Source organism: Lethenteron reissneri, unplaced genomic scaffold (assembly GCF_015708825.2).
Source record: "Lethenteron reissneri isolate LAM-NWPU_2019-01 unplaced genomic scaffold, ASM1570882v1 scaffold_1638, whole genome shotgun sequence".
Classification (NCBI taxonomy): Eukaryota; Metazoa; Chordata; class Hyperoartia; order Petromyzontiformes; family Petromyzontidae; genus Lethenteron; species Lethenteron reissneri.
Window position 1 is genome coordinate 2,219,352 of NW_026891375.1, and position 51,231 is coordinate 2,270,582.

The 51,231-nt window shown below is 53.7% G+C and overlaps 2 protein-coding genes across 3 annotated transcripts; both read left to right on the top strand.

Annotated features, from left to right (window-relative positions):
- The first annotated feature begins 1,885 nt into the window (after positions 1-1,885).
- On the top strand, positions 1,886-23,306 carry ARGLU1 (arginine and glutamate rich 1). 2 transcript variants are annotated; one of them, XM_061581863.1, is made up of 5 exons: positions 1,886-3,663; positions 3,798-5,222; positions 13,642-13,867; positions 20,809-20,892; positions 22,532-23,306. In XM_061581863.1, the coding sequence occupies exons 2-5, from the start codon at positions 4,687-4,689 to the stop codon at positions 22,691-22,693; spliced, it is 1,008 nt and encodes a 335-aa protein (XP_061437847.1). In that variant the 5' UTR covers positions 1,886-3,663; positions 3,798-4,686; the 3' UTR covers positions 22,694-23,306. The 2 variants fall into 2 exon arrangements, with proteins under 2 accessions (XP_061437847.1, XP_061437846.1); XM_061581862.1 differs by having other exon boundaries at positions 1,886-5,222.
- Positions 23,307-26,609: 3,303 nt separating this feature from the next.
- LOC133362959 (zinc finger CCCH domain-containing protein 13-like) lies at positions 26,610-28,399 on the top strand. Its single transcript, XM_061581936.1, has 2 exons — positions 26,610-26,644; positions 26,691-28,399. Exons 1-2 carry the CDS (start codon positions 26,610-26,612, stop codon positions 28,369-28,371), a joined length of 1,716 nt encoding a protein of 571 aa, XP_061437920.1. The 3' UTR covers positions 28,372-28,399.
- The last annotated feature ends 22,832 nt before the right edge of the window (positions 28,400-51,231 follow it).

Below are 51,231 nucleotides of genomic sequence, written 5' to 3' on the forward strand. Positions count from 1 at the left end.
CTATGGGCAATGTTAGTCTGTGGGCAATGTTAGTCTATGGTGCAGTGTTAGTCTATGGGCAATGTTAGTCTATGGGCAGTGTTAGTCTATGGGCAATGTTAGTCTATGGGCAATGTTAGTCTGTGGGCAATGTAGTCTATGGTGCAGTGTTAGTCTATGGGCAATGTTAGTCTGTGGGCAATGTTAGTCTGTGGGCAATGTTAGTCTGTGGGCAATGTTAGTCTATGGGCAATGTTAGTCTATGGGCAGTGTTAGTTTGTGGGCAGTGTTAGTCTATGGGCAGTGTTAGTCTAGGGGCAATGTTAGTCTATGGGCAATGTTAGTCTATGGGCAGTGTTAGTCTAGGGGCAATGTTAGTCTATGGGCAATGTTAGTCTATGGGCAATGTTAGTCTATGGGCAATGTTAGTCTATGGGCAGTGTTATCTATGGGCAGTGTCTAGGGCAATGTTAGTCTATGGCAATGTTAGTCTATGGGCAGTGTTAGTCTATGGGTAATGTTAGTCTATGGGCAATGTTAGTCTATGGGCAATGTTAGTCTATGGGCTAGTGTTAGTCTATGGGCCAGTGTTAGTCTATGGGCAAGTGTTAGTCTATGGGCAATGTTAGTCTATGTTAGTCTATGGGCAATGTTAGTCTATGGGTAATGTTAGTCTATGGGCAATGTTAGTATATGGGCAATGTTAGTCTATGGGCAATGTTCGTATATGGGCAGTGTTAGTCTATGGGCAATGTTAGTCTATGGGCAATGTTAGTCTATGGGCAGTGTTAGTCTATGGGCAGTGTTAGTCTATGGGTAATGTTAGTCTATGGGTAATGTTAGTCTATGGGCAATGCTAGTCTATGGGCAATGTTAGTCTATGGGCAATGTTAGTCTGTGGGTAATGTTGTCAATGGGTAATGTTAGTCTATGGGTAATGTTAGTCTATGGGTAGTGTTAGTCTATGGGTAATGTTAGTCTATGGGCAGTGTTAGCCTATGGGCAATGTTAGTCTATGGGTAATGTTAGTCTATGGGCAATGTTAGTCTATGGGTAATGTTAGTCTATGGGCAGTGTTAGCCTATGGGCAATGTTAGTCTATGGGCAATGTTAGTCTATGGGCAATGTTAGTCTATGGGCAGTGTTAGTCTATGGGCAATGATAGTAGTACAGTGCCACCCTGTGTAGTGCATTGTAGTGCAGTGTAGTGCAGCTCTGTGTAGTGTAGCTCTGTGTAGTGCAGTGTCACTGTGTAGTGCAGTGTAGTGTAGTGCAGTGCCACCCTGTGTAGTGCAGTGTAGTGTAGCTCTGTGTAGTGCAGTGTCACTGTGTAGTGCAGTGTAGTGCAGTGTAGTGCAGTGTCACTCTGTGTAGTGCAGTGTAGTGCAGTACCACCCTGTGTAGTGCAGTGTAGTGCAGTGTCACCCTGTGTAGTGCAGTGCCACCCTGTGTAGTGCAGTGTAGTGCAGTGTCACCCTGTGTAGTGCAGTGCCACCCTGTGTAGTGCAGTGTAGTGCAGTGTAGTGCAGTGTCACCCTGTGTAGTGCAGTAGCACCCTGTGTAGTGCAGTGTAGTGCAGTGTCACCCTGTGTAGTGCAGTACCACCCTGTGTAGTGCAGTGTAGTGCAGTGTAGTGCAGTACCACCCTGTGTAGTGCAGCTCTGTGTAGTGCAGCTCTGTGTAGTGCAGTGTCACTGTGTAGTGCAGTGTAGTGCAGTGCAGTGCCACCCTGTGTAGTGCAGTGTCACTGTGCAGTGTAGTGCAGTGTAGTGCAGTACCAGGAGGGTGGGAGCGGGTTGGTAGTGGTGGTAGTGCTGGGGGGGGGGTGAGGGGCAAATCACCGCCCTCCATCTTAACGCGGAGGGGTTTCTGTGTTTCCCCTCCCCCCATCGTCACCGCCGCATCACCGCCTCAAACTCCCCCGCCACCCACCCCACTACTCCGCGACGTCTCCGCGTCTCGGTTCGCGTCCGGGTGTTGGTGGTGGTGGTTGCAACGTGAGGTGGTGGTGGTTGTTGTTGGTTGTGGTGGTTGTGGTTGTTGTGGTGGTGGTTGTGGAGAGAGGAGGAGGAATAGAGGCGAGAGATGAGGGATCAGCAGCCATTATAACGCGACGACTGCCTTAGCATCTCAGCGCTCACCGCACTATTTTAATTATCGAGACTTGGGCTTTAAAAAAAAAAATTTTGCGTTTAACATCATCGTCTTATTCGCGGTGACCCTCGTCCACCCACCCACACACCAATTTTACTTTAACAAATAACAAACAAATAAACGAAGACCATCATTTAAAGATAGCCGATTTGTATACGTTACGATAGGGGGGGTAGAGGTAGCTTCAGAACCACGTGGGTTTGGTGGTGGTGGTGGTTGTTGTGGTTGTTGTTGCTAGCTGCTAACACGTTGGGGATACAAAGACGGACGGGCAGAGCCTCTGTGGCTTACAGAGAGACACAGAGAGATGAGTGGCTGTTAAAGATCATTTTGCTGTTCGTGAAGGAACAGAGGCATCATTAGGCCACTCGATTCTATCTCGTTTTTGTTGTGATCATCACTTTGGCGGGAGCCTCGCAATTGTAGCAAGTCAAGGTGGTGGTGGGTGGGGGGGGGGTTGATGGATCAGTAGAAGACGGGAGGGAGAGAGGTTTGTGTGTGTGGTCTGTGAGGGCTGCGCGCTGCGAAACTTCTTTTGCACCGCACGTTGCCCTGCAGCTTGACAGGGAGCGGTGGGTGGTGAGGTGGAGGTGAGGTGGAGGTGAGGTGGTGAGGTGAGGTGGAGGAATCATTGGGGGTGAGTGAAGCGAGTGAGTTTGTGGTGGTGGTGGGTGAGTCTGTAGTGAGTGAGTGAGTTAAGTGGTAGTGGTGAGTGAGTTTGAGGTGGTGAGTGGTGAGTTTGTAGTGGTGAGTTAAGTGGTAGTGGTGAGTGAGTTTGAGGTGGTGAGTGAGTCTGTAGTGGTGAGTGAGTTTGAGGTGGTGAGTGGTGAGTTTGTAGTGGTGAGTTAAGTGGTAGTGGTGAGTGAGTTTGAGGTGGTGAGTGAGTCTGTAGTGGTGAGTGAGTTTGAGGTGGTGAGTGGTGAGTTTGTAGTGGTGAGTTAAGTGGTAGTGGTGAGTGAGTTTGAGGTGGTGAGTGAGTCTGTAGTGGTGAGTGAGTTTGAGGTGGTGAGTGGTGAGTTTGTAGTGGTGAGTTAAGTGGTAGTGGTGAGTGAGTTTGAGGTGGTGAGTGAGTCTGTAGTGGTGAGTGAGTTTGAGGTGGTGAGTGGTGAGTTTGTAGTGGTGAGTTAAGTGGTAGTGGTGAGTGAGTTTGAGGTGGTGAGTGAGTCTGTAGTGGTGAGTGAGTTTGAGGTGGTGAGTGAGTGAGTCTGTAGTGGTGAGTTAAGTGGTAGTGGTGAGTGAGTTTGAGGTGGTGAGTGAGTGAGTCTGTAGTGGTGAGTGAGTTTGAGGTGGTGAGTGAGTGAGTTTGTAGTGGTGAGTTAAGTGGTAGTGGTGAGTGAGTTTGAGGTGGTGAGTGAGTCTGTAGTGGTGAGTGAGTTTGAGGTGGTGAGTGGTGAGTTTGTAGTGGTGAGTTAAGTGGTAGTGGTGAGTGAGTTTGAGGTGGTGAGTGAGTCTGTAGTGGTGAGTGAGTTTGAGGTGGTGAGTGGTGAGTTTGTAGTGGTGAGTTAAGTGGTAGTGGTGAGTGAGTTTGAGGTGGTGAGTGAGTCTGTAGTGGTGAGTGAGTTTGAGGTGGTGAGTGAGTGAGTCTGTAGTGGTGAGTTAAGTGGTAGTGGTGAGTGAGTTTGAGGTGGTGAGTGAGTGAGTCTGTAGTGGTGAGTGAGTTTGAGGTGGTGAGTGAGTGAGTCTGTAGTGGTGAGTGAGAGTGAGGCTGTAGTGGTGAGTGAGTTAACTGGTAGTGGTGAGTTTGAGGTGGTGAGTGAGTGAGGTTGTAGTGGTGAGGGAAGTTCTTTTGGTGAGGGAAGTTGTAGTGGTGAGTGAGGCTGTAGTGGTGGTGGAGGTTGTAGTGGTGAGTGAGTGAGTAGTGGTGAGTGAGTGAGGTTGTAGTGGTGGAGGCTGTAGTGGTGGTGAGTAGTGAGTGTGAGGCTGTAGTGGTGGTGAGTGAGTGAGGCTGTAGTAGTGGTGGTGGGTGAGTGGCTGAGTGAGGCTGTAGCTGTAGTAGTGGTGAGTGGCTGAGTGAGGCTGTAGCTGTAGTAGTGGTGAGTGGCTGAGTGAGGCTGTAGCTGTAGTAGTGGTGGGTGAGTGAGTGAGGCTGTAGTAGTGGTGAGTGGGTGAGTGAGTGAGGCTGTAGTAGTAGTGGTGAGTGAGGCTGTAGTAGTAGTAGTGGTGGGTGGGTGAGTGAGTGAGGCTGTAGTAGTGGTGAGTGGGTGAGTGAGTGAGGCTGTAGTAGTAGTGGTGAGTGAGGCTGTAGTAGTAGTAGTGGTGGGTGAGTGAGTGAGTGAGGCTGTAGTAGTGGTGGTGAGTGTGTGAGTGAGGCTGTAGTAGTAGTAGTGGTGGTGGGTGAGTGAGGCTGTAGTGGTGAGTGAGGCTGTAGTAGTAGTGGTGGTAGTGGAGGTTGTAGTAGTGGTGGTGGTGGGTGGGTGAGTGAGGCTGTAGTAGTGGTGGTAGTGAGTGAGTGAGGCTGTAGTAGTGGTGGTGGTGAGTGTGAGGCTGTAGTAGTAGCTGTAGTGAGGCTGTAGTGGTGGTGGTGTTGGTGTTGGAGGCTGTCACAGCCGCGGGATGGGCCGCTCACGAAGCCGCAGCTCCTCACGCACTCGCAGCCGCCACGGCCGAGGGAAGCGTTCATCACGACGTAGATCTCGCTCGAAAGACCGAGGAGGTGGAGGAGGAGGTGGTGGTGGAGGTGGTGGTAGTAGTGGTAGCAAACGAGGTGGAGCAGAAGGTGGAGGAGGAGGTGGTGGTGGTAGCAGCAGTAGCGGTGTACGAACTAGTGGTGGTGGTGATGGAAGAAGTGGTGGTGGTGGTGGTAGTAGCAGTAGCAGACGAACTAAAACAAAAAGTCGCAGCAGGGATAGAGATCGAGAGAGGGACAGGGAGAGAGACAGGGACAAGGAGAGAGACAGAGATGGTGGTGGAGGTGGTGGTGGAGGCGGTGGTGGAGGCGGTGGTGGAGGTGGCAAGGCCCCAACAGAGAGACGGAGCGCTGAGAGAGTTGACCAATTCGGACGCAATGTAACGAAACGAAGCTTTCAAGACGACCGCGCCAAGCGAGAGGAGGAGGAGAGGCAAGCTGAACTCGAGAAACAGCGGAGGATGTGAGTTTGTTTGTGGTTATTGTTGTTTTTTTTTATTACTACCCCCCCCCCCCTACACCGTGACCGCCTCGGCTTGCCTGAGCGCGTCCGGCGGGGCCGCGCGCGCGGTTTTCCCGCGGCGGATTCAGGCGAGGGGCGGGCGGCCCGTGAGGTAGGCCGCGGCCTAGTGCGGCCGTGAACAGCGTTGTTGTGCGTGTTGTGTCTGTTGTTGTGTGTAAGTTGTAGTGTGTTGTGTGTCTGTTGTTGTGTGTATGTTGTAGTGTATCTGTGTGCGTGTTGTGTATTGTGTCTGTTGTTGTGTGTAAGTTGTAGTGTGTGTATGTTGTTGTGTGTGTGTGTAAGTAGTGTGTGTGTGTTGTTGTGTGTCTGTGTGTCTGTGTTGTGTGTAAGTAGTGTGTGTATGTTGTTGTGTGTATGTTGTAGTGTGTGTATGTTGTTGTGTGTGTGTGTAAGTAGTGTGTGTGTGTTGTTGTGTGTCTGTGTGTCTGTGTTGTGTGTAAGTAGTGTGTGTATGTTGTTGTGTGTATGTTGTAGTGTGTGTATGTTGTTGTGTGTGTGTGTGTAAGTAGTGTGTGTCTGTGTTGTGTGTAAGTTGTAGTGTGTCTGTGTTGTGCGTGTTGTGTATTGTGTCTGTGTTGTGCGTGTTGTGTCTGTGTTGTGTGTAAGTTGTAGTGTGTCTGTTGTGTAAGTTGTAGTGTGTGTGTGTAAGTAGTGTGTGTGTGTGTCTGTGTTGTGTGTAAGTAGTGTGTGTGTCTGTGTTGTGTGTAAGTTGTAGTGTGTCTGTGTTGTGTGTAAGTTGTAGTGTGTCTGTGTTGTGTGTAAGTTGTAGTGTGTCTGTGTTGTGTGTAAGTTGTAGTGTGTGTTGTGTGTAAGTTGTGTGTGTCTGTGTTGTGTGTAAGTCGTAGTGTGTGTGTCTGTGTTGTGTGTAAGTTGTAGTGTGTCTGTGTTGTGTGTAAGTTGTAGTGTGTCTGTGTTGTGTGTAAGTTGTAGTGTGTGTTGTGTGTAAGTTGTGTGTGTCTGTGTTGTGTGTAAGTTGTAGTGTGTGTGTCTGTGTTGTGTGTAAGTTGTAGTGTGTGTTGTGTGTAAGTTGTGTGTGTCTGTGTTGTGTCTGTTGTTGTGTGTATGTCGTAGTGTGTGTGTCTGTGTTGTGTCTGTGTTGTGTGTAAGTCGTAGTGTGTGTGTCTGTGTTGTGTGTAAGTCGTAGTGTGTGTGTCTGTGTTGTGTGTAAGTCGTAGTGTGTGTGTCTGTGTTGTGTGTATGTCGTAGTGTGTGTGTCTGTGTTGTGTCTGTGTTGTGTGTATGTCGTAGTGTGTGTGTCTGTGTTGTGTGTAAGTTGTAGTGTGTGTTGTGTGTAAGTTGTGTGTGTCTGTGTTGTGTCTGTTGTTGTGTGTATGTCGTAGTGTGTCTGTGTTGTGTGTAAGTAGTTTGTGTCTAAGTAGTGTGTGTGTATGTAAGTAGTGTGTTGTGTGTAAGTAGTGTGTGTGTTGTGTGCAAGTTGTAGTGTGTGTCTGTGTTGTGTGTGTGTGTGTAAGTTGTAGTGTCTGTGTTGTGTGTACGTTGTAGTGTCTGTGTTGTGTGTAAGTAGTGTGTGTCTAAGTAGTGTGTGTGTGTGTTGTGTGTGTGTGTAAGTAGTGTGTTGTGTGTAAGTAGTGTGTGTGTGTTGTGTGTAAGTTGCAGTGTGTGTCTGTGTTGTGTGTAAGTCGTAGTGTGTCTGTGTTGTGTGTAAGTTGTGTATTGTGTCTGTGTTGTGTGTAAGTTGTAGTGTGTGTGTTGTGTAAGTTGTGTATTGTGTCTGTGTTGTGTGTAAGTTGTAGTGTGTCTGTGTTGTGCGTGTTGTGTATTGTGTCTGTTGTTGTGTGTAAGTTGTAGTGTGTGTGTCTGTGTTGTGCGTGCTGTGTATTGTGTGTCTGTGTTGTGTGCAAGTTGTAGTGTGTGTGTGTCTGTTGTGTGTAAGTTACGGTGTGTGTGTCTGTTGTGTGTAAGTCGTAGTGTGTGTCTGTGTTGTGTGTAAGTAGTGTGTGTGTGTATCTGTGTTGTGTGTAAGTAGTGTGTGTCTAAGTAGTGTGTGTGTTGTGTGTAAGGAGTGTGTCTGTGTTGTGTGTAAGTAGTGTGTGTGTGTCTGTGTTGTGTGCAAGTCCCAGTGTGTGTGTCTGTGTTGTGTGTAAGTCGCAGTGTGTGTCTGTTGTTGTGTGTAAGTCGTGGTGTGTCTGTGTTGTGTGCAAGTCCCAGTGTGTGTCTGTCTTGTGTCTAAGTAGTGTGTGTCTGTCTTGTGTCTAAGTAGTGTGTGTCTGTGTTGTGTGTAAGTCGTAGTGTGTGTGTGTGTTGTGTGTAAGTAGTGTGTGTGTCTGTGTTGTGTGTAAGTCGTAGTGTGTCTGTGTTGTGTGTAAGTCGTAGTGTGTCTGTGTTGTGTGTAAGTAGTGTGTGTAAGTAGTGTGTGTGTCTGTGTTGTGTGTAAGTAGTGTGTCTGTGTTGTGTGTAAGTAGTGTGTGTGTCTGTTGTGTGTATATGTCGCAGTGTGTCTGTGTTGTGTGTATGTAGTGTGTGTCTGTTGTTGTGTATAAGTCGTAGTGTGTCTGTGTTGTATCTGTTGTTGTGTGTAAGTCGTAGTGTTGTCTGTGTAAGTCGTAGTGTCTGTGTTGTGTGTAAGTAGTGTGTGTCTGTGTTGTGTGTGTCTAAGTAGTGTGTGTCTGTGTTGTGTGTGTCTAAGTAGTGTGTGTCTGTGTTGTGTGTAAGTCGTAGTGTTGTCTGTTGTTGTGTGTAAGTCGCGGTGTGTGTCTGTGTTGTATCTGTGTTGTGTGTAAGTCGTAGTGTGTCTGTGTTGTGTGTAAGTAGTGTGTCTGTTTTGTGTAAGTAGTGTGTGTCTAAGTAGTGTGTGTCTGTGTTGTGTGTAAGTCGTAGTGTGTGTGTGTCTGTGTTGTGTGCAAGTCCCAGTGTGTGTCTGTCTTGTGTCTAAGTAGGGTGTGTCTGTGTTGTGTGTAAGTCGTAGTGTGTGTGTCTGTGTTGTGTGTAAGTAGTGTGTGTCTGTGTTGTGTGTAAGTAGTGTGTGTCTGTGTTGTGTGTATGTAGTGTGTGTCTGTGTTGTGTGTAAGTCGCAGTGTGTCTGTGTTGTGTTTAAGTAGTGTGTGTGTCTGTGTTGTGTGTATGTCGTAGTGTGTGTGTGTGTTGTGTGTAAGTAGTGTGTGTCTAAGTAGTGTGTGTCTGTGTTGTGTGTAAGTTGTAGTGTGTGTGTCTGTGTTGTGTGTAAGTCGTAGTGTCTGTGTTGTGTGTAAGTAGTGTGTGTGTCTGTGTTGTGTGTAAGTCGTAGTGGTGTGTCTGTGTTGTGTGTAAGGAGTGTGTGTCTAAGTAGTGTGTAAGTTGTAGTGTGTGTCTGTGTTGTGTGTAAGTAGTGTGTGTCTGTGTTGTGTGTAAGTAGTGTGTGTCTGTTGTGTGTAAGTCGTAGTGTGTGTATGTGTTGTGTGTAAGTAGTGTTTCTGTTGTGTGTAAGTCGTAGTGTGTGTGTCTGTGTTGTGTGTATGTAGTGTGTGTCTGTGTTGTGTGTAAGTCGCAGTGTGTCTGTGTTGTGTGTAACTAGTGTGTGTGTTGTGTCTGTGTTGTGTGTAAGTAGTGTGTGTGTGTCTGTGTTGTGTGCAAGTCCCAGTGTGTGTCTGTCTTGTGTCTAAGTAGGGTGTGTCTGTGTTGTGTGTAAGTCGTAGTGTGTGTGTCTGTGTTGTGTGTAAGTAGTGTGTGTCTGTGTTGTGTGTAAGTAGTGTGTGTCTGTGTTGTGTGTATGTAGTGTGTGTCTGTGTTGTGTGTAAGTCGCAGTGTGTCTGTGTTGTGTTTAAGTAGTGTGTGTGTCTGTGTTGTGTGTATGTCGTAGTGTGTGTGTGTGTTGTGTGTAAGTAGTGTGTGTCTAAGTAGTGTGTGTCTGTGTTGTGTGTAAGTTGTAGTGTGTGTGTCTGTGTTGTGTGTAAGTCGTAGTGTCTGTGTTGTGTGTAAGTAGTGTGTGTGTCTGTGTTGTGTGTAAGTCGTAGTGGTGTGTCTGTGTTGTGTGTAAGGAGTGTGTGTCTAAGTAGTGTGTAAGTTGTAGTGTGTGTCTGTGTTGTGTGTAAGTAGTGTGTGTCTGTGTTGTGTGTAAGTAGTGTGTGTCTGTGTTGTGTGTAAGTCGTAGTGTGTGTATGTGTTGTGTGTAAGTAGTGTGTGTCTGTGTTGTGTGTAAGTCGTAGTGTGTGTCTGTGTTGTGTGTAAGGAGTGTGTGTCTAAGTAGTGTGTGTGTGTGTTGTGTGTAAGTAGTGTTTCTGTTGTGTGTAAGTCGTAGTGTGTGTGTCTGTGTTGTGTGTATGTAGTGTGTGTCTGTGTTGTGTGTAAGTCGCAGTGTGTCTGTGTTGTGTGTAACTAGTGTGTGTGTTGTGTCTGTGTTGTGTGTAAGTAGTGTGTGTCTGTGTTGTGTGTAAGTCGCAGTGTGTTGTGTGTAAGTAGTAGTGTGTTGTATCTGTGTTGTGTGTAAGTCGTAGTGTGTCTGTGTTGTGTGTAAGTAGTGTGTGTGTCTGTGTTGTGTGTAAGTCGCAGTGTTGTGTCTTTGTTGTGTGTAAGTAGTGTGTCTGTGTTGTGTGTAAGTCGCAGTGTGTCTGTGTTGTGTGTAAGTAGTGTGTCTGTGTTGTGTGTAAGTCGCAGTGTGTCTTTGTTCTGTGTAAGTAGTGTGTGTGTCTGTGTTGTGTGTAAGTCGCAGTGTGTCTGTGTTGTGTGTAAGTAGTGTGTCTGTGTTGTGTGTAAGTCGCAGTGTGTCTGTGTTGTGTGTAAGTCGTGTGTCTGTGTTGTGTAAGTCGTGTGTGTGTGTTGTGTGTAAGTCGTAGTGTGTGTCTGTGTTGTGTGTAAGTCGAAGTGTGTGTGTGTGTTGTGTGTAAGTCGTAGTGTGTGCCTGTGTTGTGTCTATGGTGTGGATGTGTGTCTGTTGTATTATCTGTTGTGTCTATGGTGTGGTTGTGTGTCTGTGTTGTAGTGTCTGTGGTGAATATTGTGTCTATGTTGTAGTGCATGTTGTGTGCTGTATACTTTGATGTTGACTAACTCGCCTGGTGAACAGGAGGTCGTGGGTTCGATCCCAACCCCGTGACGCCTGCTGCTGTAGATTTGGAGTCTGCGTGTCTCTCTCATCATCATCACGGTGGCTAGGAGATGTCAACTACCTCGGCTGGTGTACAGGAGGCCGTGGGTTCGATCCCGACCCTGACGACGCCTGCTGCTGCTGTATATTTGTAGTTTGTTAAAAACGTGGGAACACCAGGGCATCCTTCCAATCCCACTGAATCTGTCCTGGAGCCCAAACAGTTGTCACGGTGTCAGGATTAAGGACCTCCCTGTGGGGCTGATTTTTTCTGACATTGCGATTGCGAAGTGAAGCTTCAGTTCAATATTCACGGTGTTATAGATTTTAAACATGTGATGGAGCATTTCCACATGATACCATCACAATATGAACTGCTTCTCTCTATTCTAATGCAAGGATGAGAACCAGAGGTCGCAAACGGGTTTTGATTCCTTACCCGTACCCAGCCGCACCAGGGTCGCAAACGGGTACCCTACCCGTACCCGGCCGTACTCGTACCCTACCCGTACCCGGCCGGGTACGGGTAGGGTACGGGTACCCGATTGCGACCTCTGGGATGAAGCCATGTTGCAGGCGCGGGTGGGTTGATTCTAGGAACTTGAATTGTGGGAAGAGACAAGACGTTGGGAAATGAGTGACAAACGGTGACTCACCAGTGACTCACGGCCTACCCGTACCCGTACCCGGCCGCACCAGGGTCGCAAACGGGTACCCGTACCCGGCTGGGTACGGGTAGCTGGGTATCGGGTAGGGTACGGGTATCGGGTACCAGGTTGCGACCTCTGATGAGAACTTAAAATAAATGAATTGCTTCCAACGTATTCATTAAAATGTTTTAATTGAACTCGAACAATCAAACATAGAACAATTGTGAAGCTAAATAGAGTTGTGATAAATTTCGATTTAAATTTCGACTTAAAGCTTTCGTGACTGCAGGGATTCATTTTCTTGGTTCTTTCGGTAAAGTCACGTAGAAGGGAAATAATAAAATAATAAAAATAAAACATAATAAAATAACAATATTAACATAATAAAATAATACAAATAAAACATAATAAAATAAAAATATTAAAATAAAAGAATAAAAATAAAACAATAAAATAAAATAAATTCTCACGACGTTTCGGCCACAACACAAGCAGCCGTCCTAATAATAAAAAATAATAATAAAATAATAATAAAAGAAAATTAACAATTCCAATAAGAAAGCAATAGGACTTTTCAAATCGCAAAGAATCGCAGCCTTTTGCTATTTGCAAATCGCACTGTTTCAAATTGCGATTAATCGATTTTGAAATCGATCAATCGTTCAGCCCTCCCGCTCTGCACACAGATGCCACCCCTCCCTCGGCTGTTCGCTTGCGAGATCATCGCCTCTCTCCTGCCCTCGGAGATCCCCGCATCGCCCTTCCACAACTTCCCCGAACAGATGGCTGCTTCAGCCGGCGCGTGTGTGTGTGTCTTATGTGTGAGTGTCTGTCTGTGTGTCTGTGTGCGTGTCTGTGTGAGTGTCTGTGTGAGTGTCTGTGTTTCTGTCTGCGTGCGTGTCTGTGCGTGTCTGGGTGAGTGTCTGTGTGCGTGTCTGCGTGCGTGTTTGCGTATCTGCGTGCGTGTCTGCGTATCTATGTGCGTGTCTGTGTGTATGTGTGCGTGTCTGTGTCTCTGTCTGCGTACTTGTCTGTGTGTGTCTGTGTCTCTGCGTGCGTGTCTGTGTGTGTCTGTGTCTCTGCATGCGTGTCTGTGTATCTGCGTGCGTGTCTGCGTATCTATGTGCGTGTCTGTGTCCCTGTCTGTGTGCGTGTCTGCGTGCGTATCTGCGTGTCTGCGTGCATGTCTGCTTGCATGTCTGTGTGCTTGTCTCCATGTCTGTTTCTGTGTGCGTGCTTGTGCGTGTCTCTGAATGTCTCTGCGTGTCTGCGTCTGTGCGTTTGTGTGCGTGTTTGCATCTTTGCGTGCGTGTCTGTTTGTGTCTGCTAGTGTGTGTCTGCTAGTGCGTGTCTGTGGAGCCGAGGGGATTTTGCCCCCCCCCTTCCCCCCAAGACCTCAGAAATGCTGAGCAAACCTGTAACGTGAGGTCACCGTTGTTTATCTTCAGGATGCTAACAGGTGAGACGCTGCAGGCTACTCGCTTATAGGGGGGACCGCCGCGGTGGCTAGGAGATGTTGACTACCTCGCCTGGTACGCAGGAGGTCGTGAATTCAATCCCGACCCTGACGACGCCTGCTGCTGCTGTATATTTGGAGTCTGCGTGTCTCTCTCTCTCATCATCATAATCACGGTGGCTAGGAGATGTTAACTACCTCGCCTGGTACGCAGGAGGTCGTGAATTCAATCCCGACCCTGACGACGCCTGCTGCTGTATATTTGGAGTCTGCGTGTCTCTCTCTCTCATCATCATAATCACGGTGGCTATCGTCGTCATCATCGCGTGGAAGTTTCTATCAGTTGGTCAAATACTCCGAGGGCGTCACGTCGATTCTCAAGGCGTAGGGGAGAAAACCTGAGGACTCTGGAGAAAAATCCTCGCGACCACGGGGAGAGAGAGACGCAGCCTCCATATATACAGCAGCAGGCATCGTCAGGGTCAGGATCGAACCCACAACCTCCTGCATACCAGGCGAGGTAGCCAACATCTCCTAGCCACCGTGATGATGATGATGATGAGAGAGAGAGACACGCAAACTTCAAATATACAGCAGCAGGCGTCGTCAGGGTCGGGATTGAACCCACGACCTCCTGCGTACCAGGCGAGGTAGTCAACATCTCCTAGTCACCGTGATGATGATGAGAGAGACACAGACCTCCTGTAGACCAGGCGAGGTAGTCAACATCTCCTAGCCACCATGATGATGATGATGATGAGAGAGACACAGACCTCCTGTAGACCAGGCGAGGTAGTCAACATCTCCTAGCCACCATGATGATGATGATGATGAGAGAGACACAGACCTCCTGTAGACCAGGCGAGGTAGTCAACATCTCCTAGCCACCGTGACGACGATGATGATGACAGAGAGCAAGACGCGCAGACTCCACGCAGCAGCAGCAGCAGGCGTCGTCAGGGTCGGGATCGAACCCACGACCTCCTGCACTCCAGTCGAGGTAGTCAACATCTCCTAGCCACCGTGATGATGATGAGAGAGACACAGACCTCCTGTAGACCAGGCGAGGCAGTCAACATCTCCTAGCCACCGTGACGACGACGATGACGTTGAGAGACACCGCAGACTCCACGAACGCAGCAGCAGCAGCAGCAGCAGCCGGCGTCGTCGTCGGGATCGTCGCCCCGCTCGCTAAACCTCCGTCCCACCCCTCCCCCTCGCCGCCCTCGCCAGCCGCCAGCAGGAGATGGAGGAGCGTCTGGTGGCGGAGGAGACGGCGCGTCGCGTCGAGGAGCTGGTGGCACGTCGCGTGGAGGAGGAGTTGGAGCGGCGGCGGGAGGAGATTGAGCAGGAGGTGCTGCGCCGGGTGCACGACGCCAAGCGCGTCATGGAGCGCCAGATGCTGGACGAGCTGGAGAGGCAGCGGCAGCAAGAGGTGGCGGCGCAGAGAGCCAGAGAGGTGAGAGACGCAGAGAGACATGCAGAGACACACAGACACACACAGAGACACAGACACACACAGACACACACAGACACACACAGACACACACAGAGACACAGACTTGGTACACAGATGCTGGACGAGCTGGAGAGGCAGCGGCAGCAAGAGGTGGCGGCGCAGAGAGCCAGAGAGGTGAGAGACGCAGACACAGACAGAGACACAGAGAGACACAGAGAGACATGGAGAGACACACAGAGACACGCAGAGACACACAGAGACACGCAGAGACACACAGAGAGACACAGAGACATGCAGAGACACACACAGAGACACACAGAGAGGTGAGAGATGCAGACACACAGACAGAGAGACACAGACACACAGAGAGCCAGAGAGGTGAGAGGCGCGGAGAGACACAGACAGAGAGACACACAGACACACAGAGAACCAGAGAGGTGAGAGGCGCGGAGAGACGCACGGAGATGCAGAGAGACGCAGAGAGACACACAGAGACACGGAGACACAGAGAGACAGACACACAGAGAGCCAGAGAGGTGAGCGGCACGGAGAGACGTAGAGAGACGCAGAGACACTCGGAGACACACAGAGAGCCAGAGACACACATAGAGACACAGACGCACACAGAGACACACAGAGACACAGAGACACAGACTTGGTACACACAGACTTGGTACACAGATGCTGGACGAGTTGGAGAGGCAGCGGCAGCAAGAGGTGGCGGCGCAGAGAGCCAGAGAGGTGAGAGGCGCAGACACACAGAGAGACATGGAGACACAGAGACACGCAGAGTCACACAGAGAGACACAGAGACACACAGAGAGCCAGAGAGGTGAGAGACGCAGACACACAGACAGAGACACAGACACACAGAGAGCCAGAGAGGTGAGAGACACATACACACAGACAGAGACATGCAGAGAGACGCAGAGACACACGGAGACACACTGAGACACAGAGAGACAGACACACAGAGAGCCAGAGATGTGAGAGACGCAGACAGAGAGACACGCAGAGAGACACGCAGAGAGACACGCAGAGAGATACGCAGAGAGACACGCAGAGACACGAGAGAGCCACAGAGAGCCAGAGAGGTGAGAGGCGCGGAGAGACGCACGGAGACACAGACAGAGAGCCAGAGAGGTGAGAGAAGCAGAGAGACACACAGACACACAGAGAGACACGCAGAGACACACAGAGAGACGCGGAGAGACACACAGAGAGACAGACACACAGAGAGCCAGAGAGGTGAGAGGTGCAGACACACAGACAGAGACACAGAGACATGCAGAGACGCGGAGAGACGCAGACACACAGAGACAGCCACACAGAGACATGCGGAGAGACACGCAGAGACATGCAGAGACACACAGAGAGCCAGAGAGGTGAGAAACGCAGAGAGACACGCAGAGACACACAGAGACACACAGAGAGACAGACACACAGAGAGCCAGAGAGGTGAGAGACGCGGAGAGACGCAGAGAGAGACACGCAGACACACACAGAGACACACACAGAGCCAGAGAGGTGAGAGACGCAGACACACAGAGACATGCAGAGACATGCGGAGACACACAGAGACACACAGAGACACACAGAGACACACAGAGACACAGACACACACAGACACACACAGACACACACAGACACGCAGAGACACACAGAGACACACAGAGACACACAGAGACACAGACACACACAGACACACACAGACACACACAGAGACACAGACACACACAGAAACACAGACACACAGAGAGCCAGAGAGGTGAGAGACGCAGAGACGCACAGAGACCCAGATACATGCAGAGACACACAGAGACACACAGACTCTCTACACAGACCCACAGACTCTGTACACAGAGACCCACAGACTCTGTGCACAGAGACCCACAGACTCTGTACACAGAGACCCACAGACTCTGTACACAGAGACCCACAGACTCTGTACACAGAGACCCACAGACTCTGTACACAGAGACCCACAGACTCTGTACACAGAGACCCACAGACTCTGTGCACAGAGGCCCACAGACTCTGTACACAGAGACCCACAGACTCTGTACACAGAGACACACAGACTCTGTACACAGAGACACACGGACTCTGTGCACAGAGACCTACAGACTCTGTACACAGAGACCCACAGACTCTGTACACAGAGACACACAGACTCTGTACACAGAGACCCACAAACTCTGTACACAGAGACACACAGACTCTGTACACAGAGACACACAGACTCTGTACACAGAGACCCACAGACTCTGTACACAGAGACACACAGACTCTGTACACAGAGACATACAGACTCTGTACACAGAGACACACAGACTCTGTACACAGAGACATACAGACTCTGTACACAGAGACATACAGACTCTGTACACAGACACACACAGACTCTGTACACAGAGACACACAGACTCTGTACACAGATACCCATAGACTCACACAGAGACACACAGACTCTGTACACAGAGACACACAGACTCTGTACACAGAGACCCACAAACTCTGTACACAGAGACCCACAGACTCTGTACACAGAGACCCACAGACTCTGTACACAGAGACCCACAGACTCTGTGCACAGAGGCCCACAGACTCTGTGCACAGAGGCCCACAGATTCTGTACACAGAGACCCACAGACTCTGTACACAGAGACCCACAGACTCACACAGAGACCCACAGACTCTGTACACAGAGACCCACAGACTCTGTACACAGAGACACACAGACTCTGTACACAGAGACACACAGACTCACACACAGAGACACACATACTCTGTACACAGAGACCTACAGACTCTGTGCACAGAGACCCGTAGACTGTACACAGAGACCCACAGACTCTGTGCACAGAGACCCACAGACTCTGTACACAGAGACCCACAGACTCTGTACACAGAGACACACGGACTCTGTACACAGAGACCTACAGACTCTGTACACAGAGACCCACAGACTCTGTGCACAGAGACCCACAGACTCTGTACACAGAGACCCACAGACTCTGTACACAGAGACCCACAGACTCTGTACACAGAGACCCACAGACTCTGTACACAGAGACCCACAAACTCTGTACACAGAGACACACAGACTCTGTACACAGAGACACACAGACTCTGTACACAGAGACACACGGACTCTGTACACAGAGACACACGGACTCTGTACACAGAGACACACAGACTCTGTACACAGAGACACACAAACTCTGTACACAGAGACACACAGACTCTGTACACAGAGACACACGGACTCTGTACACAGAGACACACAGACTCTGTACACAGAGACACACAAACTCTGTACACAGAGACATACAGACTCTGTACACAGAGACACACAGACTCTGTACACAGATTAACACGTAGGCTTTCGCGACCAATGTTATTCATAATCAACGTTTTTGGGTTTAGATCACGTTATTTATAAATGTGTCGTAACCCTCCACCACCCGACACGGCCAATCATTAAAAATGTGTCACGTTGACAAAGACAAATAGTTCACTGCTTTAGCCCACCGGTGTGTTGAAGCCACAACATTTACAATTTGAGTACGACGTTTCGCTGGTAATTGCAACCAGCATCATCGGGCAATTCGCCAGAATGGTGAGGCTCTGCTGTGTCTCCCGTTCTTATATAGAGCAGCAGCAGGGTGACGTCATCTGTACACAGAGACATACAGACTCTGTACACAGAGACACACAGACTCTGTACACAGATACCCATAGACTCACACAGAGACACACAGACTCTGTACACAGAGGCCCACAGACTCTGTGCACAGAGACCCACAGACTCTGTGCACAGAGACCCATAGACTCACACAGAGACACACAGACTCACACACAGTGACCCGTAGACTATGTACACAGAGACACACAGACTCTGTACACAGAGACACACAGACTCTGTACACACAGACTCTGTACACAGAGACACACAGACTCTGTACACAGAGACACACAGACTCTGGACACAGAGACCCACAGACTCTGTACACAGAGACACACAGACTCTGTACACAGAGACACACAGACTATGTACACAGAGACACACAGACTCTTTACACAGAGACCCACATACTCTGTACACAGAGACCCATAGACTCTGTACACAGAGACACACAGACTCTGGACACAGAGACCCACAGACTCTGTACACAGAGACCCACAGACTCACACACAGAGACACACAGACTCTGTACCCAGAGACACACAGACTCTGTACACAGAGACACACAGACTCTGTACACAGAGACACACAGACTCTGTACACAGAGACACACAGACTCTGACACAGATACACACAGACCCTGTACATAGACACACAGACTCACACAGAGACACACAGACTCTGTACATAGACACACAGACTGTACACAGAGACACACAAACTATACACAGAGACACACAGACTCTGACACAGACACACAGACTCTGTACATAGACACACAGACTCACACACAGAGACACACAGACTCTGTACACAGAGACACACAGACTCTGTACACAGACACACAGACTCTGACACAGATACACACAGACCCTGTACATAGACACACAGACTCACACAGAGACACACAGACTCTGTACATAGACACACAGACTGTACACAGAGACACACAAACTATACACAGAGACACACAGACTCTGACACAGACACACAGACTCTGTACATAGACACACAGACTCACACACAGAGACACACAGACTCTGTACACAGAGACACACAGACTCTGTACACACAGACTCTGTACACAGAGACACACAGACTCTGTACACAGAGACACACAGACTCTGTACACAGAGACACACAGACTCACACAGAGACCCACAGACTCTGTACACAGAGACACACAGACTCACACACAGAGACACACAGACTCTGTACCCAGAGACACACAGACTCTGTACACAGAGACACAGACTCTGACACAGATACACACAGACCCTGTACATAGACACACAGACTCACACAGAGACACACAGACTCTGTACATAGACACACAGACTGTACACAGAGACACACAAACTATACACAGAGACACACAGACTCTGACACAGACACACAGACTCTGTACATAGACACACAGACTCACACACAGAGACACACAGACTCTGTACACAGAGACACACAGACTCTGACACAGACACACAGACTCTGTACATAGACACACAGACTCACACACAGAGACACACAGACTCTGTACACAGAGACACACAGACTCTGACACAGACACACAGACTCTGTACATAGACACACAGACTCACACACAGAGACACACAGACTCTGACACAGACACACAGACTCTGTACATAGACACACAGACTCACACACAGAGACACACAGACTCTGTACACAGAGACACACAGACTCTGACACAGACACACAGACTCTGTACATAGACACACAGACTCACACACAGACTCTGTACACAGAGACACACAGACTCTGACACAGACACACAGACTCTGTACATAGACACACAGACTCACACACAGAGACACACAGACTCTGACACAGACACACAGACTCTGTACATAGACACACAGACTCACACACAGAGACACACAGACTCTGACACAGACACACAGACTCTGTACATAGACACACAGACTCACACACAGAGACACACAGACTCTGTACACAGAGACACACAGACTCTGACACAGACACACAGACTCTGTACATAGACACACAGACTCACACACAGAGACACACAGACTCTGTACACAGAGACACACAGACTCTGACACAGACACACAGACTCTGTACATAGACACACAGACTCACACACAGAGACACACAGACTCTGACACAGACACACAGACTCTGTACATAGACACACAGACTCACACACAGAGACACACAGACTCTGTACACAGAGACACACAGACTCTGACACAGACACACAGACTCTGTACATAGACACACAGACTCACACACAGAGACACACAGACTCTGTACACAGAGACACACAGACTCTGACACAGACACACAGACTCTGTACATAGACACACAGACTCACACACAGAGACACACAGACTCTGACACAGACACACAGACTCTGTACATAGACACACAGACTCACACACAGAGACACACAGACTCTGTACACAGAGACACACAGACTCTGACACAGACACACAGACTCTGTACATAGACACACAGACTCACACACAGAGACACACAGACTCTGTACACAGAGACACACAGACTCTGACACAGACACACAGACTCTGTACATAGACACACAGACTCACACACAGAGACACACAGATTCTGTACACAGAGACACACAGACTATGTAGACACAGACTCACAGAGAGACACAGACACACAGAGATACAGAGAGGTGAGACATGGAGAGACGCACGGGGAGATGCATAGACACACAGAGACATGTTGTTTGCTGTTTGTAATGGTGGTGATGGCGATGATGATGGCGATGGTGATGATGGCGATGATGGTGACGATGATGGCGATGATGGTGATGATGGCGTTGATTGCGATAGTGATGATGATGATGGTGACGATGGTGATGATGGTGGTGATGACGATGATGATGATGACGATGATAATGACGATGGTGACGATGGTGGTGATGACGATGATGACGATGATGATGACGATGGTGACGATGGTGACGATGGTGATGATGATGGTGGTGATGGTGGTGATGGTGGTGATGGTGGTGATGGCGTTGATGGCGATAGTGATGATGACGATGGTGACGATGGCGATGATGGCGATGATGATGGCGATGGTGACGATGGTGATGATGGTGGTGATGGCGATGATGGCGATGGTGATGATGATGGTGGTGATGGTGGTGATGGCGTTGATGGCGATAGTGATGATGGCGATGATGGTGATGACGATGACAATGGCGTTGACGGCGGTGACGACGATGGCGTTGATGTAGGAAGAGGAGCGCAAGAAGCGTGAGGAGCTGGAGAGAATCCTCGAGGAAAACAATCGCAAGATTGCGGACGCCCAGGCCAAGCTGGTACGTCACCCCGCAGTACAGTACAACCACCGCCCTGCGGAACACCGCTACACCAGCTACGCGTTTGAGGCTGAGTCGACCTAGGGGGGGGAGGCACCATGACCGGTTCAGATAATCGTCACTGGTGGTGCCATGAGCGGGAATCGAACTCGGGTCTCTGGCTGGTTTGTAGCGCAGCGTAGCGCTACTACACACACTCACACACAACAACAACAACCGCCATTCGCCACTAAGTGGCGGTGACGTCACCACGACGCTTGTGCCAGGCCAAGTGCACCTTGAGGCTATCACGTGAAGTGTCGAACGCCCGCTGGCAGGAGGTCACGGGGCAGACCCAGCAGGTGCCACGGGTCGACTGACTGAGATGACCGAGATGACTGGCTGATGCACCACCTGTGCCCCCTACTGTGCCAACTTGCTGTGCTTTAGCCACCCACTCACACACACACTCACACACACACTCACACACACACTCACACACACACTCACACACACACTCACACACACACACTCACACACACACTCACACACCCATTCACACAACAACAACAACAACAACAACCGCCATTCGCCACTAAGTGGCGGTGACGTCACCACGATGCTTGTGCCAGGCCAAGTGCACCTTGAGGCCACGTGAAGTGTCGAACGCCCGCTGGCAGAAGGTCACGGGGCAGACCCACACCCACACCACACCACCCCACACCACCCCACACCACCCCACACTACACCACCCCACCCACACCACCCCATCACACCCACACTACACCACCCCACACCACCCCACACCACCCCACACCACCCCACACTACACCACCCCACCCACACCACCCCATCACACCCACACTACACCACCCCACACCACCCCACACCACCCCACACCCACCACACCACTCCCACACTACACCACCCCACACACACCACCCCACACTACACCACCCCCACACACACCACCCCACACACTACACCACACCCACCACACCACCCCACTACACCACCCCACACCACCCCACTACACCACCCCACCCCACACCACCCCACACCACCCCCGTGTGTGTCGCAGTGCCTGGCCTCCGTAGCGGCGGGGGTAGTAGGGGGGGGGGGTAGTAGGGGGGGGGTAGTAGGGGGGGGGGGCAGCGGGGGGGGGCAGCGGGGGGGGGTAGAAGGGGGGGGCCGTGTCCAGCTGCTGCCCCTTGCCGCTAACGCCGCTTGCCCCGACACTCCACTAGCAGTCGCTACGTGGGTGGTGGTGGTGGTGGTGGTGGTGGTGATGGGCGTGGTGGTGGTGATGGCGGTGGTGGTGGTGCTGGTGGTGGTGCTGGTGCTGGTGGGCGCGGTGGTGGTGGTGGTGTTGTTGGTGGTGGGCGCGGTGGTGGTGGGTGTGGTGGTGGTGGTGGTGGTAATGGGCTGGTGGTGGTGGTGGTGGTTGGCGTGGTGGTGGTGGTGGTAGTGTTTGGCGTGGTGTTGGTGGTGTTGGTGGACGCGGTGGTGCTGGTGTTGGTGGTGTTGCTGGTTGGCGCGGTGGTGCTGGTGGTGGTGGGCGTGGTGGTGGTGGTGGTGCTGGTGCTGGTGGTGGTGGGCGCGGTGGTGCTGGTGGTGTTGGTGTTGATGGGCGCGGCACCTCTGTGCGTCTTGAGCGAAGGCGGAGGAGCAGCTGCGCATCGTGGAGGAGCAGCGCAAGATCCACGAGGAGCGCGTCAAGCTGGAGAAGGAGAAGGAGCGGCAGAAGAAGGAGGAGCAGAAGCTGATCCTGGGCAAGGGGAACACGCGACCACGGCTCTCCTTCAGCCTCAAGACGCCCTGAGGGAGAGAGGGGACGGGGGGGTGTACGCGCGCGCGGGGAGAGAGACACGGAGACACGCGGAAAGACACACACAGAGACACGCGGAGAGACACACACGGAGAGAGACACGCGGGGAGACACACAGAGTGACACGGAGAGAGGAACACACGGAGATACGCGGAGACACGCGGAGAGACACAGAGAGAGGGAGACACACGGAGAGAGAGACACGCTGAGAGACACACAGAGACACACAGAGACACACAGAGAGAGACACAGAGAGAGAGAGACACGGAGAGAGAGACACGGAGAGAGAGAGAGACATACAGAGACACACAGAGGAGCAGAAGCTGATCCTGGGCAAGGGGAACACGCGACCACGGCTCTCCTTCAGCCTCAAGACGCCCTGAGGGAGGGAGGGGACGGGGGGGGGGCACGCACGCGCGCGGGGAGAGAGACACGCGGGGAGATGCGGAGAGACACAGAGAGATACAGAGACACACAGAGAGACACAGAGACACGCGGGGAGACACAGAGAGACACGGAGAGAGGAACACACGGAGATACGCGGAGACACGCGGAGAGACACAGAGAGAGAGAGACACACAGAGAGAGAGACACGCAGAGAAACACAGAGAGACACACAGAGAGAGGAACACACGGAGACACGCGGAGAGACACACACAGAGAGACACGGAGACACACACGGAGAGAGAGAGACACGCAGGGAGACACGGAGAGACACGCGGGGAGACACACAGAGAGGGAGACACAGAGACACACAGAGAGAGGAACACATGGAGACACGCGGAGACACACGGAGAGACACAGAGAGACACACAGAGGAGCAGAAGCTGATCCTGGGCAAGGGGAACACGCGACCACGGCTCTCCTTCAGCCTCAAGACGCCCTGAGGGAGGGGACGGGGGGGCACGCGCACGGGGAGAGAGACACGGAGACACGCGGAGAGACACACACGGAGAGAGAGAGACACGCGGGGAGACGCAGAGAGACACAGAGAGACACAGAGAGAGAGAGAGGAACATACAGAGACACACAGAGACAGAGAGAGGAACACACAGAGACACACAGAGACACACAGAGACAGAGAGAGGAACACACAGAGACACACAGAGACACAGAGAGAGGAACACACGGAGACACGCGGAGAGACACACGGAGAGACACAGAGACACTGAGATACGAGGAGAGACACACAGAGAGAGACACACAGAGACACGCGGAGAGAGAGACACACAGAGAGACACGTGAAGACACACGGAGAGACACACAGAGAGAGAGACGCGGAGAGAGACACACGGAGAGAGAGAGAGAGACACGCGGAGAGAGGCACAGAGAGACACGTGGAGAGAGACACGCAGAGAAAGACACGCAGAGAGAGAGACACGGAGACACGCGGAGAGACACATGGAGGGAGACACGGAGACACGCGGAGAGACACAGAGTGAGAGACACGCAGAGACACGCAGAGAGGGAGATACGGAGAGACACACGGAGCGAGAGACACGCGGAGAGAGAGACACACGCAGAGACACGCAGAGGGACACACGGAGAGACACAGAGTGAGAGACACGCAGAGAGGGAGATACGGAGAGACACACGGAGCGAGAAACACGCGGAGAGACACACGCAGAGACACGCAGAGGGACACACGGAGAGACACACGCAGGGATACATACGGAGATACGTTCAGACACACCTGTGTCCACCTACGGCCCCGTACCAGGCTAGGTTCACCCCGGCCTCCCATCCTCTCTGTGTCCCCATGTTGCTGTTAATGGAACCCGGTTCCAGACACTCCTTTGTCTCTTTCCTACAAGAGCTCCCATTCTTCTTCCGTGTCAAACTCACCACCACCAACATCATCATAAACAACATCATCATCACCATCATCATCACCACCATCACCACCACCATAACCACTACCACCACCATCATCACCACAATCACCACCACCATCATAACCACCATCACCACCATTATAACCACCACCACAACCACTACCATCACCACCACCATCACCACTACCATCACCACCACCATATTTATAGCCACCACCATTACCACCACCATCAACACCATCATCACTACCACCACCACAGCCACCACCATCACCACCACCAACACCATCATCACTACCACCACCATCATCACCACCATCACTACCACCATCACTACCACCACCATCATCACCACCAACACCACAGCCACCATCATCACCACCATTATAACCACCACCACAACCACTACCATCACCACCACCATCACCACTACCATCACCACCACCATATTTATAGCCACCACCATTACCACCACCATCAACACCATCATCACTACCACCACCACAGCCACCACCATCACCACCACCAACACCATCATCACTACCACCACCATCATCACCACCATCACTACCACCATCACTACCACCACCATCATCACCACCAACACCACAGCCACCATCATCACCAACACCATCATCACCACCAACACCACAGCCACCATCATCACTACCACCACCACAGCCACCATCACCACCACCATCACCACCATCACGCCCGGCGCGTAGGGTGAGTTACTTGTGGGTCAATCGATTATGGGTGCTGAGGGGAGGGTGGGCGAGGGGGGCAGGGGGGGAATTTTGTGACGGTGGTCCGGGAGGAGAACCCAGTGGAGTGCGGTGAAATTCGGCGTTTGCCGCGTGAATCTGGTGCCTCGAGGGGAGGCGCACGTACACATGAACAAACGTACACATGAACAAACGTACACACGAACACACGTGGACACATGAACACACGTGGACACACGAACACACGTGGACACACGTGGACACACATGAACACACATGAACACGTGGACACACATGAACACACATGAACACATATGAACACGTGGACACACATGAACACGTACACATGAACACACGTGGACACACATGAACACACGTGGACACACGTGGACACATGAACACACGTGGACACATGAACACACGTACACATGAACACACGTGGACACATGAACACACGTACACATGAACACACGTACACATGAACACACGTACACATGAACACGTACACATGAACACACGTACACATGAACACACGTGGACACACATGAACACACGTGGACACACATGAACACACGTGGACACACGAACACACGTGGACACACATGAACACACGTGGATACACATGAACACACGTGGACACACATGAACACACATGAACACACGTGGACACACATGAACACACGTGGACACACATGAACACGTACACATGAACACACGTGGACACACATGAACACACGTGGACACACATGAACACACGTGGACACACATGAACACGTACACATGAACACACGTGGACACACATGAACACACGTGGACTCACGCAAATGACAACCGAAATGCATTCACATCAAAGCACGGAGTCGCAACAAAGACAAAGCTCCCCCGTGTAGCCTCTAGCAGACTGTAGGGCAAGTGCTGTTAGTAGTGAGTAGCAGCAGCGCCTGTGAAGGCAGACACAGACAAAGGTCCCCCGTGTAGCCTCTAACAGACTGTAGGGGCAAGTGCTGTTAGTAGCGAGCAGCACCTATGAAGGTAGACACACAGACAAAGATCCCCCGTGTAGCCTCTAACAGACTGTTGGGGCAAGTGCTGTTAGTAGCGAGCAGCACCTATGAAGGTAGACACAGACAAAGTTCCCCCGTGTAGCCTCTAACAGACTGTTGGGGCAAGTGCTGTTAGCGAGTAGCAGCACCTGTGAAGGCTACCGGCACTGTGGCACACGAGGGGGTGGGTTGCTACCAGCACCACGCCCGGCCGCCTTTGTCTCCCCAGTTGGTACAACAGCATCAGGTGCTCGTTTGAGGCCGAGTTGACCTAGGAGAAGGCCGGCACCAGTTTAAATATTTGGCAATGTTGGTCGCGAGCAGAAATCGGACACTGAGACACAGACACGCACACACACAGACACGCACACAGACACTGACACACACAGACACCCACACAGACACCCACACAGACACGCACACAGACACTGACACACACAGACACCCACACAGACCCACACAGACACGCACATAGACACAAACAAACACACTCACACAGACACTCGCACAGACACTCCGACACGCACATAGAGACAGACAAACACACACACAGACACCCACACACAGACAAAAACCAATACCGCCATTCGCCACTAAGTGGCGGTGACGTCACCACGACGCTTGTGCCAGGCCAGGCAGACACACACCCACAGACAGAGACACACACACAGACAGAGACACACACACGCAGATACAGACACACACAGACACACACAGACAGAGACACACACACAGACAGAGACACACACACGCAGATACAGACACACAGACACACAGACAGACACACAGACAGACACACAGACAGAGACACACAGACAGAGACACACACGCAGATACAGACACACAGACAGAGACACAGACAGACACACAGACATAGACAGAGACACACACACGCAGATACAGACACACACAGACACCCACACACAGACAGAGACAGACAGACACACACACAGACACCCACACACAGACACCCACAGACAGACACACACACAGACACACACAGACACACGCGCACAGACACGGCGTGTAGTTTTTCTGTTTTGGGGGGGGGGCTGGCGAGGGGGGGGGCTGTAGGGGGGGAGGGGGGAGGGGTTGGGGGGAGTGAGGCTCGGGACTTGTTTTGTAACGGACCCCTCCGTCATTCTCGTCGTCGCGATCGTCGTTCTGAACATCGCGAAAGTCGCGAACGTCGCGAATGTCGTGAACGTCGTCGCGAATGTCGCGAATGTCGTGAACGTCGTCGCGAATGTCGCGAACGTCGTCGCGAACGTCGCAAATGTCGTGAACGTCGTTGCGATCGTCGTCGCGAATGTCGTGAACGTCGTCGCGAACGTCGCAAATGTCGTGAACGTCGTTGCGATCGTCGTCGCGAATGTCGTGAACGTCGTCGCGAACGTCGCGAATGTCGCGAACGTTGTCGCGAACGTCGCGAATGTCGTGAACGTCGTCGCGAACGTCGCGAATGTCGCGAACGTCGTCGCGAAAGTCGCGAACGTCGCGAATGTCGTGAACGTCGTCGCGAACGTCGTGAACGTCGTCGCGAAAGTCGCGAACGTCGTCGCGAATGTCGCGAATGTCGTGAATGTCGTGAACGTCGTCGCGAATGTCGCGAATGTCGCCGCGAATGTCGTGAACGTCGTCGCGAATGTCGCGAACGTCGTCGCGAATGTCGCGAATGTCGTGAACGTCGTCGCGAAAGTCGCGAACGTCGTCGCGAATGTCGCGAATGTCGTGAACGTCGTCGCGAATGTCGTGAACGTCGTCGCGAATGTCGCGAACGTCGTCGCGAACGTCGCGAATGTCGTGAACGTCGTCGCGAACGTCGCGAATGTCGTGAACGTCGTTGCGATCGTCGTCGCGATCGTCGTTGTGAACGTCGTCGCGAACGTCGCGAACGTCGCGAATGTCGTGAACGTCGTCGCGATCGTCGTTGCGATCGTCGTTGCGATCGTCGTTGTGAACGTCGCAAACGTCGCGATCGTCGTCGCGAATGTCGTCGTTGCGAACGTCGCGGTTCGTCGGGGTGGCGGCGGTGGCTGCTGCTGCTGCGCCACGCGGTTGCCAATTAAAGAGCTCCTCACGACGACGACGACTCCACCACCGCTCCGCCTCGCCGCTCACTCGCTCGCTCTGTAGTCAACACACTCAGTGTGGTGGTGGTGGTGCACAGTGTGGTGGTGGTGGTGGTGCACAGTGTGGTGGTGGTGGTGCACAGTGTGGTGGTGGTGGTGGTGCACAGTGTGGTGGTGGTGGTGCACAGTGTGGTGGTGGTGGTGGTGCACAGTGTGGTGGTGGTGGTGCACAGTGTGGTGGTGGTGGTGGTGCACAGTGTGGTGGTGGTGGTGGTGCACAGTGTGGTGGTGGTGGTGGTGCACAGTGTGGTGGTGGGGGTGGTGGTGCACAGTGTGGTGGTGGTGGTGGTGCACAGTGTGGTGGTGGTGGTGCACAGTGTGGTGGTGGTGGTGGTGGTGCACAGTGTGGTGGTGGTGGTGCACAGTGTGGTGGTTGGGTGGTAGGTGGTGGTGGTGCACAGTGTGGTGGTGGTGGTGCACAGTGTGGTGGTGGTGGTGGTGCACAGTGTGGTGGTGGTGGTGGTGCACAGTGTGGTGGTGGTGCAGGTGGTGGTGGTGCACAGTGTGGTGCACAGTGTGGTGGTGGTGGTGGTTGTGTGGGGGTGGTGCACAGTGTGGTGGTGGTGGTGGTGCACAGTGTGGTGGTGCACAGTGTGGTGGTGGTGGTGCACAGTGTGGTGGTGCACAGTGTGGTGGTGGTGGTGGTGCACAGTGTGGTGGTGCACAGTGTGGTGGTGCACAGTGCGGTGGTGGTGGTGGTGGTGCACAGTGTGGTGGTGGTGGGGCACAGTGCGGTGGTGGGGGTGGTGGTGCACAGTGTGGTGGTGGTGGTTGTGCACAGTGTGGTGGTGGTGGTTGTGTGGGGGTGGTGGTGGTGGTGCACAGTGTGGTGGTGGTGGTGGTGCACAGTGTGGTGGTGGTGGTGGTGCACAGTGTGGTGGTGGTGGTGGTGCACAGTGTGGTGGTGGTTGTGTGGGGGTGGTGGTGGTGGTGGTGGTTGTGTGGGGGTGGTGGTGGTGCACAGTGTGGTGGTGGTGGTGCACAGTGTGGTGGTGGTGGTGGTGCACAGTGTGGTGGTGGTTGTGTGGGGGTGGTGGTGGTGGTGGTGCACAATGTGGTAATGGGGCAGTAGTGGAGAGAGTGGAGAGTTTCCCATACCCGGGCAGTGTGCTCATGACCGGCTCCGGTTGGAAATCTCGCTCCAAATCAGTCGAGTGGCATTATCTTTTCATCGCTTGCGTAACGCTGTGCTTAAGCTACCTGGTCTGTCGCTCCACACGAAGCTTCAGGTTCCTCCGTTCTCTACGCTTGCGAAACGTGGACCCCCTTAATGGACCATCTTTCCCGGTTAGAAACATTTAGGCTGGCCTGTCTACGATCCATCCTGTGTTTTTACCAGCAGGCTGGATTGCGTGAGGAGTTTACAAATCCTTGACAGATTTGTATAACAAGTCCCATCGGTGAGCTCCTGCGGCAGGCAAGGCTGCGTTGGCTGGGTCATGTAGCCCGCATGCCCAGCCACCGCATGCCTAAACAGCTTTTGTTCGGCCGGATCGAGGAGGCTAAACGGGCGCGGCACGGACCAGAGAAGAGATGGAGTGATGTGGTTCAAAGGGACATGGAGCTGAGTGGATTTGCCGATGGCTGGTTACCAGCGGTGTCAAGATCAGCATCTGTGGAGGAGGCTCGTGAAGGACGCTACTGGGCAGTTGGAGGCAGTCGCCCTCCAACAACAACGGAGGGCGGAGGAGCGACGCTCACAACAACGAGCGGAGCGCCGGGTGGCTAAAGCACAGCAAGTTGGCACAGTAGGGGGCACAGGTGGTACATCAGCCAATCATCTCGGTCATCTCAGTCAGTCGACCCGTGGCACCTGCTGGGTCTGCCCCGTGACCTGCCAGCGGGCGTTCGACACTTCACGTGATAGCCTCAAGGTGCACTTGGCCTGGCACAAGCGTCGTGGTGACGTCACCGCCACTTAGTGGCAAATGGAGGTTGTTGTTGTTGAACAGTGTGGTGGTGGTTGAATACAGTGTACACAGTGTGAACAACCACCACCACTCTGTACAACAACAACCACACTGTACAACAACAACCACCACCACTCTACAACCGCCACCACCACTCTACCACCACCACCACCACTCTGTACAACAACTACCACTCTGTACAACAACAACCACCACCACCACTCTACAACCACCACTCTGTACAACAACAACCACCACCACTCTACAACCGCCACCACCACTCTACAACCACCACCACCACTCTGTACAACCACCACCACCACTCTACAACCACCACTCTGTACAACAACAACCACCAGCACTCTACAACAACAACCACCACCACTCTGGACAACAACAACAACAACCACCACCACTGTGTACAACAACAACCACCACCACTCTGTACAACAACAACTACCACTCTGGACAACAACAACCACTACCATGGGCCAGGATTGTGAGCCCGGCGGATGAAACTCGTTGGCACAACAGAGGGCACAGCTGGTGCACCTAGCCTGGCACAGCAGTACAACTCATGGCACCTGAGTCTGTCCCGTGACCTCCTGCACCTAGCCTGGCACAGCAGTCGACCCATGGCACCTGCTGGGTCTGTCCCGTGACCTCCTGCACCTAGCCTGGCACAGCAGTCAACCCATGGCACCTGCTGGGTCTGTCCCGTAACCTCCTGCACCTAGCCTGGCACAGCAGCAGTACAACCCATGACACCTGCTGGGTCTGTCCCGTGACCTCCTGCACCTAGCCTGGCACAGCAGTACAACCCATGGCACCTGCTGGGTCTGTCCCGTGACCTCCTGCACCTAGCCTGGCACAGCAGTCAACCCATGGCACCAGCTGGGTCTGTCCCGTGACCTCCTGCACCTAGCCTGGCACAGCAGCAGTACAACCCATGTCACCTGCTGGGTCTGTCCCGTGACCTCCTGCACCTAGCCTGGCACAGCAGTCAACCCATGGCACCTGGGTCTGTCCCGTGACCTGCACCTAGGCTGGCACAGCAGTACAACCCATGGCACCTGCTGGGTCTGTCCCGTGACCTGCACCTAGCCTGGCACAGCAGTACAACCCATGGCACATGGGTCTGTCCCGTGACGTGCACCTAGCCTGGCACAGCAGGACAACCCATGGCACATGGGTCTGTCCCGTGACCTGCACCTAGCCTGGCACAGCAGTACAACCCATGGCACATGGGTCTGTCCCGTGACGTGCACCTAGCCTGGCACAGCAGGACAACCCATGGCACATGGGTCTGTCCCGTGACCTGCACCTAGCCTGGCACAGCAGTACAACCCATGGCACATGGGTCTGTCCCGTGACCTGCACCTAGCCTGGCACAGCAGTCAACCCATGGCACCTGGGTCTGTCCCGTGACCTGCACCTAGCCTGGCACAGCAGTCAACCCATGGCACCTGGGTCTGTCCCGTGACCTGCACCTAGCCTGGCACAGCAGTCAACCCATGGCACCTGGGTCTGTCCCGTGACCTGCACCTAGCCTGGCACAGCAGGACAACCCGTGTCACCTGCTGGGTCTGTCCCGTGACCTGCACCTAGCCTGGCACAGCAGTCAACCCATGGCACCTGGGTCTGTCCCGTGACCTGCACCTAGCCTGGCACAGCAGGACAACCCGTGTCACCTGCTGGGTCTGTCCCGTGACCTGCACCTAGCCTGGCACAGCAGTCAACCCATGGCACATGGGTCTGTCCCGTGACCTGCACCTAGCCTGGCACAGCAGGACAACCCGTGTCACCTGCTGGGTCTGTCCCGTGACCTGCACCTAGCCTGGCACAGCAGTCAACCCATGGCACATGGGTCTGTCCCGTGACCTGCACCTAGCCTGGCACAGCAGGACAACCCGTGTCACCTGCTGGGTCTGTCCCGTGACCTGCACCTAGCCTGGCACAGCAGTCAACCCATGGCACATGGGTCTGTCCCGTGACCTGCACCTAGCCTGGCACAGCAGGACAACCCGTGTCACCTGCTGGGTCTGTCCCGTGACCTGCACCTAGCCTGGCACAGCAGTCAACCCATGGCACATGGGTCTGTCCCGTGACCTGCACCTAGCCTGGCACAGCAGGACAACCCGTGTCACCTGCTGGGTCTGTCCCGTGACCTGCCTTCGACACTTTGCGTGACCTAAAAAAAAAGTGCACCTAGCCTGGCACGAACGTCGTGGCAACGTCACCGTGATGATGATGATGGCAGTAGTCGTCTGAGGGTGGAGCAGTGACGATTATCTGAACCGGTCCTGGTGTCTCCCCTAGGTCGACTTAGTCTCAAAAGAGTAATTTGGTTGGCTGTGTGTTTAGCTCGCCAACCCACAACAACACTCGCCCCAACGAGTCTCCTATGGGGCCGTCCATAAATGACGTCACGCACCTGGGGGGGGGGTGGGGGGGGGGGTCAGACATTTGTGACGATGGGGGGGGGGGTGGGGTTTGAGAAATATGACGTCACATCAAAATGCACAACTTTAAATACATATAGACAACACGTTCTATTTAATAAATAGACTTTTTATTGTTTTTAATAAATTATTTTCTCATCTTCTTGGTTCTTTCGGTAAAGTCACGTAGAATGGAAATAATAAAATAATAAAATAAAATTTGATTTTATTATTTCCCTTCTACGTGACTTTAACGAAAGAACCAAGAAGATGAATCCCTGCAGTCACGAAAGCTCTAAATCGAAATTTAAATGTGTTCTCCTACAACATCCGAGTACAGCGCCACATTAAATACGCACTACAATGACATTAGTTTAAAGCGATTTTAAGCATGTTTAAAACAAATTTTGGGGGGGGGGGGGGTCTGACTTTTTGTGACGCCGTGTGACGAGGGGGGGGGGGGGTCAAAAATCGTCCAAAATCGCGTGACGTCATTTATGGACGGCCCCAAAGGCTTCGCCACCGCAAGGATCCTTTTTCATTTCGTGGCCGTGAGGGCGCTTCCCGGCTGAGGGCAGCAGAGGGCAGCAGAGGGCAGCGAATGGTTTCCACTCGAGCTGAAGGGAGAAAGAGAAAAAAAAATGCAAGAATAGTTCATGCAACGTTTCTATTGCAACACAAGCAATCATCATCATGTACAAATGAAAGAGAAATCAAACCGAGTGAACTTAGAAATATAATGCAACGCAGAGAGTGGGCTAACACTCAACACCACTCACCACCACTCACCACCCACCACCCACCACCACCACCACCACCACCACCCACCACCACTACCCACTGGGTGGTGGTGGGTGGTGGTGGTGGTGGTGGTGAGTGGGTGGTGGTGGTGAGTGGGTGGTGGTGGTGAGTGGGTGGTGGTGGTGAGTGGGTGGTGGTGGGTGGTGAGTGGTGGTGAGTGGGTGGGTGGTGGTGGTGGGTGGTGGTGGGTGGCGGTGGGTGGGTGGTGAGTGGGTGGGTGGTGGTGGGTGGTGGTGGTGAGTGGGTGGGTGGTGGTGGGTGGTGGGTGATGATGGGTGGTGGTGGTGGGTGGGTGGTGAGTGGGTGGGTGGTGGTGGTGGGTGGTGGTGGGTGGTGGTGGTGGTGGTGGTGGTGGTGGGTGGTGGTGGGTGGGTGGTGATGGGTGGTGGTGGTGGTGGTGGTGGTGGGTGGTGGGTGGTGGTGGTGGTGGTGGGTGGTGGGTGGTGGTGGTAAGTGGGTGGTGGTGGTGAGTGGGTGGTGGTGGTGCGTGGTGGTGGGTGATGGTGGTGGGTGGTGGTGGTGGGTGGTGGTGGGTGGTGGTGGTGGTTGGTGGTGGGTGGTGGTGGGTGGTGGTAGTGGGTGGTGGGTGGTGGTGGTGGTGGTGGGGGGTGGTGGGTGGTGGTGGTGGTGGTAGTGGGTGGTGGGTGGTGGTGGTGGTGGTGGGGGGTGGTGGGTGGTGGTGGTGGTGGTGGGTGGTGGTGGTGGGTGGTGGTGGGTGGTAGGTGGTGGGGGGTGGGTGGTGAGTGGGTGGGTGGTGGTGGGTGGTGGGTGGTGGTGAGTGGGTGGGTGGTGGTGGGTGGTGGTGATGGGTGGTGGTGGGTGGTGGTGGTGGTGGGTGGTGGGTGGTGGTGGTAAGTGGGTGGTGGTGGTGGATGGGTGGTGGTGGTGCGTGGTGGTGGGTGATGGTGGTGGGTGGTGGTGGGTGGTGGTGGTGGTTGGTGGTGGGTGATGGTGGTGGGTGGTGGTGGGTGGTGGGTGGTGGGTGATGGTGGTGGGTGGTGGTGGGTGGTGGTAGTGGGTGGTGGGTGGTGGTGGTGGTGGTGGGGGGTGGTGGGTGGTGGTGGTGGTGGTAGTGGGTGGTGGGTGGTGGTGGTGGTGGTGGGGGGGTGGTGGGTGGTGGTGGTGGTGGTGGGTGGTGGTGGTGGGTGGTGGTGGGTGGTAGGTGGTGGTGGGTGGGTGGTGAGTGGGTGGGTGGTGGTGGGTGGGTGGTGGTGAGTGGGTGGGTGGTGGTGGGTGGTGGTGATGGGTGGTGGTGGGTGGTGGTGGTGGTGGGTGGTGGGTGGTGGTGGTAAGTGGGTGGTGGTGGTGGATGGGTGGTGGTGGTGCGTGGTGGTGGGTGATGGTGGTGGGTGGTGGTGGGTGGTGGTGGGTGATGGTGGTGGGTGGTGGTGGGTGGTGGTAGTGGGTGGTGGGTGGTGGTGGTGGTGGTGGGTGGTGGTGGTGGTGGTGGGTGGTGGTGGTGGGTGGTGGTGGGTGGTGGTGGTGGTTGGTGGTGGTGGTGGTGGGTGGTGGTGGTGGGTGGTGGGTGGTGGTGGTGGTTGGTGGTGGGTGGTGGTGGGTGGTGGTAGTGGGTGGTGGGTGGTGGTGGTGGTGGTGGTGAGTGGTGGTGGTGGTGGTGGTGGCATCCATTCAGCAACGGTTTAGACAGCGGACAGCAAAACGCGGTGGGTTTTTGTTGGGCAGAAAATAAATAAACATTGATTTATTTATTTTTCATTATTTTTATTTTATTTTCTACCTACGTGACTTTACCGAAAGAACCAAATAGTATAAAATAAAATAATTATAATAATATTTTCACATTTTTATTTTTATTATTTGTATTTATTTTTCAACCTACGTGACTTTACCGAAAGAACCAAAGAGTATAAAATAATAATAAAAAATTATTATAATATTTTTTAATTTTTTTTATTTTCATTATTTTTATTTAATTTTCCTCCTCCGTGACTTTACCGAAAGAAACCACGGGACGTGGATTCTTGACGGCCACCAAAGTTTTTTTTTTCAAATTCGCAAACTTCGTTTTAGTATCGTCACCGTCATCGGCCGCTAGGCGGTGCTACGTCACCGCTCTCACGAACTCATCCCCCCGCGCCCCCCCCCCTCCCAGGGGTGGGGGCTGTGGGGGGTGGGGGGAGCGGTGGCGCAGCGGTTAGCGCACTGCGCTCGCCACCCACAGAGTTTGGTGGCCGCTTGAACCTGAAAACTCAATTCCCTATCTCCTGTGTAAGATACACAGGGCGAAGTCGTACGGCGTTTACACGGTATGTTATTACACTACACTATACACTACCTTATTATACTACACTATATACTACACTATACACTACATTATTACACTACATTATACACTACACTATACACTACATTATTATAGTACACTATTACACTACACTATACACTACACTATACACTACATTATTATACTACACTATACACTACACTATACACTACACTATTACTATACTATACACTACACTATACACTACACTATACACTACACTAAACACTACATTATTACACTACACTATACACTACACTATACACTACACTACACACTACACTATACCACACCTACCAACCCCTACCTTGCTACGGACCAACTCAGACACTTTATCGGCCACCCTGTGTGTGTGTGCCTCCCTTATAAATCTTGTTGCCCGCTGTACATCGTTACAGGTTCAACCGTACCGGTGGACACGGTGTTGCTAGCAACTTTTTGCGAACAGCACTTGCCCCTTCAGGTCCCGCGAGGCTATTCGGGGAAGCTTTACCTTTACCTGTTGGCATCCAACACCCCCCCCCACCCTTATCCCGCGATGTGATTGGACAATTAATGCCCGCGCGCGCGCGCTCACCCCTCCCCCCCCTCCGTCTCTTCTAAGCCCCGCCCATCTCTTCGTATCCGCCAATCAACGAGCGAATCAACCTAACGCCCCACCCCCAAGCTACCCAAACCACACGTCCACCAATCACAACGTGTCCTTTGCTCAGGTAGCCACGCCCATTAAAATATCACCCTCCCTTCCCCTCCCCATCTCCTCACCTTGACCAATCAACGCGCGGGTATCGAGCCCACAACCACTTCTCTTTTCCACCCCCTCCCCCACCACCACCACGCAACCAATCACAACTCGCCCCCCCCCCACCATCGCCCACCCCCCAACACAACTGGTCTAAGCCACGCCCATTAAACCAACCAGCCAATCACCGCGCGGGGAATACCCAGATACACAGCCCCACCCCGCGTGTCTAAGCCCCACCCCCTCCCGTTGGCTCCTCCCCTCTGACGACGCCGCCGTTGCTGCTGCTGAGTCGCCCGCTCAGTCGCTCTCCGCGTGCGGAGAGGAGAGGCTGGCGCGCTCCTTCGCTGCTGACGCTGATACTATAGCCGCTGCTGATACTATAGCTGCTGTTGATACTATAGCCGCTGTTGATACTATAACCGCTGTTGATACTACAGCTGCTGTTGCTACTGCAGCTACTGATACTACAGCCTCGACTGATACTACAGCTGATGTTGCGACTGATACTACAGCCTCGACTGATACTACAGCTGCTGTTGCTACTGCAGCTACTGATACTATAGCCGCTCTTGATACTACAGCTGCTGTTGATACTACAGCCTCGACTGATACTACAGCCTCGACTGATACTACAGCCTCGACTGATACTACAGCTGCTGTTGATACTACAGCCTCGACTGATACTACAGCTGCGACTGCAACTACAGCCTCGACTGATACTACAGCCTGGACTGATACTACAGCCTCGACTGATACTACAGCTGCTGTTGCGACTGATACTACAGCCTCGACTGCAACTACAGCATCTGTGGCTGCTGTTCGCCTGAGCCCCAACGAGCAACTGGGGTTGGTGTGGTGGTGGTGTTTGGGTTGGTGGTGGTGTTGGTGTTTGGTGGTGGTGTTTGGGTTTGGTGGTGGTGTTGGTGTTTGGTGGTGGTGTTTGGGTTTGGTGGTGGTGGTGTTGGTGGTGTTAGTGTTTGGGTTTGGTGTTGGTGGTGACCTAAGCCGTGTTAGGGAAAGTACTGCTGCGTGTGTAGTACTGTGTGTGTGTACTGTGTGTGTACTGTGTGTGTGTACTGTGTGTGTGTACTGTGTTTGCACTACTGTGTGTGCGCACGTGTTTGTACACGTGGGTCCACGTGTGCGTACGTGTGCCAACGTGTGTGCTTTACACGTGCGTACGTGATTCCACGTGTGTGTGTACGTGTGTGCTTTACACGTGCGTACGTGATTCCACGTGTGTGTGTACGTGTGTGTGTCCACGTGTGTGCTTTACACGTGCGTACGTGATTCCACGTGTGTGTGTACGTGTGTGTGTCCACGTGTGTGCTTTACACGTGCGTACGTGATTCCACGTGTGTGTGTACGTGTGTGTGTCCACGTGTGTGCTTTACACGTGCGTACGTGATTCCACGTGTGTGTGTACGTGTGTGTGTCCACGTGTGTGCTTTACACGTGCGTACGTGATTCCACGTGTCCGTGCGTGTGCCGTGCTTACAACACCGGACCACCACCACCACCACCACAGGCCTGAGTGAAGCATTTTAAAAAGAACACAGATTTACCGTCGTGCCTAAACGCCTGGGACCCTACCTACCTACCTGCCTGCCTGCCCGCCTTACCTGCTGATCCTGCTGGAACAAGTTGCCCTGCTGCTACCCACGAAGCCGCCGCCGCCACCGATGATGATGTCGACCTCTGGGATGTAATTCAAGGGACCGGGAGGTGGAATTCTGCTGTCCGCGAGAGGCGAGGAGACACGCCGAGAGAGACACGCGGAGAGAGACACACGGAGAGAGATACGGAGAGAGATACGGAGAGAGACACGGAGAGAGAGAGACGCACAGAGAGAGACGCGCGGAGAGAGACACGGAGAGAGACGCGTGGAGAGAGACACGGAGAGAGACACGCGGAGAGAGACGCGGAGAGACACGGAGAGAGACACGGAGAGAGACGCGTGGAGAGAGACACGGAGAGAGACGGACAGAGAGAGACACGGAGAGAGACGCGCGTGAGAGTTTGAGAGACACGGAGGCCCAGCGGAGACCCCAAGGGGGACAGGGACACCGGGTGAGGGACACCGGGGGAGAGAGTTCGGGGTGGGAGATGCGGAGGAATTAGGGAAGCGTGAGAGAGACGCACAGAGAGACACGGGCAGAGAGACACAGGCAGAGAGACACGCGGGGAGAGAGACACGGAGAGATTCTGAGACACGGGGGGAGAGAGACACGGGCAGACTGAGACACGCGGGGAGAGAGACACGGAGAGATTCTGAGACACGCGGGGAGAGAGACACGGGCAGACTGAGACACGCGGGGAGAGAGACACGGAGATTCTGGGACACGCGGGGAGAGAGATGCAGAGATTCTGAGACACGCGGGGAGAGAGACACGGGCAGACTGAGACACGCGGGGAGAGAGACACGGAGATTCTGAGACACGCGGGGAGAGAGACACGGGCAGACTGAGACACGCGGGGAGAGCGACACGGAGATTCTGAGACACGCGGGGAGAAAGACACGGGCAGACTGAGACACGCGGGGAGAGAGACACACGGAGATTCTGAGACACGCGGGGAGAGAGACACGGAGAGATTCTGAGACACGCGGGGAGAGACACCCCCAGAGAGAGAAACACACAGGGAGAGAAACACCCACAGGGAGAGACCGGGAAAAGCAGCGGCGAGAGACGGGAGGAGGAGGAGGAGGGGTGATGAGAGACACCGCTCGCAGGGAGACTACCGCGGACAGACCGTCCGCCCGTCACGGGTGGACACCTCGCTAGACCGACGGACGAGACGCGACGCAGAGGACGAGGGGACGGGGCATGCGTCCGAGCGCTGAGGCGCTCCACGCGGTTCCACACCCCGCCGCCGGATCGAAGGCAGCCGCGGCGAGCATCAGATAGACAAAGTGGTGGTGGTGGTGGGAGAGTTCGATGCGGTGATCGGGCAAGAAACGGATTTTGTCCCTCCCCCCGCACCGCACTGGACCATGCAGACAGCAGGAAGAAGAGACAGGGTGGTGGTGGTGGTGCAGGAGGAGGAGGTGGCGGTGCAGGAGGAGGTGGTGGCGGTGGTGGCGGCGGCGGCGGCGATAGCGGCGGGCGTTCGTTTGTGCCGGTCTTCCGCTCCGTCGGACGCGCGGCTGCGGATGGGACAAGGCCACGTGTAGCGTCGACGGACAGAGGAGGAGAGGCGAGGCCAGATAGACAGACAGACAGCTTTCTAGACATATATATAGACAGACAGATAGACAGACAGATAGATAGGCAGACTGACCGATAGACTGACAGATTGACAGACAGATTGACAGCAGGCACGTATGAAGTGAGAATCGAGAGATCGTGTCGTCTCTCGCTCTCCCCGTCTCTCTTCTCGCGAAACAGCGGACGGGCAAGAGGAGACAAGCCTCTGTCTCGGCTACAGAGACACACGCAGAGACACGCGGACACACGCAGAGACACGCGGAGACACACGCGGAGACACGCGGAGACACGCGGAGACACACGCGGAGACACGCAGAGACACGCGGAGACACGCGGAGACACGCGGAGACACACGCCCGTCCTGGATTACCACGCTCACCGACCCGCTAGAAGACGCGGAAATTCTCCGTCGTGGAGGCGACGGACTTCTCGCCCGGCCGCCGGCGTGCGTGCGGAGACGCGAAGAGCTTCGCGGCCTTTCGGATTCATGCCGCCACGGTGCGACCGAGAGACGCCCGTTTGGGAAGGGACGTGCCGAGAGGATTTAACTCCATTGTGAAGGATCTTCGGCCAGCGGCGTCACCGCCGTCGTCGGCGTCGTCCATACCGGGATTGCCAGTGGATTTCCAGACTCGGAGCATTAAGCGAAGTTACGGGACATCCGTCAGCATCATCAACATCATCATCATCTGAACCATCGCCATCATCATCTGAACCTTCATCCCATCACCGCCACGGCCACGACCATCACCACCGACCATTACTGGGACTAATCACCATCATCTGAATCATCACCATCCCATTACCACCACCACCATCAATATTTGAACCATCACCTGATTCACCACCACCACCACCATCTGACCCATCACCACCATCTGACCCACCACCACCACCATCTGACCCATCACCACCACCACCATCTGACCCATCACCACCACCACCATCTGACCCATCACCACCACCACCATCTGACCCATCACCAACCACCACCATCTGACCCATCACCACCACCACCATCTGACCCATCACCACCACCACCATCTGACCCATCACCACCACCACCATCATCTGAACCATCACCACCACCACCATCTGACCCACCACCACCATCTGACCCATCACCACCATCTGACCCATCACCACCATCTGACCCATCACCAACCACCACCATCTGACCCATCACCACCACCACCATCTGACCCACCACCACCACCACCATCTGACCCATCACCACCACCACCATCTGACCCATCACCACCACCACCATCATCTGAACCATCACCACCACCACCATCTGACCCACCACCACCATCTGACCCATCACCACCATCTGACCCATCACCACCATCTGACCCATCATCACCACCACCATCTGACCCATCACAACCACCACCACCATCTGACCCATCACCACCACCATCTGACCCATCACCACTACCACCACCACCATCTGACCCATCACCATCATCATCTAGAGAGCGGCAGAGTCTCTGACTCGGAGCGTGACCTCCCTGGAGGAGGTTGAGGAGGAGGTTGAGGAGGTTGAGGTTGCGGCAGGCGGCGATGACGATGGGCTGGCTGTCCGTGGTGTGGTGGGCGCTGTGCTGCTGCTGGGCCGCCTCCCTGCACCCGTCACGGAGTTTCCTGCTTGCTGCTGAACTTGACCCCGTCTACTGGAACTCGAGCAACCCCCTGTGAGTACCCCCTGAGACCCCCTGTGAGTACCCCCTGAGACCCCCTGTGAGTACCCCTCAGACCCCCTGTGAGTACCCCCTGAGACCCCCTGTGAGTACCCCCTGAGACCCCCTGTGAGTACCCCTCAGACCCCCTGTGGGTACCCCCTGAGACCCCCTGTGAGTACCCCCTGAGACCCCCTGTGTGTACCCCCTGAGACCCCCTGTGGGTACCCCCTGAGACCCCCTGTGGGTACCCCCTGAGACCCCCTGTGAGTACCCCCTGAGACCCCCTGTGAGTACCCCCTGAGACCCCCTGTGTGTACCCCCTGAGACCCCCTGTGGGTACCCCCTGAGACCCCCTGTGAGTACCCCTCAGACCCCCTGTGGGTACCCCCTGAGACCCCCTGTGAGTACCCCCTGAGACCCCCTGTGTGTACCCCCTGAGACCCCCTGTGTGTACCCCCTGAGACCCCCTGTGGGTACCCCCTGAGACCCCCTGTGAGTACCCCCTGAGACCCCCTGTGAGTACCCCCTGAGACCCCCTGTGAGTACCCCTCAGACCCCCTGTGGGTACCCCCTGAGACCCCCTGTGGGTACCCCCTTAGACCCCCTGTGTGTACCCCTCAGACCCCCTGTGTGTACCCCCTGAGACCCCCTGTGTGTACCCCCTGAGACCCCCTGTGTGTACCCCTCAGACCCCCTGTGTGTACCCCCTGTGTGTACTCCTCAGACCCCCTGTGTGTACCCCTCAGACCCCCTGTGTGTACCCCTCAGACCCCCTGTGTGTACCCCTCAGACCCCCTGTGTGTGCCCCCTTAGACCCCCTGTGTGTACCCCTCAGACCCCCTGTGTGTACCCCCTCAGACCCCCTGTGAGTACCCCCTGAGACCCCCTGTGTGTACCCCTCAGACCCCCTGTGTGTACCCCCTGAGACCCCCTGTGGGCACCCCTCAGACCCCCTGTGTGTACCCCCTGAGACCCCCCGTGTGTACCCCTCAGACCCCCTGTGTGTACCCCTCAGACCCCCTGTGTGTACCCCTCAGACCCCCTGTGAGGACCCCCTGAGACCCCCTGTGTGTACCCCTCAGACCCCCTGTGTGTACCCCCTGAGACCCCCTGTGTGTACCCCTCAGACCCCCTGTGTGTACCCCTCAGACCCCCTGTGTGTACCCCTCAGACCCCCTGTGTGTACCCCTCAGACTCCCCCCCCTCAGACCCCCTGTGTGTACCCCTCAGACCCCCTGTGTGTACCCCTCAGGCCCCCCCTCAGACCTCCTGTGTGTACCCCTCAGACCCCCTGTGTGTACCCCTCAGACTCCCCCCCTCAGACCCCCTGTGTGTACCCCTCAGACCCCCTGTATGTACCCCTCAGACCCCCTGTGTGTACCCCTCAGACCCCCCCTCAGACCCCCTGTGTGTACCCCTCAGACCCCCTGTGGGTACCCCTCAGACCCCCTGTGTGTACCCCTCAGACCCCCCCTCAGACCCCCTGTGTGTACCCCTCAGACCCCCTGTGTGTACCCCTCAGACCCCCTGTGGGTACCCCTCAGACCCCCCCTCAGACCCCCTGTGGGTACCCCTCAGACCCCCTGTGGGTACCCCCTCAGACCCCCTGTGTGTACCCCCTGAGACCCCCTGTGTGTACCCCTCAGACCCCCTGTGTGTACCCCTCAGACCCCCTGTGTGTACCCCCTCAGACCCCCTGTGTGTACCCCCTGAGACCCCCTGTGTGTACCCCTCAGACCCCCTGTGTGTACCCCCTGAGACCCCCTGTGGGTACCCCTCAGACCCCCCCTCAGACCCCCTGTGGGTACCCCTCAGACACAATGACCAGGTCGTGAGATGTTGACTACCTCGCCTGGTGCACAGGAGGTCGTGGGCTCCATCCCGACCCTGACGATGTCTGCTGCTGCTGCTGCTGTAGATGTGGAGTCTGCGTGTGTCTCTCTCTCTCCGTGTGCCGCGTGGATTTTTCTCGGGGCGTCCTTCGGGTTTTTCCCCCCCTCCGCGTTTCAGAATCGACATGGGCAGCAGGTCTCTCCCTTCCAATGGGCAGCAGGTCCTCCCTTCCAATGGGCAGCAGGTCCTCCCTTCCAATGGGCAGCAGGTCCTCCCTTCCAATGGGCAGCAGGTCTCTCCCTTCCAATGGGCAGCAGGTCTCTCCCTTCCAATGGGCAGCAGGTCTCTCCCTTCCAATGGGCAGCAGGTCTCTCCCTTCCAATGGGCAGCAGGTCTCTCCCTTCCAATGGGCAGCAGGTCTCTCCCTTCCAATGGGCAGCAGGTCCTCCCTTCCGATGGTCAAATACCAAAAAATAGATTTGAAGTTTCCGTGACTGCAGGGATTCCACATACGCTGTGGTTCTTCAGGTAAAGTCACGTGGGTATGAGATTAAATTAAATCACGACGTTTCGGGCGCGCACACACACGTACACACGCACACACACACGTACACACACACACGTATACACACACACGTACAAACACGTACGTACACACACGTACACGCACACGTACACACACACGTACACATGCACACGTACACACACGTACACACAACATCTACACACACACGTACACATGCACACGTACACACGCACATCTACACACACACGTACACACACACGTACACACACACACGTACACACACGTACACACACACATCTACACACACACGTACACACACACACGTACACACGCACACGTACACACACACGTACACATGCACACGTACACACACACATCTACACACACACGTACACATGCACACGTACACACGCACATCTACACTCACACATACACACACACGTACACACTCACACGTACACACACGTACACACACACATCTACACACACACGTACACACACACACGTACACACGCACACGTACACATGCACACGTACACACACGTACACACACACATCTACACACACACGTACACACACACACGTACACACACACATCAACACACACACGTACACATGCACACGTACACATGCACACGTACACACACGTACACACACACATCTACACACGTGCACACACACGTACACACATACACACACGTACGCGCACACGTACACACACACACACGTACACACACGCACACACACACACACGTACACACACGCACACACACATACACGTACACACACGCACACACGTACACAAAGATAAAGATCCCCCATATAGCCTGTAACAGACTGTAGGGGCAAGTGCTGTTAGCGAGCACCTATGAAGGCCAGAACGGTACACGAGGGGGTGGGTGGCCAGCACCACGCCCGACCGCCTTTGTCTCCCTAGCGGCGATGTTTACTACACACCGCACCTGGTACTCATTTGAGGCTGAGTCGACCTAGGGGAGGCCCAGGGCCGGTTTAGATAATCGTCACTGGTGTTGGCCGTGAGCGGGAATCGAACCCGGGTCACCGGGTTCATAGCGCAGCGCTAACCACTACCCCACACACACGTACACACACACACACACACGTTCACACACACACGTACACACACACACACACGTTCACACACACACGTACACACACACACACACGTACACACACACGTACACGTACACACACACACGTTCACACACACACGTTCACACACACACGTACACGTTCACACACACACGTTCACACACACACGTACACGTTCACACACACACGTTCACACACACACGTACACACACACGTTCACACATACACACGTACACGTACACACACGTACACACACACACGTACACACACACATACACACACACACATACACACGCACACACACACACGTACACACAACAAAGACAAAGATCCCCCGTATAGCCTTAACAGACTGTAGGGGCAAGTGCTGTTAGCGAGCAGGTCACAGCGGCTCTCTTAGCTCACATCAGCAGCAGCAGCAATAGTTTCTTGCTGAGGTTGTCCCGCCTGATCATGACGGACCTTCGCTTGTGTTGCGCCCGAAACGTCGTGCTTTAATGTATTTTAATACCCACGTGACTTTACCTGAAGAACCAAAGAGTTTGCAAAAAACAGTTGACATTTAATTTTAGTCTGTGAGTCTCTGTGGGTCTCTGTGGGTCTCTCTGTGAGTCTCTGTGTGTCTCTGTGTGTTTCTGTGGGTATCTGTGTGTCTCTGTGGGTCTCTGTGTGTCTCTGTGGGTATATGTGTGTCTTTGTGGGTATCTGTGTGTCTTTGTGTGTCTGTGTGTCTCTGTGCGTTTCTGTGTGTCTCTCTGGGTGTCTTTGTGTATCTCTGTGTGTCTCTCTGGGTGTCTTTGTGTGTCTCTGTGTGTCTCTGTGGGTCTCTGTGGGTCGCTGTGCGTCTCTGTGCGTGTCTGTGTGTCTCTGTGGGTATCTGTGTCTCTGTGGATCTCTGTGCGTCTCTGTGGGTATCTCTGTGGGTATCTCTGTGTGTCTCTATGGGTCTCTGTGGGTCTCTGTGTGTCTCTGTGTGTCTCTATGTGTCTCTGTGGGTCTCTGTGGGTTTCTGTGGGTCTCTGTGTCTCTGTGCGTCTCTGTGGGTCTGCGTGTGTCTCTGTGGGTATCTCTGTGCATCTCTGTGGATCTCTGTGCGTCTCTATGGGTTTCTATGGGTCTCTGTGTGTCTCTGTGGGTCTGCGTGCGTCTCTATGGGTCTCTGTGTGTCTATATGGGTCTCTGTGTGTCTCTGTGGGTCTGCGTGTCTCTGTGGATCTCTGTGCGTCTCTATGGGTCTCTATGGGTCTCTGTGTGTCTCTATGGGTCTCTGTGTGTCTCTGTGGGTCTCTATGTATCTCTGTGTGTCTCTGTGTGTCTTTGTGTCTCTGTTGGTTTCTGTGTGTCTCTATGGGTCTGCGTGTGTCTCTGTGTGCTTTCAGAACTATAAATGTCCACGTGTTGATGACGACGATGATGACGATGATCAAGCCGCAACTCGGTTTGATTCGCTGTCATGTGCCTCGCTACCCTGCCAAACTCAAAAAGTTACGTTCTCGAGACAGGGATAGAACAACGCAGTGCGTCAACCGCTGCACCACCGTTCCCCTCCGCCCCGCGACGAATCACCGCGTGGGAACTGTGGCGCAGCGATTAGCGCACTGCGGTACGGGCCTTGCGGTAGTCAGACCGGGGATTTCACCGCAAGGCCGGTAGCTGTGATTGGTGGGGAAACGTGGCGGCACTTTTAAGGTGGAGGAATGTTGCCGCTTGGCTGTCCGGCACACGCGCAACTGGCATGGTACCACGTTCTGTAGTGTATAGTGTAGTGTATAGTGTAGTGTATGGTGTAGTGTATAGTATAGTGTAGTGTATAGTATAGTGTAGTGTATAGTGTAGTGTATTGTGTAGTGTATTGTGTAGTGTGTAGTGTATGTGTATAGTGTAGTGTATTGTTGTGTGTGGTGTAGTGTATAATGTAGTGTATAGTGTAGTGTATAGTGTAGTGTGTAGTGTATAGTGTACACTACACTATACACTACACGATACACTACAATATACACTACACTATACACTACACTACTATACACTACACGATACACTACACTATACACTACACTACAATACACTACACTACTACTACACTATAAACTACACTATATACTACTACACTACACTATACACTACACTATACACTACACTATACACTACACTATACACTACACTATACACTACACTATACACTACACTACTATACACTACACTATACACTACACTATACACTACACTATACACTACACTACTATTACACTATACAATGCACTATACACTACACTATATACTACTACTACACTATACACTACACTATGATTGTGAATGTTGTGGGTGTCTCTCTCTCAGTGGGTTCACGATGGCCGTGTCGGAGACACTGAGAGGCTGGGTTCATCATCATCACGGTGGCTAGGAGATGTTGACTACCTCGCCTGGTACACAGGAGGTCGTGGGTTTGATCCAGACCCTGACGATGCCCGCTGCTGCTGCTGTTTATTTGAAGTTTTCGTCTCTCTCTCATCATCATCATCACGGTGGCCGGGAGATGTTGAGACTACCTCGCCTGGCTCGCAGGAGGTCGTGGGTTCGACCCTGATGCTGCCTGCTGTGCATTTAGACTCTCTCCCCATGGTGGTTGCGTGCATTTTTCTCCGGGGTTTACAGAGCGACGAGCCACTTGCTTGATCTGCCGTTATTTTCGGAATCAGGTCGCTTCTGGAGAAGAGCTTCGTGGCTCACCTGCGAGCACGAAACCCTTGACACTTTCACGTGGCCTCAACGTGCACCGCGCCTGGCACAAGCGCCGCACTGACGTCACCGACGCAGTTGGTTGGCGAATGCCGCTTGTTGTTGTAAGCGCCAAATGGGGAGACAAAGGCGGCCGGGCGTGGTGCTGGTAGCCACCCACCCCCTCGTGTGCCACAGTGCCGGTAGCCTTCACAGGTGCTGCTACTCGCTACTGACAGCACTTGCCCCAACAGCCTGTTAGAGGCTACACGGGGGACCTTTGCCTGTGTCTACCTTCATAGGTGCTGCTGCTACTCGCTAACAGCACTTGCCCCTGCAGCCTGTTTTTGGCTCTTCGGGGGATCTTTGTCTTTATGTGTCATCAAACGCTCCACCTCTCCTGCCGCGAGTGATGGGTCAGTAGTGGAGAGAGTGGAGAGTTTCCCCCCCATACCTGGGCAGTGCGCTCATGACCGGCTCCGGCTTGATAGCAGAGGTCTCACTCAGAATCAGTCGAGCGGAAATATCTTTTCATCGGTTGCGTAACGCCGCTGTGTGGAAGCTACCTGGTCTGTCGCTCCGCACGAAGCTTCGGGTCTTCTCGGCCACGGTCATTCCCTCCCTTCTCTACGCTTGCGAAACGTGGACCCCCACCCCCCCCCCACCTTAATGGAACATCTTCGCCGGTGAGAAACCTTCAGCCTGGCCCTGCCTACGATCCATCCTGGGTTTAACCTGCAGGCTGGATTGTGTGAGGAGCTTACAAATCCTTGAAAGATCTGGGCAAAGTCCCATCGGTGAGCTCCTCCGGCAGGCAAGGCTGCGTTGGCTGGGTCATGTAGCCCGCATGCCCAGCCACCGCATGCCTAAACAGCTTTTGTTCGGCCGGATAGAGGGGGCTAAACGGGCGCGGCACGGGCTAGAGAAGAGATGGAGTGATGTGGTACAGGAGGACGTGGAGCTGAGTGGACTTGCCGATGACTGGTACCAGCGGTGTCAAGATCGGCCTCAGTGGAGGAGGCTCGTGAAGGACGCTACTGGGCAGTTGGAGGCAGTCGCCCTCCAACAACAACGGAGGGCGGATGAGCGACGCTCACAACAACGAGCGGAGAGCCGGGTGGCTAAAGCACAGCAAGTTGGCACAGTAGGGGGTACAGCTGGTGGTGCATCTACCGGTCATCTCAATCAGCCAACCCGTGGCACCTGCTGGGTCTGTCCCGTAACCTCCTCCTGCACCTAGCCTGGCACAGTAGGGGGGTTACAGCTGGTGGTGCATCTACCGGTCATCTCAGTCGGCCAACCCGTGGCACTTGTTGGGTCTGTCCCGTGACCTCCTCCTGCACCTAGCCTGGCACAGTAGGGGAGTTACAGCTGGTGGTGCATCTACCGGTCATCTCAGTCGGCCAACCCGTGGCACCTGCTGGGTCTGCCCCGTGACCTCCTCATGCCAGCGGCGAGCCTTGCACACTTCAATGCGATCGCCTCAAAAGTGCACCGAGCCTGGCACAGGCCCTCGTGTCGACGTCGCCCCTACAGCCTGTTAGAGGCTACACGGGGGACCCTTGTCTGTGTCTACCTTCACAGGTGCTGCTGCTACTCGCTAACAGAGCTTGCCCCAATCATTTGTTGAGGCTATACGGGGGATCTTTGTTTTTGTGTGATGGCGGTGGTGGTGGCTGTGAGTGGAGCCGCGCTAACGAGTCCGAGAGAGGACAGAGAGGGAGAGATGATCTGTGGTTCAGGAGCTCTGTGGTTCAGTAGCTCTGTGGTTCAGTAGCTCTGTGGTTCAGTGGCTCTGTGGTTCAGTAGCTCTGTGGTTCAGGAGCTCTGTGGTTCCGTAGCTCTGTGATTCAGTAGCTCTGTGGTTCAGTGGCTCTGTGGTTCAGTAGCTCTGTGGTTCAGGAGCTCTGTGGTTCCGTAGCTCTGTGATTCAGTAGCTCTGTGGTTCAGTGGCTCTGTGGTTCAGTAGCTCTGTGGTTCAGGAGCTCTGTGGTTCAATAGCTCTGTGGTTCAGTAACTCTGTGGTTCAGTAGCTCTGTGGTTCAGGGGCTCTGTGGTTCAGTAGCTCTGTGGTTCAGGGGCTCTGTGGTTCAGGGGCTCTGTGGTTCAGGGGTTCTGTGGTTCAGTAGCTCTGTGGTTCAGGGGCTCTGTGGTTCAGGGGCTCTGTGGTTCAGTAGCTCTGTGGTTCAGTAGCTCTGTGGTTCAGTAGCTCTGTGGTTCAGTGGCTCTGTGGTTCAGTAGCTCTGTGGTTCAGTAGCTCTGTGGTTCAGTAGCTCTGTGGTTCAGTAGCTCTGTGGTTCAGTAGCTCTGTGGTTCAGTAGCTCTGTGGTTCAGTGGCTCTGTGGTTCAGTAGCTCTGTGGTTCAGGAGCTCTGTGGTTCCGTAGCTCTGTGATTCAGTAGCTCTGTGGTTCAGTGGCTCTGTGGTTCAGTAGCTCTGTGGTTCAGGAGCTCTGTGGTTCCGTAGCTCTGTGATTCAGTAGCTCTGTGGTTCAGTGGCTCTGTGGTTCAGTAGCTCTGTGGTTCAGGAGCTCTGTGGTTCAATAGCTCTGTGGTTCAGTAACTCTGTGGTTCAGTAGCTCTGTGGTTCAGGGGCTCTGTGGTTCAGTAGCTCTGTGGTTCAGGGGCTCTGTGGTTCAGGGGCTCTGTGGTTCAGGGGTTCTGTGGTTCAGTAGCTCTGTGGTTCAGGGGTTCTGTGGTTCAGGGGCTCTGTGGTTCAGTAGCTCTGTGGTTCAGTAGCTCTGTGGTTCAGTAGCTCTGTGGTTCAGGGGCTCTGTGGTTCAGGGGCTCTGTGGTTCAGTAGCTCTGTGGTTCAGTAGCTCTGTGGTTCAGTAGCTCTGTGGTTCAGGAACTCTGTGGTTCAGTAGCTTTGTGGTTCAGTAGCTCTGTGGTTCAGTAGCTCTGTGGTTCAGGAGCTCTGTGGTTCAGTAGCTCTGTGGTTCAGTAGCTCTGTGGTTCAGTAGCTCTGTGGTTCAGAGGGCTCTGTGGGTTCCGTCAAACTCTGTGGTTCAGGGAGCTCTGTGGTTTCAGGTAGCTCTGCTGGTTCAGGAGCTCTGTGGTTCACGGAGCTCTGTGGTTCAGTAGCTCTGTGGTTCAGGGAGCTCTGTGGTTCAGTAGCTCTGTGGTTCATGTAGCTCTGCTGGTTCAGTAGGCTCTGTGTTCAGGGGCACTCTGTTGGTTCAGTAACTCTGGGTTCAGGAGCTCCTGTTGGTTCAGTAGCTCTTTGGTTCAGTAGCGCTGTGGTTCCAGGGGCTCATGTGGTTCAGGGGCTCTGTGGTTCAGGAGCTCTGTGTTCAGCTAGCTCCTGGGGTTCCGTAGCCTCTGTGAGTTCAGTAGCTCTGTGGTCAGTGGCTCTGTGTGTCAGTAGCCTCTGGTGGCTCAGGGAGCTCTGTGGTTGACAATAGTCTGTGGTTCAGTAGCTCTGTTGGTTCAGGTAGCTCTGTGGTTCAGCTTGCGCTCTGTGTTCAGGCTAGCTCTGTGGTTCAGTAAGCTCTGTGGGTTTCAGGAGCTCTGTGGTTCAGTCAGACTCTGTGGTTCAGT

Bases quoted from the DNA above. Each gene is read 5' to 3' on its own strand.
- ARGLU1 (XM_061581862.1), top strand. From the start codon at position 4,687: ATGGGCCGCTCACGAAGCCGCAGCTCCTCACGCACTCGCAGCCGCCAC. The intron at 13,868-20,808 runs GTGAGAGACGCA...GCGTTGATGTAG, and splicing joins CGGCGCAGAGAGCCAGAGAG to GAAGAGGAGCGCAAGAAGCG. The intron at 20,893-22,531 runs GTACGTCACCCC...TCTTGAGCGAAG, and splicing joins CGGACGCCCAGGCCAAGCTG to GCGGAGGAGCAGCTGCGCAT.
- LOC133362959 (XM_061581936.1), top strand. From the start codon at position 26,610: ATGTTGGTCGCGAGCAGAAATCGGACACTGAGACA. The intron at 26,645-26,690 runs CAGACACGCACA...CTGACACACACA, and splicing joins AGAAATCGGACACTGAGACA to GACACCCACACAGACACCCA.